Consider the following 72,089-nt stretch of genomic DNA (forward strand, 5'->3'; position numbering starts at 1 on the left):
CAGCCGCCGCTGCTCCTGCTTGTACCTCAGGCGGCCCACTTCCCGCCTGAGGTGCTCTAGCTCCCTATCCTTCACTCTGACTGTCTCAGACAGAGTGGTGGCAGTCGTATCGGCCACCTCGAGCCGCTTTTCCAGGGCCTTAGCCCTCTTCTCCCACTCGCCTTGTCGGATGACGACTTCCCGGGCCGGCCTGTTGGGGTTCTCGGCACGGTCAGCTCTGCCGTGAAGTTCTTCGGCGCTGACCATAGCCACCCGCGCTGCCAAGCGGAGCCCACGGATGTCCGTCGTCTTAAGGTGGCTTGCTGTGTCTGCCACCCTGACGACGGACTCCAATTGCTCCTTTAGCCGACCCAGGAGTTCATCCAGCTTCATGACCTCCGCTATATTGCGGAGGTCAGCCTGCTTCGGCAGGTCCTTCATGCCTGGACCCAACTTTCTTGGGTCCACAAATATACCCTTGGGTCTTCCTGCCCCGGGGCCCGTCCTTTTTCTTTTGCCGGGTTCAAAACCCGCTTCTCCTTCACTCGAGTCGACGCTCCCTTCGTCGGCGGTGCACGCATTTGACGGCGCCCACTCATCGCCGTCCTGGGAGTCGTCATCATGGAGGCCGACAGTCTCCTCACCATACCGTGCTGCGTCGTCTTCAGAGGGTCGCGGTCCCTCGGCATCATGCCTTTTGCGGGGCGGTGACACCCTCCCCGCTTTGCGCCACTCAGTGGCATTCAGCCGCTCCAGGCTGACTACTGGGCTGGGAGTGACCCTAAGCAGGTGCACTTCACCACCGAGATGGATCCCCAGCGGGGGATTCACCTCGCCACCCCTGACCGTGGTATTAACCCCACCAGGAAGTGGTCCATCCATTGCCAAGTCGTTTGCCGATACGAGTGCCTGTCCGTTGTCAACATTGCCGGTCCGGTTTGTTTTTATTTGAGAATGATCCATAGTTGATCCCACGAGTGTGGTCGGAAAGAGATCACCCCAGGCAGAGCCGCCTTGCCTGGGGAAGCCTAATACTCCGGGGGTTCGGCAGGTGCCCCCGGAGGTGGTCGCTAGGGATTGGGCCTTCTCTCCCAACCATGCATCCCATCGCCGCGCACCATAACTTAGGATTAGAGGGTAATTTATAGAGTTACCATCCTCGCGGCCCAGGCGGTTAAGCCAAGGCCCCCGGTCCTCCTGCCGTCACGTACCATTCACAAAACCAAGACTGGAGTTGTGAATGGGTCGTTGCGACGACCAACAGGAGGCTTACGGTGTGATTAGCATCAGGAACCTCGGGGTCGCTACGCCCCGTACTGCGCCGGACACCTGGCCGGACACAGCCCCTGAGGGAACCTAACCCAGACCTAACCCAGACCTAACCCAGACCTAACCCAGACCTTTTTTTTTTTTTTTTTTTTTTTTTTTTTTTAAACCCACCACTGTCCCCCATCACCGCAGGGCGGAACCGCTTTCCGCATTACTTCGCCCTGCGGAGGCCACCAGGGACGTCCTGGTGGCACCTGGGCTCAGCTACTTCGCCCACCGTCGGGAGAAGCCCGAGGATGGGTTATATCATAAAAGGTCGGGACTATGCCCCCTTGCGTCCTTTATTGCCTAACGTTTGTACAAAAGTACATCACACTATGTTAGCTACGTGTGGTAGCATTACATGTATATGTATAAAGTTATAACAGAAATGTAAGAAACAAAGTAGAGATAAAAAGGAAAAATATAAAATAATATAAATATAAATAATAAAATAATATATAAGTATAAATATAAATATAAGTATTATGTAGGTATAATTAAGAATAAAAATATAAATATATAAATATAAAATAAAAATAAAAATAAAAATAAAAATAAAAGTAAAAGTAAAAGTAAAAGTATGGTAGTACAGAGATAGAACTATATAGATTGTGTGAAATAAAATATCGATAAGATCAGAATAAAATGAAATACAATATATAAGTATAGGTGTAAGTATAGGTAGATAGATATACGTATAAGTAAAAGTAAATATAGAATAGAATATACGTTGAGATAGTATATAGATATAATAAGGATAAAAATAAAAATAAAATATAAAATAAGATAAGGATAAAAATAAACTATAGTATAAAATATAATAGTACATGGTAAGGTATATATATATATATCTATCTGTCTATAATACATAAAATATAAGAAAACATAAAACAAAAAAACAAAAAACATGGAACATGAGAGCATATTCCAATAGAAAGAAAAGAGGGCGTATATAGGGTGAATGTAACTGAATGATCTAATATATAATGGGATATGTACACTGCGATCGGAGTGTCGAGTGTGTAGATTCCGAGTATATGGGTTACGCGTATGTATATTATGTCGGTATTTCCAGGGGTATATGTGTGCGGATGTAGAGTGCAGTTAAAGTAGGCTATTCTAGCTAAATCGCTCGGATGGTAGAAAATGGACTAGCCTAGTAAATGGTATGAGAATAAGATAACATACCATAAAAGTAGAGCAATGAAAATAATATGTGCTAACATAATTAAAATGGTAAAGTAGGTGTAAGCATCATATAGATAGATTAATGAATGCATAAATAAATAAGCAGAAGTAAATAGAGCGAATAAAGTATCTAAGAGGGTACGTAAGATACTGCCAAGTCGATACATCCCATGATGGTACACATACACCTAAATACACCAACCGGGCCAGTGTACAATAATTGAACTGTGGGGTATAAACTCAGAGACAGTAGCGTAAGATAGCATAGTATATATAAAATAATAATAGGTAGATAGCTAAAATAAAATGAGATAAAATAAAAATAAAATAATAAGTGACTAGATAATTACCTATCAATAATATGGTACAATAAAATAAAATAAAATAAAATAAAATAATACAATAGAGTAATAACAGTAGTGATAATAATATAGTTTGAGATAGTATTTGTTGTAGAAGATAAAGTGTATGACGAAATATGATACAATACCATAAGGTATAAATAAATATAAATAAAATAAATAATACTGATATAATAACGTAGGGTACAGTAAAATAAAATAAGACCTAACCCAGACCTAACCCAGACCTAACCCAGACCTAACCCAGACCTAACCCAGACCTAACCCAGACCTAACCCAGACCTAACCCAGACCTAACCCAGACCTAACCCAGACCTAACCCAGACCTAACCCAGACCTAACCCAGACCTAACCCAGACCTAACCCAGACCTAACCCAGACCTAACCCAGACCTAACCCAGACCTAACCCAGACCTAACCCAGACCGACGCGCGGCGCTGTCGCCGTGGCTCTCGTCCGTCTTTTTCTAATATGTAATTATCGCACCTTCTCTATGGTCGAGCGTTTAACCGAAAACTGACTTACAGAAAAACTCAAGGAGCGAGAGTTTTTCTGCTGCCTTCTGTTTCGAGTCGCGAACGCGTCGACCTAGAATGTTCTGGTCGGTCGCGTATATTGAAAACAAAGCGGATTAACGGCTAATTACGGGTTTAAATAAATCGAATTAACTCGATCTTTAAATACCAGTGTTTAAAGGCCTTAACCGCCCTAAGGGGGGTTATTTGAGTCTGACGTGATCCGGATTACGAGGGAAAGGACACTGGAAAAAATTATTGAAATAAATTGATGCACCTGAATTTGCTCAAGAAATTAAACTTGTATTTTTAATCAAAAAAGAAAAAAAAGGAAAAAAGCCGCCTAGACGTCGGTCCGACGTCTGGGGGAAGAAACCTGGGCCGGCTGCTCCTGGCCAAGTTCGCGATGTGTTGTTCTGTAACAAGGAAAGACAAGGCTGGATTTAAATACCTATTAACGCTTGTCGCGTCGCCTGTCTCGCTCTATCTCGCACGCTCCTGTCTGTGCCGTTCGCACTCGAGAGCGGAGATTACAGACACGTCTCGACGAACTGAGATATGTATGTGGACTGTATATATGAACGTTCTCACAAATCGAGAAGCGTTCGATCGCTGTGCGGAAGAAGAGATCTAATTTCTCAATTCTCCGCTTTTTAGCGATCGTTGAATGCCGCAGGAAAGGACAACAGGTGGAGGTCGTAAAGCTCCAAATGCTGTCCAAACCGCAGTTTCTCACCGTTCCCTGCGTACAAGACGCGGTGTGGTGTAGCCCTTGACGGCGCACGTAGCGTCTTACGTTTAAAGGAGCATACACCACGGTGCTCATTATGCGTTGCTCTACGCACAGGGTACGTACTCACTGGCGGTCAAGGAGCGTTGCTCGAGCAGGTTGAGCTAAGAAGTCCGGAATTTCTTAGCCCCGACCTGAGAAACGGTGAGCCCACGTAGGGTATCGGTCAGAGACCACCCTAGGGGTGATATACAAAACCGTGCGGACAATTCAACTTGTCGCACGACCGCGTCAAATGCAGCAGTCCGTACGACAAATTCTTACACGACCGCGAAACTCAAACGTCACGTGAAGATTAATCAGCCTCACACGACCGCGTCAAATGCAGCAGTCCGTGGAGAAATCAGTATTGAGTTGGCCGTAGCCACTGGCCGAAACTGGACTTCCGACGACCGCTGGTTGCAGCGAGACGTTGGAAAGTCAGCCTTACGACCGCGTCAAATGCAGCAGTCCGTGATAATGCCAGCCTCGCACGACCGCGTCAAATGCAGCAGTCCGTGGAGTCGTCAGTACTGATCGGGCCGTAGCCCTTGCTGAGACTGGAGTTTCGACACACGGGAAACGATTCTTATCTCGATTCCCCTTTCATGACCGCGTAGCACAAACGTCACATGAAAGTTGGACGAAAACCCACAGTCTTTTAAGTTTTATTAATAATCTCGCCAAGCGGGAGCCGAAGTTTATCAATTCCCTCACACGACCACGTAACTCGAGCGTCACGTGCTATTCGGCGCGATTGTACAGTCAATAATCGGGGCTGATAAAATGCCACACCGATTTAGTTAATTTTGAGCAACAATTTAAAAGTCTCAACGAAAGGTTCGAGTGTTCTCAGAACCTATATTCGGAGATTTGGTTTCGTCGCGGAGCGGAATCGTTTGTCGATCTGCTCGCTGCGAGGACTCGCTATCGAGTCTCGAAGCTAAGAAGCGAACAGACATCCGCAATCGCGGCCACGAGAGGGGTAATCACCACCTCGCGGCGCTATCCCTGCTCTTCAATGTCTATCTCTTCTTAATTTCAATATTCCTCTACCCTCTCTGTTTATGGATCTTCGACGATCGATCCCAAGTAAATATATTGGGTCGATCACGTGACTGAGAGCAGCCAACACTCGCGTATGGTTTTTCTAACCTGTATCGTTCCGTGTACCGAACTACGCATCAGACAGTCTCTGGAATGTCGCGTACACGAAAAACAATACCGTACGAGGAATTTATGGTTCTCAGTTATAATTCACGTTAACTTGAATATTACTCTAAACGGTTCTGAAATCCGTCAATTAACGCGATATTTAAACAACCAGACTTAACCTAGACATAACCGGCGTTATCCTCTAAAATATTAAACGCAACCAGGTTTAATTGACTGTTTCGGTGTGGTACCACATTACTACGTGATCCAAATCAGAAAAAGCCCAGAATCTGGCCAACATATAAGCGAAAAATTGCGAAAGTATGAGGCAGATGATTGCAAATACCAGTCGTAACCCAGACCTAACCGGCGTTATCCTCTAAAATATTAATCGGAACCAGGTTTTATTGGCTACTTCTGTGAGGTACAACATTAGTACGTGATCCAAACCAGAAAAAACCCTGGATCTGGCCAACAAGTATGCGAAAAATGCGAAAGTATGAGGCAGATGATTGCATATACCAGACGTAACCCAGACCTAACCGGAGTTATCCTCTGAAATATTATTCGAAACCAGGTTTAGTTGACTGTTTCAGTGTGGTAACACTTTAATACGTGATCCTAACCAGAAAAAAACCCAGGATCTGGCCAACAAGTATGCGAAAGATGCGAAAGTATCAGGCAGATGATTGCAAATACCAGACGCAACCCAGACCTAACCGGCGTTATCCTCTAAAATATTAATCGGAACCAGATTTAATTGACTGTTACAGTGTGGTACCACATTACTACGTGATATAAACCAGAAAGAGCCCACGATCTGGCCATTCAGGTATGCAAAAAATGCGAACGTATGAGGGACATGATGGCAAATACCAGATCTAACCCAGGCATAACCGGTGTTCTCCTCTAAATTTTTAATGGGAACCAGGTTTTATTTACTATTTCAGTGTGTTACCAAGTTAATACGCGATCCTAATCAGAAAAAAACCCAGGATCAGGCCAAAAAGTATGCGAAAGTTGCGAAAGTATGAGGCAGACGTTTGCAAATACCAGACCTAACCCAGTCCTAACCGGAGTTATCCCATAAAATATTGATCGAAACCTGGTTCAATATACTGTTTCAGTGTGGTACCACGTTACTACGTGATCCAAACCAGAAAAAGCCCGGGATCTGGCCAACAAGTATGCGAAGGATGCGAAAATATCTGGAAGATGATTGCAAATACCAGACTTAACCCAGACCTAACTGGAGTTATCCTCTAAAATATTGATCGAAACCTGGTTCAATATACTGTTTCAGTGTGGTACCACTTTACTACGTGATCCAAACCAGAAAAAGCCCGGGATCTGGCCAACAAGTATGCGAAGGATGCGACAGTATGAGGCAGATGTTTGCAAATACCAGACCTAACCCAGACGTAACCGGTGTAATCTCCTAAAATATTGATGGAAACCAGGTTTTATTGACTATTTTAGTGTGGTACCACATTAGTACGTGATGCTATCCAGAAAAAGGCCCCGCATCTGGCCAACAAGTGTGCGAAAGATGCCAAAGTATGAGCTAGATGATGGCAAATACCAGACCTATCCCAGACATAACCGGCGTTATCCTGGAAAATATTACTCGGAACCACGTTTAATTGACCGTTTTAGTGTGGTACCACATTAGTACGTGGTCCAAATCAGAAAAAGCCCAGGATGTGGCCACCAAGTATGCGCAAAATGCGAAAGTATGAGGGAGATGATTGCAAACACCAGACGTAACCTAGACCTAACCGGTGTTATCCTCTAAAAAATTGATCGAAACCAGGCTTAATTGACTGTTTCAGTGTGGTACCACATTACTACGTGGTCCAAGTCAGTAAAAGCCCAGGATCTGGCTAACAAGTATGCGAAAAATGCGAAAGTATGAGGCGGATGATTGCAAATACCAGACGTAACCCAGACCTAACCGGTGTTATCCTCTGAAATATTGATCGAAACCAGGTTTAATTGACTGCTTCAGCGTGGTACCACTTTACTACGTGACCCAAACCAGAAAAAGCCCAGGACTTTGCCATTCAAGTATGCGAAAAATGCGAAAGTTTGAGGCAGATGATTGCAAATACCAGACGTAACACAGACCTAACCGGTGTTATCCTCTGAAATATTGATCGAAACCAGGTTTAATTGACTGCTTCAGTGTGGTACCACTTTACTACGTGACCCAAACCAGAAAAAGCCCAGGACCTGGCCACTCAAGTATGCGAAAAATGCGAAAGTATGGAGCAGATGATTGCAAACTCCAGACCTAACCAAGACATAACCGGCGTTATGCTCTAAAATATTAATCGTAACCAGGTTTAATTGACTGTTTCGATGTGGAACCACATATCTACGGGATCCAAACTAGGAAAAGCCCAGGATCTGGCTATCAAGTATGCGAAAAATGCGAAAGTATGAGCCAGATGATTGCAAATACCAGAACTAACCCAGACATAACCGGCGTTATCCACTAAAATATTAATCGGAACCAAGTTCTATTGACTATTTCAGTGTGGTACCACATTGACACGTGATCCTAACCAGAAAAAAGTGCAGGACCTGGCCAACAAGTATGCGACAAATGCGAAAGTTTGAGGCAGATGATTGCAAATACCAGACGTAACCCAGACCTAACCGGTGTTATCCTCTGAAATATTGATCGAAACCAGGTTTAATTGACTGCTTCAGCGTGGTACAAGTTTAATACGTGACCCAAACCAGAAAAAGCCCAGGACCTGGCCATTCAAGTATGCGAAAAATGCGAAAGTATGAGCCAGATGATGGCAAATACCAGACCTAACCCTGACATAACCGGCGTTATCCTCTAAAATATTGATCGAATCCAGGTTGAATTGACTATTTCAGTGTGGCACCCCATTATTACGTGAACCTAACAAGAAAAAAACCCAGAATCTGGCCAACAAGTATGCGAAAGGTGCGAAAGTATGAGGAAGATTATTACAAATACCAGACCTAACACAAACATAACCGGTGTTGTCCTCCAAAATATTGAACGAATCTAGGTTTAATTGAATATTTCAGTGTGGCACCACATTAGTACGTGATCCTGACCAGAAAAAAACCAAGGATCTGGCCATTCAAGTATGAGAAAAATGCGAAAGTATGAGCTAGATGATGGCAAATACCAGACCAAACCCTGACATAACCGGCGTTATCCTCTAAACTATTAATCGCAACCAGGCTTAATTGACTGTTTCGGTGTGGTACCACATTACTACGTGATCCAAACCAGAAAAAACCCAGGATCTGGCCAAAAAGTATGCCAGAAATGCGAAAGTATGAGCCAGATGATTGCAAATACCAGAACTAACCCAGACATAACCGGCGTTATCCACTAAAATATTAATCGGAACCAAGTTCTATTGACTATTTCAGTGTGGTACCACATTGACACGTGATCTTACCCAGAAAAAAGTGCAGGACCTGGCCAACAAGTATGCGACAAATGCGAAAGTTTGAGGCAGATGATTGCAAATACCAGACGTAACCCAGACTTAACCGGTGTTATCCTCTGAAATATTGATCGAAACCAGGTTTAATTGACTGCTTCGGCGTGGTACCACTTTACTACGTGACCCAAACCAGAAAAAGCCCAGGACCTGGCCATTCAAGTATGCGAAAAATGCGAAAGTATGAGCCAGATGATGGCAAATACCAGACCTAACCCTGACATAATCGGCGTTATCCTCTAAAATATTAATCGCAACCAGGTTTAATTGACTGTTTCAGTGTGGTACCACATTACTAGGTTATCAAATCAGAAAAAGCCCTGGATCTTGCCATTCAAGTATGAATAAATGCGAAAGTATGAGCTAGATGATGGCAATTACCAGACCTAACCCAGGCATAACCGGCGCTATCCTTTAAAATATAAATCGCAACCATGTTTAATTGACTGTTTCAGTTTGGTACCACATTACTGCGTGATCCAAACCAGAAAAGGCCCAGGATCTGGCCAACAAGAATGCGAAAAATGCGAAAGTATGAAGCAGATGATTGCAAACTCCAGACCTAACCCAGACATAACCGGCGTTATGCTCTAAAATATTAATCGGTTCCAGGTTTAATTGACTGTTACAGCGTGGTACCACATTACTACGAGATCGAAACCAGAAAAAGCCCAGGACTTTGCCATTCAAGTTTGCGAAAAATGCGAAAGTTTGAGGCAGATGATTGCAAATACCAGACGTAACCCGGACCTAACCGGCGTTATCCTCTAAAATATTAATCGGAACCAGGTTTTATTGGCTACTTCTGTGAGGTACAACATTAGTACGTGATCCAAACCAGAAAAAACCCTGGATCTGGCCAACAAGTATGCGAAAAATGCGAAAGTATGAGGCAGATGATTGCATATACCAGACGTAACCCAGACCTAACCGGAGTTATCCTCTGAAATATTATTCGAAACCAGGTTTAGTTGACTGTTTCAGTGTGGTAACACTTTAATACGTGATCCTAACCAGAAAAAAACCCAGGATCTGGCCAACAAGTATGCGAAAGATGCGAAAGTATCAGGCAGATGATTGCAAATACCAGACGCAACCCAGACCTAACCGGCGTTATCCTCTAAAATATTAATCGGAACCAGATTTAATTGACTGTTACAGTGTGGTACCACATTACTACGTGATATAAACCAGAAAGAGCCCACGATCTGGCCATTCAGGTATGCAAAAAATGCGAACGTATGAGGGACATGATGGCAAATACCAGATCTAACCCAGGCATAACCGGTGTTCTCCTCTAAATTTTTAATGGGAACCAGGTTTTATTTACTATTTCAGTGTGTTACCAAGTTAATACGCGATCCTAATCAGAAAAAAACCCAGGATCAGGCCAAAAAGTATGCGAAAGTTGCGAAAGTATGAGGCAGACGTTTGCAAATACCAGACCTAACCCAGTCCTAACCGGAGTTATCCCATAAAATATTGATCGAAACCTGGTTCAATATACTGTTTCAGTGTGGTACCACGTTACTACGTGATCCAAACCAGAAAAAGCCCGGGATCTGGCCAACAAGTATGCGAAGGATGCGAAAATATCTGGAAGATGATTGCAAATACCAGACGTAACCCAGACCTAACTGGAGTTATCCTCTAAAATATTGATCGAAACCTGGTTCAATATACTGTTTCAGTGTGGTACCACTTTACTACGTGATCCAAACCAGAAAAAGCCCGGGATCTGGCCAACAAGTATGCGAAGGATGCGACAGTATGAGGCAGATGTTTGCAAATACCAGACCTAACCCAGACGTAACCGGTGTAATCTCCTAAAATATTGATGGAAACCAGGTTTTATTGACTATTTTAGTGTGGTACCACATTAGTACGTGATGCTATCCAGAAAAAGGCCCCGCATCTGGCCAACAAGTGTGCGAAAGATGCCAAAGTATGAGCTAGATGATGGCAAATACCAGACCTATCCCAGACATAACCGGCGTTATCCTGGAAAATATTACTCGGAACCACGTTTAATTGACCGTTTTAGTGTGGTACCACATTAGTACGTGGTCCAAATCAGAAAAAGCCCAGGATGTGGCCACCAAGTATGCGCAAAATGCGAAAGTATGAGGGAGATGATTGCAAACACCAGACGTAACCTAGACCTAACCGGTGTTATCCTCTAAAAAATTGATCGAAACCAGGCTTAATTGACTGTTTCAGTGTGGTACCACATTACTACGTGGTCCAAGTCAGTAAAAGCCCAGGATCTGGCTAACAAGTATGCGAAAAATGCGAAAGTATGAGGCGGATGATTGCAAATACCAGACGTAACCCAGACCTAACCGGTGTTATCCTCTGAAATATTGATCGAAACCAGGTTTAATTGACTGCTTCAGCGTGGTACCACTTTACTACGTGACCCAAACCAGAAAAAGCCCAGGACTTTGCCATTCAAGTATGCGAAAAATGCGAAAGTTTGAGGCAGATGATTGCAAATACCAGACGTAACACAGACCTAACCGGTGTTATCCTCTGAAATATTGATCGAAACCAGGTTTAATTGACTGCTTCAGTGTGGTACCACTTTACTACGTGACCCAAACCAGAAAAAGCCCAGGACCTGGCCACTCAAGTATGCGAAAAATGCGAAAGTATGGAGCAGATGATTGCAAACTCCAGACCTAACCAAGACATAACCGGCGTTATGCTCTAAAATATTAATCGTAACCAGGTTTAATTGACTGTTTCGATGTGGAACCACATATCTACGGGATCCAAACTAGGAAAAGCCCAGGATCTGGCTATCAAGTATGCGAAAAATGCGAAAGTATGAGCCAGATGATTGCAAATACCAGAACTAACCCAGACATAACCGGCGTTATCCACTAAAATATTAATCGGAACCAAGTTCTATTGACTATTTCAGTGTGGTACCACATTGACACGTGATCCTAACCAGAAAAAAGTGCAGGACCTGGCCAACAAGTATGCGACAAATGCGAAAGTTTGAGGCAGATGATTGCAAATACCAGACGTAACCCAGACCTAACCGGTGTTATCCTCTGAAATATTGATCGAAACCAGGTTTAATTGACTGCTTCAGCGTGGTACAAGTTTAATACGTGACCCAAACCAGAAAAAGCCCAGGACCTGGCCATTCAAGTATGCGAAAAATGCGAAAGTATGAGCCAGATGATGGCAAATACCAGACCTAACCCTGACATAACCGGCGTTATCCTCTAAAATATTGATCGAATCCAGGTTGAATTGACTATTTCAGTGTGGCACCCCATTATTACGTGAACCTAACAAGAAAAAAACCCAGAATCTGGCCAACAAGTATGCGAAAGGTGCGAAAGTATGAGGAAGATTATTACAAATACCAGACCTAACACAAACATAACCGGTGTTGTCCTCCAAAATATTGAACGAATCTAGGTTTAATTGAATATTTCAGTGTGGCACCACATTAGTACGTGATCCTGACCAGAAAAAAACCAAGGATCTGGCCATTCAAGTATGAGAAAAATGCGAAAGTATGAGCTAGATGATGGCAAATACCAGACCAAACCCTGACATAACCGGCGTTATCCTCTAAACTATTAATCGCAACCAGGCTTAATTGACTGTTTCGGTGTGGTACCACATTACTACGTGATCCAAACCAGAAAAAACCCAGGATCTGGCCAAAAAGTATGCCAGAAATGCGAAAGTATGAGCCAGATGATTGCAAATACCAGAACTAACCCAGACATAACCGGCGTTATCCACTAAAATATTAATCGGAACCAAGTTCTATTGACTATTTCAGTGTGGTACCACATTGACACGTGATCTTACCCAGAAAAAAGTGCAGGACCTGGCCAACAAGTATGCGACAAATGCGAAAGTTTGAGGCAGATGATTGCAAATACCAGACGTAACCCAGACTTAACCGGTGTTATCCTCTGAAATATTGATCGAAACCAGGTTTAATTGACTGCTTCGGCGTGGTACCACTTTACTACGTGACCCAAACCAGAAAAAGCCCAGGACCTGGCCATTCAAGTATGCGAAAAATGCGAAAGTATGAGCCAGATGATGGCAAATACCAGACCTAACCCTGACATAATCGGCGTTATCCTCTAAAATATTAATCGCAACCAGGTTTAATTGACTGTTTCAGTGTGGTACCACATTACTAGGTTATCAAATCAGAAAAAGCCCTGGATCTTGCCATTCAAGTATGAATAAATGCGAAAGTATGAGCTAGATGATGGCAATTACCAGACCTAACCCAGGCATAACCGGCGCTATCCTTTAAAATATAAATCGCAACCATGTTTAATTGACTGTTTCAGTTTGGTACCACATTACTGCGTGATCCAAACCAGAAAAGGCCCAGGATCTGGCCAACAAGAATGCGAAAAATGCGAAAGTATGAAGCAGATGATTGCAAACTCCAGACCTAACCCAGACATAACCGGCGTTATGCTCTAAAATATTAATCGGTTCCAGGTTTAATTGACTGTTACAGCGTGGTACCACATTACTACGAGATCGAAACCAGAAAAAGCCCAGGACTTTGCCATTCAAGTTTGCGAAAAATGCGAAAGTTTGAGGCAGATGATTGCAAATACCAGACGTAACCCGGACCTAACCGGTGTTATCCTCTGAAATATTGATCGAAACCAGGTTTAATTGACTGCTTCAGCGTGGTACCACTTTACTACGTGACCCAAACCAGAAAAGCCCAGGACCTGGCCATTCAAGTATGCGAAAAATGCGAAAGTATGAGCTAGATGATGGCAAATACCAGACCTAACACTGACATAACCGGCGTTATCCTCTAAAATATTAATCGCAACCAGGTTTAATTGACTGTTTCAGTGTGGTACCACATTACTACGTGATCAAATCAGAAAAAGCACTGGATCTTGCCATTCAAGTATGCGAAAAATGCGAAAGTATGAGCTAGATGATGGCAATTACCGGACCTAACCCAGGCATAACCGGCGCTATCCTCTAAAATATAAATCGCAACCATGTTTAATTGACTGTTTCAGTTTGGTACCACATTACTGCGTGATCCAAACCAGAAAAGGCCCAGGATCTGGCCAACAAGAATGCGAAAAATGCGAAAGTATGAAGCAGATGATTGCAAACTCCAAACCTAACACAGACATAACTGCCGTTATGCTCTAAAATATTAATCGCAACCAGGTTTAATTGACTGTTTCAGTGTGGTACCACATTACTACGTTATCAAATCAGAAAAAGCCCTGGATCTTGCCATTCAAGTATGAATAAATGCGAAAGTATGAGCTAGATGATGGCGAATACCAGACCAAACCCAGACATAACCGGCGTTATCCTCTAAACTATTAATCGCAACCAGGCTTAATTGACTGTTTCGGTGTGGTACCACATTACTACGTGATCCAAACCAGAAAAAACACAGGATCTGGCCAAAAAGTATGCCAAAAATGCGAAAGTATGAGCCAGATGATTGCCAATACCAGAACTAACCCAGCCATAACCGGCGTTATCCACTAAAATATTAATCGGAACCAAGTTCTATTGACTATTTCAGTGTGGTACACATTGACACGTGATCCTAACCAGAAAAAAGTGCAGGACCTGGCCAACAAGTATGCGACAAATGCGAAAGTTTGAGGCAGATGATTGCAAATACCAGACGTAACCCAGACCTAACCGGTGTTATCCTCTGAAATATTGATCGAAACCAGGTTGAATTGACTACCTCAGTGTGGTACCACTTTACTACGTGACCCAAACCAGAAAAAGCCCAGGACCTGGCCATTCAAGTATGCGAAAAATGCGAAAGTATGAGGTAGATGATGGCAAATACCAGAACTAACCCATACATAACCGGCGTTATCTCCTAAAATGTTGATCGAAACCAGGTTTGGTTGACTGTTTCAGTGTGGTACCACATTACTACGTGATCAAATCAGAAAAAGCCCTGTATCTTGCCTTTCAAGTATGAATAAATGCGAAAGTATGAGCTAGATGATGGCAATTACCAGACCTAACCCAGGCATAACCGGCGCTATCCTCTAAAATATAAACCGCAACCATGTTTAATTGACTGTTTCAGTTTGGTACCACATTACTGCGTGATCCAAACCAGAAAAAGCCCAGGATCTGGCCAACAAGAATGCGAAAAATGCGAAAGTAAGAAGCAGATGATAGCAAACTCCAGACCTAACCCAGACATAACCGGCGTTATGCTCTAAAATATTAATCGGAACCAGGTTTAATTGACTGTTACAGCGTGGTACCACATTACTACGAGATCGAAACTAGGAAAAGCCCAGGAACTGGCTATCAAGTATGCGAAAAATGCGAAAGTGTGAGCTAGATGATGGCAAATACCAGACCTAACCCATACATAACCGACGCTATTCTCTAAGAAATTAATCGCAACCAGGATTAATTGACTGTTTCAGTTTGGTACCACATTACTACGTGATCCAAACCAGAAAAGGCCCAGGATCTGGCCAACAAGAATGCGAAAAATGCGAAAGTATGAAGCAGATGATTGCAAACTCCAAACCTAACACAGACATAACCGCCGTTATGCTCTAAAATATTAATCGGAACAAGGTTTTATTGACTACCTCAGTGTGGTACCACACTAAAAACGTGATCCCAACCAGAAAAAAACCCAGGATCTGGCCAACTAGTATGCGAAAGAAGCGAAAGTATGAGGCAGATAGTTGCAAATACAAGACAAAACACAAACCATACCGTTGTTATCCTCTAAAATATTAATCGGAACCTGGTTTTATTGACTGTTTCAGTGTGGTACCACATTACTACGTGACCCAAGTCAGAAAAAGCCCAGGATCTGGCGAACAAGTATGCGAAAACTGCGAAAGTATGAGGCAGGTGTTTGCAAATACCAGACGTAACCCAGACCTAACCGGTGTTATCCCCTAAAATGTTGATCGAAACCAGGTTTTATTGATTATTTCAGGGTGGTACCACATTAATACGTAATGCTATCTAGAAAAAGACCCAGGATCTGGCCAACAAGGATGCGAAAGTTCCGAAAGTATGAGGCTGACGTTTGCAAATACCAGACCTAACCCAGTCCTAACCGGAGTTGTCCCATAAAATATTGATCGAAACCTGGTTCAATATACTGTTTCAGTGTGGCACCCCATTATTACGTGAACCTAACAAGAAAAAAACCCAGAATCTGGCCAACATGTATTTGAAAAATGCGAAAGTGCGAGCCAGATAAGGGCAAATACCAGACCTAACCCAGGCATAACCGGCGTTATCCTCTAAAATAATAATCGGAACCAGGTTTTATTTACTATTTCAGTATGGTACCACATTAGTACGTAATGCTAGCCAGAAGAAGACCCAGGATCAGGCCAACAAGTATGCGAAAGTTGCGAAAGTATGAGGCAGATGTTCGCAAATACCAGACCTAACTCAAACCTAACCGGTGTTGTCCTCTAAAATATTGATCGAATCCAGGTTTAATTGACTGTTTCGGTGTGGTACCACATTACTACGTGATCCAAACCAGAAAAAACGCAGGATCTGGCCAAAAAGTATGCCAGAAATGCGAAAGTATGAGCCAGATGATTGCAAATACCAGAACTAACCCAGACATAACCGGCGTTATCCACTAAAACATTAATCGGAACCAAGTTCTATTGACTATTTCAGTGTGGTACCACAATGACACGTGATCCTAACCCGAAAAAAGTGCAGGACCTGGCCAACAAGTATGCGACAAATGCGAAAGTTTGAGGCAGATGATTGCAAATACCAGACGTAACCCAGACCTAACCGGTGTTATCCTCTGAAATATAGATCGAAACCTGGATTAGATGACCGTTTCAGTGTGGTACCACATACTACGTGATCCGAACCAGAAAAACCCCAGTATCTGGCCAACAAATATGCGAAAAATACGAAAGTATGAGGCAGATGATTGCTAATACCAGACGTAACCCAGACCTAACCGGTGTTATCCTCTGAAATATTGATCGAAACCAGGATTAGTTGACTGTTTCAGTGTGTGACCACTTTACTACGTGATCCAAACCAGAAAAAGCCCAGGATCTGGTCAATCAAGTATGCGAAAAATGCGAAAGTATGAGCTAGATGATGGCAAATACCAGATCTAACCCAGGCATAACCGGCGTTAGCCTTTAAAATATTAATTGGAACCAGGCTTTATTGATTATTTCAGTGTGGTACCACATTACTACGTGGTCCAAATCAGAAAAAGCCCAGGATCTGAGCAACAAGTATGCGAAAAATGTGAAAGAACTAGCCAGATGAGGGCAAATACCAGACCTAAGCCAGACATAACCGGTGTTATCCTCTGGAATATTAATCGTTATTAATTGACTGTTTCGATGTGGAACCACATATCTACGGGATCCAAACTAGGAAAAGCCCGGGATCTGGCTATCAAGTATGCGAAAAATGCGAAAGTATGTGCTGGATGATGACAAATACCAGTCCAAACCCAGACATAACCTGCGTTATCCTCCAAAATATTAATCAAAACAAGGTTTTATTGACTACTTCTGTGTGGTACCACAATAATACGTGATCCAAACCAGAAAAAAACCCAGGATCTGGCCAAGAGGTTTGCGAAGGATGCGAATGTATGAGGCAGATGTTTGCAAATACCAGACCTAACCCAGACCTAACCGGTGTAATCCCTTAAAATATTGATGGAAACCAGGTTTTATTGACTATTTCAGTGTGGTACCACATTATTACGTGATACTATCTAGAAAAAGGCCCCGGATCTGGCCAACAAGCATGCGAAAGACGCCAAAGTATGAGCTAGATGATGGTAAATACCAGACCTAACCCAGACATAACCGGCGTTATCCTGGAAAATATTACTCGGAACCACGTTTAATTGACTGTTTCAGTGTGGTACCACTTTACTACGTGATCCAAACTAGAAAATGCCCGGGATCTGGCCAACAAGTATGCGAAAGATGCGAAAGTATGAGGCAGATGTTTGCAAATACCAGACGTAACCTAGACATACCCGGCGCTATCCTCTGAAATATTGATCGAAACCAGGTTTAATTGACTGCCTCAGTGTGGTACCACTTTACTACGTGACCCAAACCACAAAAAGCCCAGGACCTGGCCATTCAAGTATGCGAAAAATGCGAAAGTATGAGCTAGATTATTGCAAATACCAGACCTAACACAAACCTAACCCGTGTTGTCCTCTAAACTATTGATCGAATCCAGGTTTAATTGACTATTTCAGTGTGGCACCACTGTACTACGTGATCCAAACCAGAAAAAGCCTAGGATCAGGCCAAAAAGTATGCGAAAAGTGCGAAAGTATGAGGCAGATGTTTGCAAATACCAGACCTAACACAAACCTAACCGGTGTTATCCCCTAAAGTATTGATCGAAACGAGGTTTTATTGACTATTTCAGTGTGGTACCACATTAATACGTGATGCTATCCAGAAAAAGTCCCAGGATCTGGCCAACAAGTATGCGAAAAGTGCGAAAGTATGAGGCAGATGTTTGCAAATACCAGACCTAACACAAACCTAACTGGTGTTATCCCCTAAAGTATTGATCGAAACCAGGTTTTATTGATCATTTCAGTGTGGTACCACATTACTACGTGATCCAAATCAGAGAAAGCCCAGGATCTGGCCAACAAGAATGCGAAAAATGCGAAAGTATGAGACAGATGATTGCATATACCAGTCGTAACACAAACCTAACCGTTATTGTCCTCTAAAGTATTGATCGAAACCAGTCTTAATTGACTGTTTCAGTGTGGTACCACATTACTACGTGGTCCAAGTCCGTAAAAGCCCAGAATCTGGCCAACAAGTATGCGAAAAATGCGAAAGTATGAGCCAGATGATTGCAAATACCAGACGTAACCCCGACATAACGAGCGTTGTCCTCTAAAATATTAATCGGCACAAGGTTGAATTGACTATTTCGGTGTGATACCACATGACTACGTGATCCAAACCAGAAAAAACCCAGGATCTGGCCAACAGGTATGTGAAAAATACGAAAGTATGAGCCAGATGATTGCAAATACCAGACCTAACACAAACCTAACCGGTGTTGTCCTCTAAAATATTGATCGAATCCAGGTTTAATTGACTATTTCAGTGTGGCACCACTTTAACACGTGATCCAAACCAGAAAAAGCCCAGGATCTGGCAAACAAGTATGCGAAAAATGCGAAAGTATGAGCTAGATGATTGCATATACCATTACTTACCCAGACATAACCGGCGTTATCCTCTAAAATATTAATCGAATCCAGGTTGAATTGACTGTTACAGTGTGGCACCACATTAATTAGTGATCCTAACCAGAAAAAAACTCTGGATATGGTCAACAAGTATGCGAAAAATGCGAAAGTATGAGGCAGATGATTGCATACACCAGACGTAACACAGACCTAACCGGTGTTATCCTCTGAAATATCATTCGAAACCCGGTTTAATTGACTGTTTCAGTGTGGTACCACTTTAATACGTGATCCTAACCAGAAAAAAACCCAGGATATGGTCAACATGTGTGCGAAAAATGCGAAAGTATGAGGCAGATAATTGCATATAACAGACGTAACCCAGACCTAACCGATGTTACCCTCTGAAATATTATTCGAAACCAGGTTTAATTGACTGTTTCAGTGTGGTACCACTTTAATACGTTATCCTAACCAGAAAAAAACCCAGGATCTGGCCAACGAGTATGCGGAAGATGCGAAAGTATCAGGCAGATGATTGCAAATACCAGCCGCAACCCAGACCTAACCGGTGTTATCTCCTAAAACACACATCGAATCCAGGTTCAATTGACTATTTCAGTGTGGCACCACATTAATACGTGATCCTAAGCAGAAAAAAACCCAGGATATGGCCAACAAGTTTGCGAAAAATGCGAAAGTATGAGGCAGATAATTGCAAATACCAGACGTAACCCAGACCTAACCAGTGTTATCCTCTGAAATATTGATCGATACCAGGATTAGTTGACTGTTACAGTCTGGTACCACATTACTACGTGATCCAAATCAGAGAAAGCCCAGGATCTGGCCAACAAGAATGCGAAAAATGCGAAAGTATGAGACAGATGATTGCATATACCAGTCGTAACACAGACCTAACCGGTGTTATCCTCTGAAATATTGTTCGAAACCAGGTTTACTTGACTGTTTCAGTGTGGTACCACATTAATACGTGACCCAAGTCAGAAAAAGCCCCGGGATCTGGCCAACAAGTATGCGAAAAATGCGAAAGTATGAGGAAGATGATTGCAATTACCAGACGTAACCCAGACCTAACCGGTGTTATCCTCTGAAATATTGATCGAAACCAGGATTAGTTGACTGTTTCAGTGTGGTACCACATACTACATGATCCAAACCAGAAAAACCCCAGTATCTGGCCAACAAATATGCGAAAAATACGAAAGTATGAGGCAGGTGTTTGCAAATTCCAGACCTAACCCAGACCTAACCGGTGTTATCCCTTAAAATATTGATCGATACCAGGATTAGTTGACTGTTTCAGTGTGTAACCACTTTACTACGTGATCCAAACCAGAAAAAGCCCAGTATCTGGCCATTCAAGTATGCGAAAAATGCGAAGGTATGAGCTAGATGATGGCAAATACCAGATCTAACCCAGGCATAACCGGCGTTAGCCTTTAAAATATTAATTGGAACCAGGTTTTATTGATCATTTCAGTGTGGTACCACATTAGTACGTAATCCAAATCAGAAAAACACCCAGGATCTTAGCAACATGTATGCGAAAAATGCGAAAGAACGAGCCAGATGAGGGCAAATACCAGACCTAAGCCAGACATAACCGACGTTACTCTCTAGAATATTAATCGTAACCAGGTTTAATTGACTGTTTCGATGTGGAACCGCATATCTACGGGCTCCAAACCAGGAAAAGCCCAGGATCTGGCCAACAAGTATGCGAAAAATGCGCAAGTATGAGCCAGATGATTGCAAATACCAGAAATAACCCAGACATAACCGGCGCTATCCTCTGAAATATTGATCGAAACCAGGTTTAATTGACTGTTTCAGTGTGGTACCACATTACTACGTGATCAAATCAGAAAAAGCCCTGGATCTTGCCATTCAAGTATGCGAAAAATGCGAAAGTATGAGGCAGATGATTGCAAATACCATAACATACCCAGACATAACCGGCGTTATCCTCTAAAATGTTAATCGAATCCAGGTTGAATTGGCTGTTACAGTGTGGCACCACATTAATAAGTGATCCTAACCAGAAAAAAACTCAGGATATGGTCAACAAGTATGCGAAAAATGCGGAAGTATGAGGCAGATGATTGCATATACCAGACGTAACACAGACCTAACCGGTGTTATCCTCAGAAATATTATTCGAAACCTGGTTTAATTGCCTGTTTCAGTGTGGTACCACTGTAATACGTGATCCTAACGAGAAAAAAACCCAGGATCTGGCCAACAAGAATGCGAAAGATGCGAAAGTATGAGGCAGATGACTGTAAATACCAGACGCAACCCAGACCTAACCGGCGTTATCCTCTAAAATATTGATCGAATCCAGGTTTAATTGACTATTTCAGTGTGGCACCACTTTACTACGTGATCCAAACCAGAAAAAGCCCAGGATCTGGCAAACAAGTATGCGAAAAATGCGAAAGTATGAGCTAGATGATTGCAAATACCATAACTTACCCAGACATAACCGGCGTTATCCTCTAAAATATTAATCGAATCCAGGTTGAATTGAGTGTTTCAGTGTGGCACCACATTAATACGTGATCCTAACCAGAAAAAAACCCAGGATATGGTCAACATGTATGCGAAAAATGCGAAAGTATGAGGCAGATGATTGCATATACCAGACGTAACCCAGACCTAACCGATGTTACCCTCTGAAATATTATTCGAAACCAGGTTTAATTGACTGTTTCAGTGTGGTACCACTTTAATACGTTATCCTAACCAGAAAAAAACCCAGGATCTGGCCAACGAGTATGCGAAAGATGCGAAAGTATCAGGCAGATGATTGCAAATACCAGCCGCAACCCAGACCTAACCGGCGTTATCCTCTAAAATATTAATCGGAACCAGGTTTTATTGACTGTTACAGTGTGGTACCACATTACTACGTGATCTAAACCAGAAAGAGCCCATAATCTGGCCATTCAGGTATGCGAAAAATGCGAAAGTATGAGCTAGATGATGGCAAATACCAGATCTCACCCAGGCATAAACGGCGTTCTCCTTTAAAATATTAATCGGAACTAGGTTTTATTTACTGTTTCAGTGTGGTACTACTTTAATACGTGATGCTAACCAGAAAAAAACACAGGATCTGGCCAACAAGTATCCGAAAGATGCGAAAGAATCAGGCATATGATTGCAAATACCAGCCACAACCCAGACCTATCCGGCGTTATCCTCTAAAATATTGATCGAAACCAGCCTTAATTTACTGTTTCAGTGTGGTACCACATTACTACGTGGTCCAAGCCAGTAAAAGCCCAGGATCTGGCCAACAAGTATGCGAAAAATGCGAATGTATGAGGCAGATGATTGCAAACACCATAACCAAGCCAGACATAACCGGCGTTATCCACTAAAATATTAAACGGAACCAGGTTTTATTGACTGTTCCGGTGTGGTACCACATTACTACGTGACGCAAGTCAGAAAAAGCCCCGTGATATGGCCAACAAGTATGCGAAAAATGCGAAAGTATGAGGAAGATGATTACAATTACCAGACGTAACCCAGACCTAACCGGTGTTATCCTCTGAAATGTAGATCGAAACCAGGATTAGTTGACTGTTTCAGTGTGGTACCACATACTACGTGATCCAAACCAGAAAAACCCCAGTATCTGTCCAAAAAATATGCGAAAAATACGAAAGTATGAGCCAGATGAATGCAAATACCAGACCTAACCCTGACATAACCGGCGTTATCCACTAAAATATAAATTGGAACCAGTTTTTATTGACTCTTTCAGTGTGGCACCACATTAATACGTGATCCTAACCAGAAAAAAACCCAGGATCTGGCCAAAAAGTTTGCGAAAAATGCGAAAGTATGAGGCAGATGATTACAAATACCAGACGTAACCCAGACCTAACCGGTGTTACCCTCTGAAATATTGATCGAAACCAGGATTTGTTGACTGTTTCAGTGTGTAACCACTTTACTGCGTGATCCAAACCAGAAAAAGCCCAGGATCTGGCCATTCAAGTATGCGAAAAATGCGAAAGTATGTGCTGGATGATGACAAATACCAGTCTTAACCCAGACGTAACCTGCGTTATCCTCCCAAATATTTATCGGAACAAGGTTTTATTGACTACTTCAGTGTGGTACCACAATAATTCGTGATACTATCTAGAAAAAGGCCCCGGATCTGGCCAACAAGCATGCGAAAGACGCCAAAGTATGAGCTAGATGATGGCAAATAACAGGATCTGGCCAACAAGTATGCGAAGGATGCGAAAGTATGAGGCAGATGTTTGCTAATACCAGACCTAACCCAGACCTAACCGGTGTAATCCCCTAAAATATTGATGGAAACCAGGTTTTATTGACTATTTCAGTGAGGTACCACATTAATACGTGATACTATCTAGAAAAAGGCCACGGATCTGGCCAACAAGCATGCGAAAGACGCCAAAGTATGAGCTAGATGATGGCAAATACCAGACCTAAGCCAGACATAACCGGCGTTATCCTGGAATATATTACTCGGAACCACGTTTAATTGACTGTTTCAGTGTGGTACCACTTTACTACGTGATCCAAGCTAGAAAATGCCCGGGATCTGGCCAACAAGTATGCGAAAGATGCGAAAGTATGAGGCAGATGATTGCTAATACCAGACGTAACCCAGACCTAACCGGTGTTATCCTCTGAAATATTGATCGAAACCAGGATTAGTTGACTGTTTCAGTATGTGACCACTTTACTACGTGATCCAAACCAGAAAAAGCCCAGGATCTGGTCAATCAAGTATGCGAAAAATGCGAAAGTATGAGCTAGATGATGGCAAATACCAGATCTAACCCAGGCATAACCGGCGTTAGCCTTTAAAATATTAATTGGAACCAGGCTTTATTGATTATTTCAGTGTGGTACCACATTACTACGTGGTCCAAATCAGAAAAAGCCCAGGATCTGAGCAACAAGTATGCGAAAAATGTGAAAGAACTAGCCAGATGAGGGCAAATACCAGACCTAAGCCAGACATAACCGGTGTTATCCTCTGGAATATTAATCGTTATTAATTGACTGTTTCGATGTGGAACCACATATCTACGGGATCCAAACTAGGAAAAGCCCGGGATCTGGCTATCAAGTATGCGAAAAATGCGAAAGTATGTGCTGGATGATGACAAATACCAGTCCAAACCCAGACATAACCTGCGTTATCCTCCAAAATATTAATCAAAACAAGGTTTTATTGACTACTTCTGTGTGGTACCACAATAATACGTGATCCAAACCAGAAAAAAACCCAGGATCTGGCCAAGAGGTTTGCGAAGGATGCGAATGTATGAGGCAGATGTTTGCAAATACCAGACCTAACCCAGACCTAACCGGTGTAATCCCTTAAAATATTGATGGAAACCAGGTTTTATTGACTATTTCAGTGTGGTACCACATTATTACGTGATACTATCTAGAAAAAGGCCCCGGATCTGGCCAACAAGCATGCGAAAGACGCCAAAGTATGAGCTAGATGATGGTAAATACCAGACCTAACCCAGACATAACCGGCGTTATCCTGGAAAATATTACTCGGAACCACGTTTAATTGACTGTTTCAGTGTGGTACCACTTTACTACGTGATCCAAACTAGAAAATGCCCGGGATCTGGCCAACAAGTATGCGAAAGATGCGAAAGTATGAGGCAGATGTTTGCAAATACCAGACGTAACCTAGACATACCCGGCGCTATCCTCTGAAATATTGATCGAAACCAGGTTTAATTGACTGCCTCAGTGTGGTACCACTTTACTACGTGACCCAAACCACAAAAAGCCCAGGACCTGGCCATTCAAGTATGCGAAAAATGCGAAAGTATGAGCTAGATTATTGCAAATACCAGACCTAACACAAACCTAACCCGTGTTGTCCTCTAAACTATTGATCGAATCCAGGTTTAATTGACTATTTCAGTGTGGCACCACTGTACTACGTGATCCAAACCAGAAAAAGCCTAGGATCAGGCCAAAAAGTATGCGAAAAGTGCGAAAGTATGAGGCAGATGTTTGCAAATACCAGACCTAACACAAACCTAACCGGTGTTATCCCCTAAAGTATTGATCGAAACGAGGTTTTATTGACTATTTCAGTGTGGTACCACATTAATACGTGATGCTATCCAGAAAAAGTCCCAGGATCTGGCCAACAAGTATGCGAAAAGTGCGAAAGTATGAGGCAGATGTTTGCAAATACCAGACCTAACACAAACCTAACTGGTGTTATCCCCTAAAGTATTGATCGAAACCAGGTTTTATTGATCATTTCAGTGTGGTACCACATTACTACGTGATCCAAATCAGAGAAAGCCCAGGATCTGGCCAACAAGAATGCGAAAAATGCGAAAGTATGAGACAGATGATTGCATATACCAGTCGTAACACAAACCTAACCGTTATTGTCCTCTAAAGTATTGATCGAAACCAGTCTTAATTGACTGTTTCAGTGTGGTACCACATTACTACGTGGTCCAAGTCCGTAAAAGCCCAGAATCTGGCCAACAAGTATGCGAAAAATGCGAAAGTATGAGCCAGATGATTGCAAATACCAGACGTAACCCCGACATAACGAGCGTTGTCCTCTAAAATATTAATCGGCACAAGGTTGAATTGACTATTTCGGTGTGATACCACATGACTACGTGATCCAAACCAGAAAAAACCCAGGATCTGGCCAACAGGTATGTGAAAAATACGAAAGTATGAGCCAGATGATTGCAAATACCAGACCTAACACAAACCTAACCGGTGTTGTCCTCTAAAATATTGATCGAATCCAGGTTTAATTGACTATTTCAGTGTGGCACCACTTTAACACGTGATCCAAACCAGAAAAAGCCCAGGATCTGGCAAACAAGTATGCGAAAAATGCGAAAGTATGAGCTAGATGATTGCATATACCATTACTTACCCAGACATAACCGGCGTTATCCTCTAAAATATTAATCGAATCCAGGTTGAATTGACTGTTACAGTGTGGCACCACATTAATTAGTGATCCTAACCAGAAAAAAACTCTGGATATGGTCAACAAGTATGCGAAAAATGCGAAAGTATGAGGCAGATGATTGCATACACCAGACGTAACACAGACCTAACCGGTGTTATCCTCTGAAATATCATTCGAAACCCGGTTTAATTGACTGTTTCAGTGTGGTACCACTTTAATACGTGATCCTAACCAGAAAAAAACCCAGGATATGGTCAACATGTGTGCGAAAAATGCGAAAGTATGAGGCAGATAATTGCATATAACAGACGTAACCCAGACCTAACCGATGTTACCCTCTGAAATATTATTCGAAACCAGGTTTAATTGACTGTTTCAGTGTGGTACCACTTTAATACGTTATCCTAACCAGAAAAAAACCCAGGATCTGGCCAACGAGTATGCGGAAGATGCGAAAGTATCAGGCAGATGATTGCAAATACCAGCCGCAACCCAGACCTAACCGGTGTTATCTCCTAAAACACACATCGAATCCAGGTTCAATTGACTATTTCAGTGTGGCACCACATTAATACGTGATCCTAAGCAGAAAAAAACCCAGGATATGGCCAACAAGTTTGCGAAAAATGCGAAAGTATGAGGCAGATAATTGCAAATACCAGACGTAACCCAGACCTAACCGGTGTTATCCTCTGAAATATTGATCGATACCAGGATTAGTTGACTGTTACAGTCTGGTACCACATTACTACGTGATCCAAATCAGAGAAAGCCCAGGATCTGGCCAACAAGAATGCGAAAAATGCGAAAGTATGAGACAGATGATTGCATATACCAGTCGTAACACAGACCTAACCGGTGTTATCCTCTGAAATATTGTTCGAAACCAGGTTTACTTGACTGTTTCAGTGTGGTACCACATTAATACGTGACCCAAGTCAGAAAAAGCCCCGGGATCTGGCCAACAAGTATGCGAAAAATGCGAAAGTATGAGGAAGATGATTGCAATTACCAGACGTAACCCAGACCTAACCGGTGTTATCCTCTGAAATATTGATCGAAACCAGGATTAGTTGACTGTTTCAGTGTGGTACCACATACTACATGATCCAAACCAGAAAAACCCCAGTATCTGGCCAACAAATATGCGAAAAATACGAAAGTATGAGGCAGGTGTTTGCAAATTCCAGACCTAACCCAGACCTAACCGGTGTTATCCCTTAAAATATTGATCGATACCAGGATTAGTTGACTGTTTCAGTGTGTAACCACTTTACTACGTGATCCAAACCAGAAAAAGCCCAGTATCTGGCCATTCAAGTATGCGAAAAATGCGAAGGTATGAGCTAGATGATGGCAAATACCAGATCTAACCCAGGCATAACCGGCGTTAGCCTTTAAAATATTAATTGGAACCAGGTTTTATTGATCATTTCAGTGTGGTACCACATTAGTACGTAATCCAAATCAGAAAAACACCCAGGATCTTAGCAACATGTATGCGAAAAATGCGAAAGAACGAGCCAGATGAGGGCAAATACCAGACCTAAGCCAGACATAACCGACGTTACTCTCTAGAATATTAATCGTAACCAGGTTTAATTGACTGTTTCGATGTGGAACCGCATATCTACGGGCTCCAAACCAGGAAAAGCCCAGGATCTGGCCAACAAGTATGCGAAAAATGCGCAAGTATGAGCCAGATGATTGCAAATACCAGAAATAACCCAGACATAACCGGCGCTATCCTCTGAAATATTGATCGAAACCAGGTTTAATTGACTGTTTCAGTGTGGTACCACATTACTACGTGATCAAATCAGAAAAAGCCCTGGATCTTGCCATTCAAGTATGCGAAAAATGCGAAAGTATGAGGCAGATGATTGCAAATACCATAACATACCCAGACATAACCGGCGTTATCCTCTAAAATGTTAATCGAATCCAGGTTGAATTGGCTGTTACAGTGTGGCACCACATTAATAAGTGATCCTAACCAGAAAAAAACTCAGGATATGGTCAACAAGTATGCGAAAAATGCGGAAGTATGAGGCAGATGATTGCATATACCAGACGTAACACAGACCTAACCGGTGTTATCCTCAGAAATATTATTCGAAACCTGGTTTAATTGCCTGTTTCAGTGTGGTACCACTGTAATACGTGATCCTAACGAGAAAAAAACCCAGGATCTGGCCAACAAGAATGCGAAAGATGCGAAAGTATGAGGCAGATGACTGTAAATACCAGACGCAACCCAGACCTAACCGGCGTTATCCTCTAAAATATTGATCGAATCCAGGTTTAATTGACTATTTCAGTGTGGCACCACTTTACTACGTGATCCAAACCAGAAAAAGCCCAGGATCTGGCAAACAAGTATGCGAAAAATGCGAAAGTATGAGCTAGATGATTGCAAATACCATAACTTACCCAGACATAACCGGCGTTATCCTCTAAAATATTAATCGAATCCAGGTTGAATTGAGTGTTTCAGTGTGGCACCACATTAATACGTGATCCTAACCAGAAAAAAACCCAGGATATGGTCAACATGTATGCGAAAAATGCGAAAGTATGAGGCAGATGATTGCATATACCAGACGTAACCCAGACCTAACCGATGTTACCCTCTGAAATATTATTCGAAACCAGGTTTAATTGACTGTTTCAGTGTGGTACCACTTTAATACGTTATCCTAACCAGAAAAAAACCCAGGATCTGGCCAACGAGTATGCGAAAGATGCGAAAGTATCAGGCAGATGATTGCAAATACCAGCCGCAACCCAGACCTAACCGGCGTTATCCTCTAAAATATTAATCGGAACCAGGTTTTATTGACTGTTACAGTGTGGTACCACATTACTACGTGATCTAAACCAGAAAGAGCCCATAATCTGGCCATTCAGGTATGCGAAAAATGCGAAAGTATGAGCTAGATGATGGCAAATACCAGATCTCACCCAGGCATAAACGGCGTTCTCCTTTAAAATATTAATCGGAACTAGGTTTTATTTACTGTTTCAGTGTGGTACTACTTTAATACGTGATGCTAACCAGAAAAAAACACAGGATCTGGCCAACAAGTATCCGAAAGATGCGAAAGAATCAGGCATATGATTGCAAATACCAGCCACAACCCAGACCTATCCGGCGTTATCCTCTAAAATATTGATCGAAACCAGCCTTAATTTACTGTTTCAGTGTGGTACCACATTACTACGTGGTCCAAGCCAGTAAAAGCCCAGGATCTGGCCAACAAGTATGCGAAAAATGCGAATGTATGAGGCAGATGATTGCAAACACCATAACCAAGCCAGACATAACCGGCGTTATCCACTAAAATATTAAACGGAACCAGGTTTTATTGACTGTTCCGGTGTGGTACCACATTACTACGTGACGCAAGTCAGAAAAAGCCCCGTGATATGGCCAACAAGTATGCGAAAAATGCGAAAGTATGAGGAAGATGATTACAATTACCAGACGTAACCCAGACCTAACCGGTGTTATCCTCTGAAATGTAGATCGAAACCAGGATTAGTTGACTGTTTCAGTGTGGTACCACATACTACGTGATCCAAACCAGAAAAACCCCAGTATCTGTCCAAAAAATATGCGAAAAATACGAAAGTATGAGCCAGATGAATGCAAATACCAGACCTAACCCTGACATAACCGGCGTTATCCACTAAAATATAAATTGGAACCAGTTTTTATTGACTCTTTCAGTGTGGCACCACATTAATACGTGATCCTAACCAGAAAAAAACCCAGGATCTGGCCAAAAAGTTTGCGAAAAATGCGAAAGTATGAGGCAGATGATTACAAATACCAGACGTAACCCAGACCTAACCGGTGTTACCCTCTGAAATATTGATCGAAACCAGGATTTGTTGACTGTTTCAGTGTGTAACCACTTTACTGCGTGATCCAAACCAGAAAAAGCCCAGGATCTGGCCATTCAAGTATGCGAAAAATGCGAAAGTATGTGCTGGATGATGACAAATACCAGTCTTAACCCAGACGTAACCTGCGTTATCCTCCCAAATATTTATCGGAACAAGGTTTTATTGACTACTTCAGTGTGGTACCACAATAATTCGTGATACTATCTAGAAAAAGGCCCCGGATCTGGCCAACAAGCATGCGAAAGACGCCAAAGTATGAGCTAGATGATGGCAAATAACAGGATCTGGCCAACAAGTATGCGAAGGATGCGAAAGTATGAGGCAGATGTTTGCTAATACCAGACCTAACCCAGACCTAACCGGTGTAATCCCCTAAAATATTGATGGAAACCAGGTTTTATTGACTATTTCAGTGAGGTACCACATTAATACGTGATACTATCTAGAAAAAGGCCACGGATCTGGCCAACAAGCATGCGAAAGACGCCAAAGTATGAGCTAGATGATGGCAAATACCAGACCTAAGCCAGACATAACCGGCGTTATCCTGGAATATATTACTCGGAACCACGTTTAATTGACTGTTTCAGTGTGGTACCACTTTACTACGTGATCCAAGCTAGAAAATGCCCGGGATCTGGCCAACAAGTATGCGAAAGATGCGAAAGTATGAGGCAGATGATTGCTAATACCAGACGTAACCCAGACCTAACCGGTGTTATCCTCTGAAATATTGATCGAAACCAGGATTAGTTGACTGTTTCAGTGTGTGACCACTTTACTACGTGATCCAAACCAGAAAAAGCCCAGGATCTGGTCAATCAAGTATGCGAAAAATGCGAAAGTATGAGCTAGATGATGGCAAATACCAGATCTAACCCAGGCATAACCGGCGTTAGCCTTTAAAATATTAATTGGAACCAGGCTTTATTGATTATTTCAGTGTGGTACCACATTACTACGTGGTCCAAATCAGAAAAAGCCCAGGATCTGAGCAACAAGTATGCGAAAAATGTGAAAGAACTAGCCAGATGAGGGCAAATACCAGACCTAAGCCAGACATAACCGGTGTTATCCTCTGGAATATTAATCGTTATTAATTGACTGTTTCGATGTGGAACCACATATCTACGGGATCCAAACTAGGAAAAGCCCGGGATCTGGCCAACAAGCATGCGAAAGACGCCAAAGTATGAGCTAGATGATGGTAAATACCAGTCCAAACCCAGACATAACCTGCGTTATCCTCCAAAATATTAATCAAAACAAGGTTTTATTGACTACTTCTGTGTGGTACCACAATAATACGTGATCCAAACCACAAAAAGCCCAGGACCTGGCCATTCAAGTATGCGAAAAATGCGAAAGTATGAGCTAGATTATTGCAAATACCAGACCTAACACAAACCTAACCCGTGTTGTCCTCTAAACTATTGATCGAATCCAGGTTTAATTGACTATTTCAGTGTGGCACCACTGTACTACGTGATCCAAACCAGAAAAAGCCTAGGATCAGGCCAAAAAGTATGCGAAAAGTGCGAAAGTATGAGGCAGATGTTTGCAAATACCAGACCTAACACAAACCTAACCGGTGTTATCCCCTAAAGTATTGATCGAAACGAGGTTTTATTGACTATTTCAGTGTGGTACCACATTAATACGTGATGCTATCCAGAAAAAGTCCCAGGATCTGGCCAACAAGTATGCGAAAAGTGCGAAAGTATGAGGCAGATGTTTGCAAATACCAGACCTAACACAAACCTAACTGGTGTTATCCCCTAAAGTATTGATCGAAACCAGGTTTTATTGATCATTTCAGTGTGGTACCACATTACTACGTGATCCAAATCAGAGAAAGCCCAGGATCTGGCCAACAAGAATGCGAAAAATGCGAAAGTATGAGACAGATGATTGCATATACCAGTCGTAACACAAACCTAACCGTTATTGTCCTCTAAAGTATTGATCGAAACCAGTCTTAATTGACTGTTTCAGTGTGGTACCACATTACTACGTGGTCCAAGTCCGTAAAAGCCCAGAATCTGGCCAACAAGTATGCGAAAAATGCGAAAGTATGAGCCAGATGATTGCAAATACCAGACGTAACCCCGACATAACGAGCGTTGTCCTCTAAAATATTAATCGGCACAAGGTTGAATTGACTATTTCGGTGTGATACCACATGACTACGTGATCCAAACCAGAAAAAACCCAGGATCTGGCCAACAGGTATGTGAAAAATACGAAAGTATGAGCCAGATGATTGCAAATACCAGACCTAACACAAACCTAACCGGTGTTGTCCTCTAAAATATTGATCGAATCCAGGTTTAATTGACTATTTCAGTGTGGCACCACTTTAACACGTGATCCAAACCAGAAAAAGCCCAGGATCTGGCAAACAAGTATGCGAAAAATGCGAAAGTATGAGCTAGATGATTGCATATACCATTACTTACCCAGACATAACCGGCGTTATCCTCTAAAATATTAATCGAATCCAGGTTGAATTGACTGTTACAGTGTGGCACCACATTAATTAGTGATCCTAACCAGAAAAAAACTCTGGATATGGTCAACAAGTATGCGAAAAATGCGAAAGTATGAGGCAGATGATTGCATACACCAGACGTAACACAGACCTAACCGGTGTTATCCTCTGAAATATCATTCGAAACCCGGTTTAATTGACTGTTTCAGTGTGGTACCACTTTAATACGTGATCCTAACCAGAAAAAAACCCAGGATATGGTCAACATGTGTGCGAAAAATGCGAAAGTATGAGGCAGATAATTGCATATAACAGACGTAACCCAGACCTAACCGATGTTACCCTCTGAAATATTGATCGATACCAGGATTAGTTGACTGTTACAGTCTGGTACCACATTACTACGTGATCCAAATCAGAGAAAGCCCAGGATCTGGCCAACAAGAATGCGAAAAATGCGAAAGTATGAGACAGATGATTGCATATACCAGTCGTAACACAGACCTAACCGGTGTTATCCTCTGAAATATTGTTCGAAACCAGGTTTACTTGACTGTTTCAGTGTGGTACCACATTAATACGTGACCCAAGTCAGAAAAAGCCCCGGGATCTGGCCAACAAGTATGCGAAAAATGCGAAAGTATGAGGAAGATGATTGCAATTACCAGACGTAACCCAGACCTAACCGGTGTTATCCTCTGAAATATTGATCGAAACCAGGATTAGTTGACTGTTTCAGTGTGGTACCACATACTACATGATCCAAACCAGAAAAACCCCAGTATCTGGCCAACAAATATGCGAAAAATACGAAAGTATGAGGCAGGTGTTTGCAAATTCCAGACCTAACCCAGACCTAACCGGTGTTATCCCTTAAAATATTGATCGATACCAGGATTAGTTGACTGTTTCAGTGTGTAACCACTTTACTACGTGATCCAAACCAGAAAAAGCCCAGTATCTGGCCATTCAAGTATGCGAAAAATGCGAAGGTATGAGCTAGATGATGGCAAATACCAGATCTAACCCAGGCATAACCGGCGTTAGCCTTTAAAATATTAATTGGAACCAGGTTTTATTGATCATTTCAGTGTGGTACCACATTAGTACGTAATCCAAATCAGAAAAACACCCAGGATCTTAGCAACATGTATGCGAAAAATGCGAAAGAACGAGCCAGATGAGGGCAAATACCAGACCTAAGCCAGACATAACCGACGTTACTCTCTAGAATATTAATCGTAACCAGGTTTAATTGACTGTTTCGATGTGGAACCGCATATCTACGGGCTCCAAACCAGGAAAAGCCCAGGATCTGGCCAACAAGTATGCGAAAAATGCGCAAGTATGAGCCAGATGATTGCAAATACCAGAAATAACCCAGACATAACCGGCGCTATCCTCTGAAATATTGATCGAAACCAGGTTTAATTGACTGTTTCAGTGTGGTACCACATTACTACGTGATCAAATCAGAAAAAGCCCTGGATCTTGCCATTCAAGTATGCGAAAAATGCGAAAGTATGAGGCAGATGATTGCAAATACCATAACATACCCAGACATAACCGGCGTTATCCTCTAAAATGTTAATCGAATCCAGGTTGAATTGGCTGTTACAGTGTGGCACCACATTAATAAGTGATCCTAACCAGAAAAAAACTCAGGATATGGTCAACAAGTATGCGAAAAATGCGGAAGTATGAGGCAGATGATTGCATATACCAGACGTAACACAGACCTAACCGGTGTTATCCTCAGAAATATTATTCGAAACCTGGTTTAATTGCCTGTTTCAGTGTGGTACCACTGTAATACGTGATCCTAACGAGAAAAAAACCCAGGATCTGGCCAACAAGAATGCGAAAGATGCGAAAGTATGAGGCAGATGACTGTAAATACCAGACGCAACCCAGACCTAACCGGCGTTATCCTCTAAAATATTGATCGAATCCAGGTTTAATTGACTATTTCAGTGTGGCACCACTTTACTACGTGATCCAAACCAGAAAAAGCCCAGGATCTGGCAAACAAGTATGCGAAAAATGCGAAAGTATGAGCTAGATGATTGCAAATACCATAACTTACCCAGACATAACCGGCGTTATCCTCTAAAATATTAATCGAATCCAGGTTGAATTGAGTGTTTCAGTGTGGCACCACATTAATACGTGATCCTAACCAGAAAAAAACCCAGGATATGGTCAACATGTATGCGAAAAATGCGAAAGTATGAGGCAGATGATTGCATATACCAGACGTAACCCAGACCTAACCGATGTTACCCTCTGAAATATTATTCGAAACCAGGTTTAATTGACTGTTTCAGTGTGGTACCACTTTAATACGTTATCCTAACCAGAAAAAAACCCAGGATCTGGCCAACGAGTATGCGAAAGATGCGAAAGTATCAGGCAGATGATTGCAAATACCAGCCGCAACCCAGACCTAACCGGCGTTATCCTCTAAAATATTAATCGGAACCAGGTTTTATTGACTGTTACAGTGTGGTACCACATTACTACGTGATCTAAACCAGAAAGAGCCCATAATCTGGCCATTCAGGTATGCGAAAAATGCGAAAGTATGAGCTAGATGATGGCAAATACCAGATCTCACCCAGGCATAAACGGCGTTCTCCTTTAAAATATTAATCGGAACTAGGTTTTATTTACTGTTTCAGTGTGGTACTACTTTAATACGTGATGCTAACCAGAAAAAAACACAGGATCTGGCCAACAAGTATCCGAAAGATGCGAAAGAATCAGGCATATGATTGCAAATACCAGCCACAACCCAGACCTATCCGGCGTTATCCTCTAAAATATTGATCGAAACCAGCCTTAATTTACTGTTTCAGTGTGGTACCACATTACTACGTGGTCCAAGCCAGTAAAAGCCCAGGATCTGGCCAACAAGTATGCGAAAAATGCGAATGTATGAGGCAGATGATTGCAAACACCATAACCAAGCCAGACATAACCGGCGTTATCCACTAAAATATTAAACGGAACCAGGTTTTATTGACTGTTCCGGTGTGGTACCACATTACTACGTGACGCAAGTCAGAAAAAGCCCCGTGATATGGCCAACAAGTATGCGAAAAATGCGAAAGTATGAGGAAGATGATTACAATTACCAGACGTAACCCAGACCTAACCGGTGTTATCCTCTGAAATGTAGATCGAAACCAGGATTAGTTGACTGTTTCAGTGTGGTACCACATACTACGTGATCCAAACCAGAAAAACCCCAGTATCTGTCCAAAAAATATGCGAAAAATACGAAAGTATGAGCCAGATGAATGCAAATACCAGACCTAACCCTGACATAACCGGCGTTATCCACTAAAATATAAATTGGAACCAGTTTTTATTGACTCTTTCAGTGTGGCACCACATTAATACGTGATCCTAACCAGAAAAAAACCCAGGATCTGGCCAAAAAGTTTGCGAAAAATGCGAAAGTATGAGGCAGATGATTACAAATACCAGACGTAACCCAGACCTAACCGGTGTTACCCTCTGAAATATTGATCGAAACCAGGATTTGTTGACTGTTTCAGTGTGTAACCACTTTACTGCGTGATCCAAACCAGAAAAAGCCCAGGATCTGGCCATTCAAGTATGCGAAAAATGCGAAAGTATGTGCTGGATGATGACAAATACCAGTCTTAACCCAGACGTAACCTGCGTTATCCTCCCAAATATTTATCGGAACAAGGTTTTATTGACTACTTCAGTGTGGTACCACAATAATTCGTGATACTATCTAGAAAAAGGCCCCGGATCTGGCCAACAAGCATGCGAAAGACGCCAAAGTATGAGCTAGATGATGGCAAATAACAGGATCTGGCCAACAAGTATGCGAAGGATGCGAAAGTATGAGGCAGATGTTTGCTAATACCAGACCTAACCCAGACCTAACCGGTGTAATCCCCTAAAATATTGATGGAAACCAGGTTTTATTGACTATTTCAGTGAGGTACCACATTAATACGTGATACTATCTAGAAAAAGGCCACGGATCTGGCCAACAAGCATGCGAAAGACGCCAAAGTATGAGCTAGATGATGGCAAATACCAGACCTAAGCCAGACATAACCGGCGTTATCCTGGAATATATTACTCGGAACCACGTTTAATTGACTGTTTCAGTGTGGTACCACTTTACTACGTGATCCAAGCTAGAAAATGCCCGGGATCTGGCCAACAAGTATGCGAAAGATGCGAAAGTATGAGGCAGATGTTTGCAAATACCAGAACTAACCCAGACCTAACCGGTGTTATCCTCTGATATATTGTTCGAAACCAGGTTTACTTGACTGTTTCAGTGTGGTACCACATTAATACGTGATCCTAACCAGAAAAAACCCCGGGACCTGGCCAACAAGTACGCGAAAGGTGCGAAAGTATCAGGCAGATGACTGCAAATACCAGACGCAACCCAGACCTAACCGGCGTTATCCTCTAAAATATTAATCGGAACCTGGTTTTATTGACTACTTCGGTGTGGTACAACATTAGTACGTGATCCTAACCAGAAAAAACCCATGATCTGGCCCACAAGTATGCGATAAATGCGAAAGTATGAGGCAGACGTTTGTAAATACCAGACCTAACCCAGACCTAACCGGTGTTGTCCCCTAAAATATTGATCGAAACCAGGTTTTATTGATTATTTCAGTGTGGTACCACATTAATATGTGATGCTATCCAGAAAAAGACCCAGTATCTGGCCATCAAGTATGTGAAAAATGCGAAAGTATGAGGCAGACGTTTGTAAATACCAGACCTAACCCAGACCTAACCGGCGCTATCCTCTAAAATATTAATCGCAACCAGGTTTTATTTACTACTTCTGTGTGGTACAACATTAGTACGTGATCCTAACTAGAAAAAAACCCAGGATCTGGCCTACAAGAATGCGAAAGATGCGAAAGTATGAGGCAGATTATTGCAAATACCACTCCTAACACAAACGTAACCGGTGTTGTCCTCTAAAATATTGATCGAATCCAGGTTTAATTGACTATTTCAGTGTGGCGCCACATTAATACGTGATCCTAACCAGAAAAAAACCCAGGATCTGGCCATTCAAGTATGCGAAAAATGCGAAAGTATGAGCTAGATGATGGCAAATACCAGACCTAACCCAGACATAACCGGCGTTATCCTCTAAAATATTAATCGCAACCAGGCTTAGTTGACTGTTTCGGTGTGGTACCACATTACTACATGATCCAAACCAGAAAAAACCCAGGATCTGGCCAATTAGTATGCCAAAAATGCGAAAGTATGAGCCATATGATTGCAAATACCAGAACTAACCCAGACCTAACCGGCGTTATCCTCTAAAATATTAATCGCAACCAGGCTTAATTGACTGTTTCGGTGTGGTACCACATTACTGCGTGATCCAAACCAGGAAAAACCCAGGATCTGGCCAACAAGTATGCGAAAAATGCGAAAGTATGAGCGCGATGATTGCAAATACCAGAACTAAGCGAGACAAAACGAGCGTTGTCCTCTAAATTATTATTCGGCACAATGTTGAATTGACTATTTCGGTGTTGTACCACATTACTACGTGATCCAAATCAGAAAAAACCCAGGATCTGGCCAAAAAGTATGCCAAAAATGCGAAAGTATGAGCCATATGATTGTAAATACCAGACCTAACCCAGGCCTAACCGGTGTTATCCTCTAAAATATGGATCGAAACCAGGTGTTATTGATTATTTCAGTGTGGTTCCACATTAATACGTGCTCCAACCCAGAGAAAACCCAGGATCTGGCCAACAAGTATGCGAAAAATGCGAGAGTATGAGGCAGATGTTTGCAAATACCAGTCCTAACCCAGACCTAACCGGTGCTATCCCCTAAAATATTGATCGAATCCAGGTTTAATTGACTGTTCCGTTGTGGTACCACATTACTACGTGATCCAAACCTGAAAAACCCCAGGATCTGGCCAACAAATATGCGAAAAATACGAAAGTATGAGCCAGATGATTGCAAATACCAGACCTAACCCACACATAACCGGCGTTATCCTCTGAAATATTGATTGAAACCACGATTAGTTCACTGTTTCAGTGTGTAACCACTTTACTACGTGATCCAAACCAGAAAAAGCCCAGGATCTGGCCATTCAAGTATGCGAAAAATGCGAAAGTATGAGCTAGATGATGGCAAATACCACATCTAACCCAGGCATAACCGGCGTTATCCTTTAAAATATTAATTGGAAACAGGTTTTATTGATTATTTCAGTGTGGTACCACATTAATACGTGATCCAAATCAGAAAAAGCCCAGGATCTGAGCAACAAGTATGCGAAAAATGCGAAAGTACGAGCCAGATGCGGGCAAATACCAGACCTATGCCAGACATAACCGGTGTTATCCTCTAGAATATTAATCGTAACCAGGTTTAATTGACTGCTTCGATGTGGAACCACATATCTACGGGATCCAAACCAGGAATAACCCAGGATCTGGCCATCAAGTTTGCGAAAAATGCGAAAGTATGAGGCAGATGTTTGCAAATACCAGTCCTAACCCAGACCTAACCGGTGCTATCCCCTAAAATATTGATCGAATCCAGGTTTAATTGACTGTTCCGTTGTGGTACCACATTACTACGTGATCCAAACCTGAAAAACCCCAGGATCTGGCCAACAAATATGCGAAAAATACGAAAGTATGAGCCAGATGATTGCAAATACCAGACCTAACCCACACATAACCGGCGTTATCCTCTGAAATATTGATTGAAACCACGATTAGTTCACTGTTTCAGTGTGTAACCACTTTACTACGTGATCCACACCAGAAAAAGCCCAGGATCTGGCCATTCAAGTATGCGAAAAATGCGAAAGTATGAGCTAGATGATGGCAAATACCACATCTAACCCAGGCATAACCGGCGTTATCCTTTAAAATATTAATTGGAAACAGGTTTTATTGATTATTTCAGTGTGGTACCACATTAATACGTGATCCAAATCAGAAAAAGCCCAGGATCTGAGCAACAAGTATGCGAAAAATGCGAAAGTACGAGCCAGATGCGGGCAAATACCAGACCTATGCCACACATAACCGGTGTTATCCTCTAGAATATTAATCGTAACCAGGTTTAATTGACTGCTTCGATGTGGAACCACATATCTACGGGATCCAAACCAGGAAAAACCCAGGATCTGGCCATCAAGTTTGCGAAAAATGCGAAAGTATGAGGCAGATGATTGCAAATAGGAGACGTAACCCAGACCTAACCGGTGTTATCCTCTGAAATATTGATCGAAGCCAGGTTTTATTGACTATTTCAGTGTGGTACCACATTAATACGTGATCCAAACCAGAAAAAACCCAGGATTTGGCCAACAAGTATGCGAGAAATGCGAAAGTACGAGCCAGATGAGGGCAAATGCCAGACCTAACCCAGACCTAATCGGTGTTGTACCCTATTATATTGATCGAAGCCAGGTTTTATTGACTATTTCATTGTGGTACCACATTAATATGTGATCCAAATCAGAAAAAGCCCAGGATCTGGCCAACAAGTATGCGAGTAATGAGAAAGTATGAGCTAGATGAGGACATATACCAGACCTAACCCAGACATAACCGGCGTTATCCTCTAAAATATTACTCGGAACCAGGTTTAACTGACTGTTTCAGTGTGGTACCACATTAGTACGTAATTCAAATCAGAAAAAGGCCAGGATCTGCCCAACAAGTATGCGAGCAATGCGACAGTACGAGCCAGATGAGGGCAAATCCAAGACCTAAACGCGACTAAACCGGTATCATATTTTAAAATATTGATCGAATCCATGTTGAATTGACTATTTCAGTGTGGCACCACATTAAGACGTGATCCTAACCAGAAAGACACCCAGTATCTGGCCAACAAGTATGTGAGAAATGCGGAAGTATGAGGCAGATGATTGCAAATACCAGGCCTAACAAAATCCTAACCGGTGTTATCCTGTAAAATATTGATCGAATCCAGGATGGTTTGACTATTTCAGAGTGGCACGACATTAATGCGTGATCGTAACCAGAAAAAAACCCAGGATCTGGCCAACATGTATGCGAAAAATGCGGAAGTATGAGGCAGATGATTGGAAATACCAGACGTAACCCAGACCTAACCGGTGTTATCCTCTAAAATATTTATCGAATCCAGCCTTAATTGACCGTTTCAGTTTGGTACCACATTACTACGTGATCCAAACTAGAAAAAACCCAGGATTTGGCCAACAAGTATGCGAGAAATGCGAAAGTACGAGCCAGATTCTCCTCGACGAGGTGGGCAAGCTCTTCGAGCGTGTGATTGCTGCCCGCCTCGTCGAGCACCTGTCGCGGGGTGATCCCGGTCTGGCCGACTGCCAGTTCGGTTTCCGGGGGGGCCGATCGACTATCGACGCGATAGGTCGTGTGAGGGCCCTCTCGGAGGCGGCCGTCTCCCGGGGAGGGGTGGCATTGGCAATATCCTTGGATATTGCCAATGCCTTTAACACCCTCCCCTGGGAAGAGATAAGGAGGGGGCTCGAATATCATCGAGTCCCCCCTTGTCTCAGGGCGGTCGTCGGGGATTATCTCCGCGGCAGGTGGATCAAGTATCCGGGCCGGGATGGTGATATGCGGAGGGAGGTGTACTGCGGTGTTCCGCAGGGGTCGGTCCTCGGGCCACTCCTGTGGAACATCGCGTACGACTCGGTGTTGCGGGCCGGCCTCCCCGACGACGTCAGCACGGTGTGTTATGCGGATGACACACTGGTGCTGGCCGTCGGGGCGCACTGGGGGAGGGCCATGCGTCGCGCGGAGGAGGGGTCGCAACGCGTCGTCGACCGGATCAGGGGGATGGGGATGACGGTGGCGGTCCATAAGACCGAGGTGATTGCGTTTCATTCACCTCGGCAGGATCCGCCACCCCCTCTGATTCGGGTGGGTGGGGCTGACATCGAGGTGAAGCCCCAGATCAGGTATCTGGGGCTGATCCTCGATAGCCACTGGCGTTTCGAGAAGCATTTCCGCTGCCTGGTCCCCCGGTTGGAAAGGATGGTTGCGGCTCTGGGCCGGATCCTGCCCAACCTGGGGGGCCCGGCGGGCCGAGTTCGTCGCCTCTATGTGGCAATGGTCCAGTCGGTGGCCCTATACGGGGCCCCCGTCTGGGCGGACGACCTGGCTGCCTCCCGGCGCAGCATGACTATGCTGCGTCGGGTGCAGAGGCGCATGGCGCTCAGGGTCGTCCGCGGGTATCGGACCGTGTCACATGAGGCGGCGACGGTTCTAGCGGGGATGCCGCCCATGGACCTGCTCGCGCGGTCGCACGCGGTGATGTACCGGCACCGCGTCGACCGTCGCGCGGGGGTGGGGGCGGTCCCGGGCGGGCAGGAACCTGCTTGGGGCGATTTGAAGCGCCAGGCCCGGCAGTCCGTGTTTCTCGCGTGGCAGGAGCGGCTGGCTCTGCCAACCGCGGGGCACCGGACTGTCGGGGCTGTTCGGCCACTCCTGAAGGAGTGGCTGGACAGAGGCCATGGCAGCCTCACCTACCGGATGGCACAGGTATTTTCCGGGCATGGCAGCTTCGGAAGATACCTGTGCCGGATAGGGAAGGAGCCGACGGCGCGTTGCTGCCACTGCGATGCTGAGCAGGACACGGCGGATCATACCCTGGAGGTATGCCCCGCGTGGGAGGGGGAGCGCCGTGTCCTGGTCGGCGTCGTCGGGCGGGATGTCTCGCTGCCGGGCGTGGTGCGCGCCATGCTCGGCAGCGAGGAGAAGTGGAGGGCCGTGGCCTCCTTCTGCGAGAACGTAATGTTGCAGAAGGAGGCCGCGGGGAGGGAGCGCGAGCTTCAGCGGCGCGCTGAAGCTCGCGCTCGTGCGGTGGCCCGAGGTCGTCGCCCGGTCGCGAGGCGTCGCGGGCGGCCGCCTCGGCGTGGCGGATGACCTAGGCTGGGAGGGGGGTCCTGAGGGGACCCTCCTCCCGCCAGGCGGCGCCGGGTCGGACCGGTTGGGGGTAGGAGTGCCTCCCTCTACCGGTCCGACGCAAGGGGAGGCACCCTATCCGGGTGGGTGGGGCTGACATCGAGGTGAAGCCCCAGATCAGGTATCTAGGGCTGATCCTCGATAGCCACTGGCGTTTCGAGGAGCATTTCCGCTGCCTGGTCCCCCGGTTGGAAAGGATGGTTGCGGCTCTGGGCCGGATCCTGCCCAACCTGGGGGGCCCGGCGGGCCGAGTTCGTCGCCTCTATGTGGCAATGGTCCAGTCGGTGGCCCTATACGGGGCCCCCGTCTGGGCGGACGACCTGGCTGCCTCCCGGCGCAGCATGACTATGCTGCGTCGGGTGCAGAGGCGCATGGCGCTCAGGGTCGTCCGCGGGTATCGGACCATGTCACATGAGGCGGCGACGGTTCTAGCGGGGATGCCGCCCATGGACCTGCTCGCGCGGTCGCACGCGGTGATGTACCGGCACCGCGTCGACCGTCGCGCGGGGGTGGGGGCGGTCCCGGGCGGGCAGGAACCTGCATGGGGCGATTTGAAGCGCCAGGCCCGGCAGTCTGTGTTGCTCGCGTGGCAGGAGCGGCTGGCTCTGCCAACCGCGGGGCACCGGACTGTCGGGGCGGTTCGGCCACTCCTGAAGGAGTGGCTGGACAGAGGCCATGGCAGCCTCACCTACCGGATGGCACAGGTATTTTCCGGGCATGGCAGCTTCGGAAGATACCTGTGCCGGATAGGGAAGGAGCCGACGGCGCGTTGCTGCCACTGCGATGCTGAGCAGGACACGGCGGATCATACCCTGGAGGTATGCCCCGCGTGGGAGGGGGAGCGCCGTGTCCTGGTCGGCGTCGTCGGGCGGGATGTCTCGCTGCCGGGCGTGGTGCGCGCCATGCTCGGCAGCGAGGAGAAGTGGAGGGCCGTGGCCTCCTTCTGCGAGAACGTAATGTTGCAGAAGGAGGCCGCGGGGAGGGAGCGCGAGCTTCAGCGGCGCGCTGAAGCTCGCGCTCGTGCGGTGGCCCGAGGTCGTCGCCCGGTCGCGAGGCGTCGCGGGCGGCCGCCTCGGCGTGGCGGATGACCTAGGCTGGGAGGGGGGTCCTGAGGGGACCCTCCTCCCGCCAGGCGGCGCCGGGTCGGACCGGTTGGGGGTAGGAGTGCCTCCCCCTACCGGTCCGACGCAAGGGGAGGCACCCTTGACGGTCTGGTGCGGCCATGAACGCCCGGCCGCCGAGGGGTGGAAACGGGGTCACGGGCGGTTGCGAGTTGGGGCTCGCAGCCGCCACTAAACGCGGCCCCGGGACGGATAGCGGCGGGATGGAGTGGCCCCGTCCCGCCGCTATGAGCCAGTGTGTCTACTGGGGGGACCGATTGTCCCCCCGGGGGATGGGCGCGAAAGCGCGGGCACGGGGAGGATACCGGAAGAATGCTTCGAGCGATTCCCGGTATCCTCCCAAAGCGTGCCGAAGGTTCACCGTGGGGTTTTTAGTGGGTAGGTCCCGCGCCTGTCGTTGTACGGGCGCGGGGAATCCCACACACCCCTCCCACCTCTCCCCAAGGAGGTGGGAGGGAGTCTTTCGAAGATTTTCCCCACGACAAAAAAAAAAAAAAAAAAAAAAAGGGGAGGCACCCTCGGCGGTCTGGTGCGGCCATGAACGCCCGGCCGCCGAGGGGTGGAAACGGGGTCGCGGGCGGTTGCGAGTTAGGGCTCGCAGCCGCCACTAAACGCGGCCCCGGGACGGATAGCGGCAGGATGGAGTGGCCCCGTCCCGCCGCTATGAGGCAGTGTGTCTACTGGGGGGACCGATTGTCCCCCCGGGGGATGGGCGCGAAAGCGCGGGCACGGGGAGGATACCGGAAGAATGCTTCGAGCGATTCCCGGTATCCTCCCAAAGCGTGCCGAAGGGTCACCGTGGGGTTTTTAGTGGGTAGGTCCCGCGCCTGTCGTTGTACGGGCGCGGGGAATCCCACACACCCCTCCCACCTCTCCCCAAGGAGGTGGGAGGGAGTCTTTCGAAGATTTTCCCCACGGCAAAAAAAAAAAAAAAAAAAAAAAAAAGTACGAGCCAGATGATTGCAAATACCAGAACTAATCCAGACAAATCCGGCGTTATCGTCTAAAATATTGATCGATTCCAGGTTTAATTGACTGCTTCAGTGAGGAGCCACACTACTACGCGATCCAAAAAAGAGAAAACCCAGGATCTGGCCAACAAGTATGTGAAAATTGCGAAAGTACGAGCCAGATGAGGGTAAATACTAGATCTAACCCAGACATAACCGGCGTTATCCTCTAAAATATTAATCGCAAAACAGGTTTACTTGACTGTTTCGGTGGGGTTACACATTACTACGTGATCCAAACCAGAAAAAACCCAGGATCTGGCCAACAAGTATGCGAGCAATGCGACAGTACGAGCCAGATGAGGGCAAATCCAAGACCTAAACGCGACTAAACCGGTATCACACTTTAAAATATTGATCGAATCCATGTTGAATTGACTATTTCATTGTGGCACCACAATACGTGATCCTAACCACAAAGAGACCCAGTATCTGACCAACAAGTATGCGAAAAATGCGGAAGTATGAGGCAGATGATTGCAAATACCAGACCTACAAAAACCTAACCGGTGTTATCCTGTAAAATATTGATCGAATCCAGGATGATTTGACTATTTCAGAATGGCACGACATTAATACGTGGTCGTAACCAGAAAAAAACCCTGGATCTGGCCATCAAGTATGCGAAAAATGCGAAAGTATGAGGCAGATATTTGAAAATACCAGACCTACCACAGACCTAATCGGTGTTGTACCCTAAAATATTGATCGAAGCCAGGTTGTATTGACTATTTCAGTGTGGTGCCGCATTAATACGTGATCCAAATCAGAAAAAACCCAGGATCTGGCCAACAAGTATGCGAGTATTGAGAAAGTATGAGCTAGATGAGGACAAATACCAGACCTAACCCACACATAACCGGCGTTATCCTCTAAAATATTAATCGCAACCAGGTTTAGTTTTCTGTCACAGTGTGGTACCACATTACTGCGTGATCCAAACATCAAAAAGCCCAGGATCTGGCCAACAAGTATGCGAGAAATGCGACAGTACGAGCCAGATGAGGGCAAATCCAAGACCTAAACGCGACTAAACCGGTATCATACTTTAAAATGTTGATCGAATCCATGTTGAATTGACTATTTCTGTGTGGTACCACATTAATACGTGATCCTAACCAGAAAAAAAACAGGATCTGGCCAACAAGTATGAGAAAAATGCGAAAGTATGAGCCAGATGATTGCAAATACCAGACCTAACCGAGACCTACATAGTGTTATCCCCTAAAATATTTCTCGAAACCTGGTTTCATTGAATATTTCAGTGTGGTACCACATTAATACGTGATCCTATCCAATCAATGTCCCAGGATCTGGCCAACAAGTATGCGAAAGATGCGAAAGTATGAGGCAGATGTTTGAAAATACCAGACCTAACCCAGACCTAATCGGTGTTGTACCCTAAAATATTGATCGAAGCCAGGTTCTATTGACTATTTCAGTGTGGTACCACATTAATATGTGATCCTAATCAGAAAGGAACCCAGGAAGTGGTAAACAAGTATGCCAAGAATGCGGAAGACCGAGCCAGATGACGGCAATTACCAGACCTAACCCAGACATAAGCGGCGTTATCCTCTAAAATATCAATCACAACCAGGTTTACTTCACTGTTTCAGTGTGGTACCACATTACTACGGGATCCAAACCAGAAAAAAAACAGGATCTGGCCAACAAGTATGAGAAAAATGCGGAAGTACGAGTAAGATGAGGGCTAATACCATACCTAACCCAGACATAACCAGCGTTATCCTCTAAAATATTAATCGCAAGCAGGTTTAGTTGACTGTTACAGTGTTGCACCCCTTTACTGCGTGATCCAAACCGGAAACAAACCCAGGATCTGCCCAACAAGTATGGGAAAGATGCGAAAGTATGAGGCAGGTGTTTGCAAATACCAGACCTAACCCAGACCTAATCGGTGTTGTACCCTAAAATATAGATCGAAGCCAGGTTTTATTGACTATTTCAGTGTGGTACCACATTAATACGTGATCCAAATCAGAAAAAACCCAGGATCTGGCCAACAAGTATACGCAAAATGCGAAAGTACGAACCAGATTAGGGCAAATACCAGACCTAACCCAGACATAACTGGTGTTATCCCCTAAAATATTGATCGAAACCAGGTTTTATTGACTATTTCAGTGTGGTACCACATTAATATGTGATCCAAATCAGAAAAAGCCCAGGATCTGGCCAACAAGTATGCGAGTAATGAGAAAGTACGAGCCAGATGAGGGCAAATACCAGACCTAACCCATGGGTAACCGGCGTCATCCTCTAAAATATTGATCGATTCCAGGTTGAATTGACTATTTCAGTGTGCCACCACATTAATACGTGATCCTAACCAGAAAGGAACCCAGGATGTGGCAAACAAGTATGCCAAGAATGCGGAAGTACGAGCCGGATGACGGCAGATACCAGACCTAACCCAAACATAACCGGTGTTACCCTCCAGAATATTACTCGGAACCAGGTTGAATTGACTATTTCAGTGCGGCACCACATTAATACGTGATCCTAACCAGAAAAAAACCCAGGATCTGTCCATCAAGTACGCGAAAAATGCAATAATATGTGGCAGATGATTGCAAATACCAGACGTAACCCAGGTCTAACCGGCGTTATCCTCAAAAATATATATCGAAACCAGCCTTCATTGACTGTTTCAGTATGGTACCACATTACTACGTGATCCAAACCAGAAAAAGCCCAGGATCTGGACAAAAAGTATGCGAAAAATGCGGAAGTACGAGCCAGATCAGGGCAAATACCAGACCTAACTCTGACATAACCGGCGTTATCCTCTAAAATTTAAATCGCAACCGGCTCTAATTGACTTTTCCAGTGTGGTACCACATTACTACGTGATCGAAACGAGAAAATGTCCAGGATCTGGCCAACAAGTGTGCGAAAAATGCGAAAGTATGAGGATGATGATTGCATAAACCAGACGTAACCCAGACCTAACAGGTGTTATCCACTAAAATATTGATAGAATCCAGGTTGAATTGACTATTTCAGTGCGGCACCACATTAATACGTAATCCTAACCAGAAACAAACCCAGGATCTGCCCAACAAGTATGAGAAAAATGCGTATGTATGTGCCAGATGATGGCAAGTACCAGACCTAACCCATACATAGCCGGCGTTATCCTCTAAAATATTACTCGGAACAAGGTTTAATTGACTCTTTCAGTGTGGTACCACATTACTTTGGGATCCAACCCAGAAGAAACCCAGGATCTGGCCAACAACTATTCGCAAAATGCGAAAGTATGAGCCAGATGTTTGCAAATGCCAGAACTAACCCAGACATAACCGGCGTTATCCTCTCAAATATTAATCGGAACCAGGTTTAATTGACTGATTCAGTGTGCCACTACATTACTACGTGATCGATACCAGAAGAAGGCCAGGATATGGCCAACAAGTATGCGAAAAATGCGGAAGTACGAGCCAGATCAGGGCAAATCCCAGACCTAACTCAGGCATAACCGGCATTATCCTCTAAAATGTTAATCGCAACCGGGTTTAATTGTCTGCTTCGGTGTGGAACCACATTACTACGGGATCCAAACCAGAAAAAACCCAGGATCTGGCCAACAAGTATGAGAAAAATGCGAATGTACGAGCCAGATGAGGGCAAATCCCAGACCTAACCCTGACATAACCGGCATTATCCTCCAAAATATTAATCGCAACCAGGTTTAATTGACTGTTTCAGTGTGGTACCATATTACCACGTGATCCAAACCAGAAAAAGGCCAGGATCTGGACAACAAGTATGAGAAAAATGCGGAAGTACGAGTAAGATGGGGGCAAATACCATACCTAACGAAGACATAACCAGCGTTATCCTCTAAAATATTAATCGCAAGCAGGTTTAGTTGACTGTTACAGTGTTGCACCCCATTACTGCGTGATCCAAACCGGAAACAAACCCAGGATCAGCCCAACAAGTATGAGAAAAATGCGAAAGTACGAGACAGATGAGGGCAAATACCAGACCTAACCCAGACATAACCGGCGTTATCCTCTAAAATATTAATCGGAACCCGGTTTAATTGACTGTTTCAGTGTGGTACCATATTACCACGTGATCCAACCCAGAAAAAGGCCTGTATCTGGCCAAGAAGTATGCGAAAAAAGCGGAAGTACGTGCAAGATGAGGGCATATACCATACCTAACCCAGGCATAACCAGCGTTATCCTCTAAAATAATAATCGCAAGCAGGTTTAGTTGACTATTACTGTGTTGCACCACATTACAACGGGATCCAATCCAGTAAAATCCCAGGATCTGGACAACAAGTATGAGAAAAATGCGATCGTACGAGCCAGATGAGGGCAAATCCCCGACCTAACCCAGACATAACCGGCATTATCCTCTAAATTATTAATCGCAACCAGGTTTAATTGACTGTTTCCTTGTGGAACCACATTACTACGGGATCCAAACCAGAAAAGACCCAGGATCTGCCCAACAAGTATGCGAAAAATGCGAAAGTACGAGCCAGATGAGGGCAAGTACCAGACCTAACCCATACATAACCATCGTTATCCCCTAAAATATTAATCGGAACCAGGTCTAATTGACTGTTCCAGTGGGGTACCACATTACTACGTGATCCAAACCAGAAAAAGGCCAGAATCTGGCCAACAAGTATGCGAAAAATGCGAAAGTATGAGGAAGATGATTGCAAAAAGCAGACGTGTCCCAGACCTAACCGGTGTTATCCTCTAAATTATTGATCGAATCCAGGATGAATTGACTATTTCAGTGTGGCACCACATTAATACCTGATCCTAACAAGAAAAAAACCCCGGATCTGGCCCACGAGTATGTGAAAAATGCGGAAGTACGAACCAGATGAGGGCAAACACCAGACCTAACTCAGACATAACCGGCGTTATCCTCTAAAATATTAATCGGAATCGGGTTCATTTGACTGTTACTGTGTGGTACCACACTACTACCTGATCCAAATCAGAAAAAGGCCAGGATCTGCCCAACAAGTATGCGAAAAATGCGAAAGTATGTGGCAGATGGTTGCAAATACCGTACCTAACCCAGACATAACCAGCGTTATCCTCTAAAATATTAATCGCAACCAGGTTTACTTGACTGTTTCAGTGTGGTACCACATTACTACGTGATCCAAACCAGAGAAAACCCAGGAACTAGCCAACAAATATGCGAAAAATGCGAAAGAATGAGATAGATGGTGGCAAATACCAGACCTAACCCCGACATAACCGGTGTTACCCTCCAAAATATTACTCGGAATCAGGTTTAATTGACTGTTTCAGTGTGGTACCTCATTAGTACGTAATTCAAATCAGAAAAAGGCCAGGATCTGCCCAACAAGAATGCGAAAAATGCGAAAGTATGAGGAAGATGATTGCAAATACCAGACGTAACCCAGACCTAACCGGTGTTATCCTATAACATATTGATAGAATCCAGGTTGAAATGACTATTGCCGTGCGGCACCACATTAATACGTGATCCTAACCAGAAAAAAACCCAGGATCTGCCCAACAAGTATGCGAAAAATGCGTAAGTATGTGGCAGATGGTTGCAAATACCATACCTAACCCAGACATAACCAGCCTTATCCTCTAAAATATTAATCGGAACCGGGTTTAATTGGCTGTTACTGTGTGGTACCGCACTACTACGTGATCCAAATCAGAAAAAGGCCAGGATCTGCCCAACAAGTATGCGAAAAATGCGAAAGTATGAGGAAGATGATTGCATATACCAGACGTAACCCAGACCTAACCGGTGTTATCCTCTAACATATTGATAGAATCCAGGTTGAATTGACTATTGCAGTGCGGCACCACATTAATACGTGATCCTAAACAGAAAAAAACCCAGGATCTGCCCAACAAGTATGCGAAAAATGCGTAAGTATGTGGCAGATGGTTGCAAATACCATACCTAACCCAGACATAACCAGCGTTATCCTCTAAAATATTAATCGGTACCAGGTTTAATTACTGTTTCAGGGTGGTAACAAATTACTACGTGATCCAAACCAGAGGAAACCCAGGATCTCGTCAACAAGTATGCGGAAAATGCGAAAGTAAGCGCCAGATCAGGGCAAGTACCAGACCTAACCCAGACCTAACCGGCGCTATCCTCTAAAATATTAATCGGAACCGGGTTTAATTGGCTGTTACTGTGTGGTACCGCACTACTACGTGATCCAAATCAGAAAAAGGCCAGGATCTGCCCAACAAGTATGCGATAAATGCGAAAGTACGAGCCAGGTGAGGGCAAATACCAGACCTAACCCATACATAACCATCGTTATCCCCTAAAATATTAATCGGAACCAGGTCTAATTGACTGTTTCAGTGGGGAACCACATTACTACGTGATCCAAACCAGAAAAAACCAAGGATCTGGCCAACAAGTATGCGAGAAATGCGAAAGTACGGGCCAGATGAGGGCAAATACCAGACCTAACCCATGGGTAACCGGCGTCATCCTCTAAAATATTGATCGATTCCAGGTTGAATTGACTATTTCAGTGTGCCACCATATTAATACGTGATCCTAACCAGAATGGAACCCAGGATGTGGCAAACAAGTTTGCCAAGAATGCGGAAGTACGAGCCAGATCAGGGCAAATTCCAGACCTAACCCAGACATAACCGGCATTATCCTCTAAAATATTAATCGCAACCAGGTTTACTTGACTGTTTCAGTGTGGTACCACATTACTACGGGATCCAAACCAGAAAAGACCCAGGATCTGGCCAACAAGTATGAGAAAAATGCGATAGTACGAGCCAGATGAGGGCAAATCCCAGACCTAACCCAGACATAACCGGCATTATCCTCTAAAATATTAATCGCAACCAGGTTTACTTGACTGTTTTAGTGTGGTACCACATTACTACACGATCCAAACCAGAAACAAACCCAGGATCTGCCCAACAAGTATGACAAAAATGCGGAAGTACGAGACTGAAGAGGGCAAATACCAGACCTAGTCCAGGCATAACCGGCATTATCCTCTAAAATATTAATCGCAACCAGGTTTAATAGACTGTTTCGGTGTGGAACCACATTACTACGGGATCCAAACCAGAAAAAACCCAGGATCTGGCCAACAAGTATGAGAAAAATGCGATAGTACGAGCCAGATGAGGGCAAATCCCAGACCTAACCCAGACATAACCGGCATTATCCTCTAAAATATTAATCGCAACCAGGTTTACTTGACTGTTTTAGTGTGGTACCACATTACTACACGATCCAAACCAGAAACAAACCCAGGATCTGCCCAACAAGTATGAGAAAAATGCGGAAGTACGAGTAAGATGAGGGCAAATACCAGACCTAAGCCAGACATAACCGGTGTTATCCTCTAAAATATTAATCGCAACCAGGTTTAATTGACTGTTTCAGTGTGGTACCACATTACCACGTGATCCAAACCAGAAAAGGGCCAGTATCTGGCCAACAAGTATGCGAAAAATGCGAAAGTATGAGGAAGATGATTGCATATACCAGACGTAACCCAAACCTAACCGGTGTTATCCTCTAACATATTGATAGAATCCAGGTTGAATTGACTATTTCAGTGCGGCACCACATTAATACGTGATCCTAACCAGAAAAAAACCCAGGATCTGCCCATCAAGTACGCGAAAAATGCGAAAGTACGAGCCAGATGGGGGCAAATACCAGATCTAACCCAGGCATAACCGGCATTATCCCCTAAAATATTAATCGCAACCAGGTTTAATTGACTGCTTCGGTGTGGAACCACATTACTACGGGATTCAAAGCTGGAAAAACCCAGGCTCTGGCCAACAAGTATGAGAAAAATGCGAAAGTACGAGCCAGATGAGGGCAAATCCCAGACCTAACCCAGACATAACCGGCATTATCCTCCAAAATATTAATCGCAACCAGGTTTAATTCACTGTTTCGGTGCGAACCACATTACTACGGGATCCAAACCAGAAAAAACCCAGGATCTGCCCAACAAGTATGCGAAAAATGCGAAAGTACGAGCCAGATGAGGGCAAATACCAGACCTAACCCTGGCATAACCGGCGTTATCCTCTAAAATATTGATCGATTCCAGGTTAAATTGACTATTTCAGTGTGCCACCACATTAATACGTGATCCTAACCACAAAAGAACCCAGGATGTGGCAAACAAGTATGCCAAAAATGCGAAAGTATGAGGAAGATGATTGCAAATACCAGACGTAACCCAGACATAACCAGCGTCATCCACTAAAATATTAATCGCAACCAGGTTTACTTGACTGTTTCAGTGTGGTACCACATTTCTACGTGATCCAAACCAGAAAAAACTCAGGAACTAGCCAACAAATATGCGAAAAATGCGAAAGAATGAGCTAGATGATGGCAAATACCAGACCTAACCCAGACATAACCGGTGTTATCCTCTAAAATATTACTCGGAACCAGGTTTAATTGACTCTTTCAGTGTGGAACCACATTATTTTGGGATTCAACCCAGACAAAATCCAGGATCTGGCCAACAAGTGTACGCAAAATGCGAAAGTATGAGCCAGATGATTGCAAATGCCAGAAGTAACCCAGACATAACCGGCGTTATCCTCTAAAATATTAATCGGAACCAGGTATAATTGACTGTTTCAGTGTGCCACTACATTACTACGTGATCGAAACCAGAAAAAGGCCAGGATATGGCCAACAAGTATGCGAAAAATGCGGAAGTACGAGCAAGATGAGGGCAAATACCGGACCTAACCCAGACATAACCGGCATTATCCTCTAAAATATTAATCGCAACCAGGTTTAATTGACTGTTTCAGTGTGGTACCACATTACTACGTGATCCAAAGCAGAGAAAACCCAGGAACTAGCCAACAAATATGCGAAAAATGCGAAAGAATGAGCGAGATGATGGCAAATACCAGACGTATCCCAGACCTAACCGGTGTTATCCTCTAAAATATATATCGATACCAGCCATCATTGACTGTTTCTGTGTGGTACCACATTACTACGTGATCGGAACCAGAAAAAGCCCAGGTTCTGGCAAACAAGTATGCGAAAAATGCGAAAGTACGAGCCGGATGAGGGTAAATACCAGACCTAACCCAGACTTAACCGGCGTTATCCCCTAAAATATTGATCGAAACCAGGTTTTATTGACTATTTCAGTGTGGTACCATATTACCACGTGATCCAAACCAGAAAAAGGCCTGTATCTGGCCAAGAAGTATGCGAAAAATGCGAAGGTATGTGGCAGATGATTGCAAATACCAGACGTAACCCAGGTCTAACCGGCGTTATCCTCAAAAATATATATCGAAACCAGCCTTCATTGACTGTTTCAGTATGGTACCACATTACTACGTGATCCAAACCAGAAGAAGCCCAGGATCTGGACAAAAAGTATGCGAAAAATGCGGAAGTACGAGCCAGATCAGGGCAAATACCAGACCTAACTCTGACATAACCGGCGTTATCCTCTAAAATTTAAATCGCAACCGGCTCTAATTGACTTTTCCAGTGTGGTACCACATTACTACGTGATCGAAACCAGAAAAAGTCCAGGATCTGGCCAACAAGTATGCGAAAAATGCGAAAGTATGAGGAAGATGAGGGCAAATACCGGACCTAACCCAGACATAACCGGCATTATCCTCCAAAATATTAATCACAACCAGGTTTAATTGACTGTTTCGGTGTGGAACCACATTACTACGGGATCCAAACCAGAAAAAACCCCGGATCTGGCCCACGAGTATGTGAAAAATGCGGAAGTACGAACCAGATGAGGGCAAACACCAGACCTAACTCAGACATAACCGGCGTTATCCTCTAAAATATTAATCGGAATCGGGTTCATTTGACTGTTACTGTGTGGTGCCTCACTACTACCTGATCCAAATCAGAAAAAGGCCAGGATCTGCCCAACAAGTATGCGAAAAATGCGAAAGTATGTGGCAGATGGTTGCAAATACCGTACCTAACCCAGACATAACCAGCGTTATCCTCTAAAATATTAATCGCATCCAGGTTTACCTGACTGTTTCAGTGTGGTACCACATTACTACGTGATCCAAACCAGAGAAAACCCAGGAACTAGCCAACAAATATGCGAAAAATGCGAAAGAATGAGCTAGATGATGGCAAATACCAGACCTAACCCCGACATAACCGGTGTTACCCTCCAAAATATTACTCGGAACCAGGTTTAGTTGACTGTTTCAGTGTGGTACCACATTAGTACGTAATTCAAATCAGAAAAAGGCCAGGATCTGCCCAACAAGTATGCGAAAAATGCGAAAGTATGAGGAAGATGATTGCATATACCAGACGTAACCCAGACCTAACCGGTGTTATCCTCTAACATATTGATAGAATCCTGGTTGAATTGACTATTTCAGTGCGGCACCACATTAATACGTGATCCTAACCAGAAAGAAACCCAGGATCTGCCCATCAAGTACGCGAAAAATGTGAAAATATGTGGCAGATGATTGCAAATACCAGACGTATCCCAGACCTAACCGGTGTTATCCTCTGAAATATATATCGAAACCAGGTCTAATTGACTGTTTCAGTGGGGTACCACATTACTACGTCATCCAAAGCAAAAAAAACCAAGGATCTGGCCAACAAGTATGCGAGAAATGCGATAGTACGGGCCAGGTGAGGGCAAATACCAGACCTAACCCAGACTTAACCGGCGTTATCCCCTAAAATATTGATCGAAACCAGGTTTTATTGACTATTTCAGTGTGGTACCACATTAATACGTGATCCTATCTAGAAGAAACCCAGGATCTGGCCAACAAGCATGCGAGAAATGAGGAAGCATGAGCTAGATGATGGCAAATAACGGACCTAACCGAGTCGTAACCGGCGTTATCCTCTAAAATATTACATGGAACCAGGCTTGATTGACTGTTTCAGTGTGGTACCACATTATTACGTGATCCAAATCAAAAAAACCCAGGATCTGGGCAACAAGTAAGCCAAAAATGACAAAGTACGAGCCAGATGAGGGCAAACACCACAACTAATCCAGACGAATCCGGCGTTATCCTCTAAAATATTAATCGCAACCAGGTTTTAGTGTCTGTGTCAGTGTGGCACCACATTAATATGTGATCCAAATCAGAAAAAGCCTGGATCTGGCCAACAAGTATGCGAGTAATGAGAAAGTACGAGCCAGATGAGGGCAAATACCATACCTAACCCAGACATAACCGGCGTTATCCTCTAAAATATTAATCGCAACCAGGTTTAATTGACTGTTTCGGTGTGGAACCACATTACTACGGGATGCAAACCAGAAAAAACCCAGGATCTGGCCAACAAGTATGAGAAAAATGCGAACACATGAGCCAGATGATTGCAAATACCAGACCTAACCCAGACCTAATCGGTGTTGTACACTAAAATATTGATCGAAGCCAGGTTTTATTGACTATTTCAGTGTGGTACCACATTAATACGTGATCCTATCTAGAAGAAACCCAGGATCTGGCCATCAAGCATGCGAGAAATGAGGAAGTATGAGCTAGATGATGGCAAATAACGGACCTAACCGAGACGTAACCGGCGTTATCCTCTAAAATATTACACGGAACCAGGCTTGATTGACTGTTTCAGTGTGGTACCACATTATGACGTGATCCAAATCAAAAAAACCCAGGATCTGGGCAACAAGTAAGGCAAAAATGACAAAGTACGAGCCAGATGAGGGCAAATACCACAACTAATCCAGACGAATCCGGCGTTATCCTCTAAAATATTAATCGCAACCAGGTTTTAGTGACTGTTCCAGTGTGGTACCACATTACTACGGGATCCAAATCAGAAAAAACCCAGGATCTGGCCAACAAGTATGCGAAAAATGCTAAAGTACGAGCCAGATGAGGGCAAATACCATACCTAACCCAGACATAACCGGCGTTATCCTCTAAAATATTAATCGCAACCAGGTTTAATTGACTGCTCAAGTGTGGAACCATATTACTACGAGATCCAAAACAGAAAAAACCTAGGATCTGGCCAACAAGTATGCGAAAAATGCGAAAGTACGAGCCAGATGAGGGCAAATACCGGACCTAACCCAGACATAACCGGCATTATCCTCTAAAATATTAATCGCAACCAAGGTTAATTGACTGTTTCGGTGTGGAACCACATTACTACGGGATGCAAACCAGAAAAAAACCAGGATCTGGCCAACAAGTATGAGAAAAATGCGAAAGTACGAGACAGATGAGGGCAAATACCAGACCTAACCCAGACTTAACCGGCGTTATCCCCTAAAATATTGATCGAAACCAGGTTTTATTGACTATTTCAGTGTGGTACCACATTAATACGTGATCCTATCTAGAAGAAACCCAGGATCTGGCCAACAAGCATGCGAGAAATGGGGAAGTATGAGCTAGATGATGGCAAATAACGGACCTAACCGAGACGTAACCGGCGTTATCCTCTAAAATATTACACGGAACCAGGCTTGATTGACTGTTTCAGTGTGGTACCACATTATTACGTGATCCAAATCAAAAAAACCCAGGATCTGGGCAACAAGTAAGCCAAAAATGACAAAGTACGAGCCAGATGAGGGCAAATACCACAACTAATCCAGACGAATCCGGCGTTATCCTCTAAAATATTAATCGCAACCAGGTTTTAGTGACTGTTCCAGTGTGGTACCACATTACTACGGGATCCAAATCAGAAAAAACCCAGGATCTGGCCAACAAGTATGCGAAAAATGCGAAAGTACGAGCCAGATGAGGGCAAATACCGGACGTAACCCAGACATAACCGGCATTATCCTCTAAAATATTAATCGCAACCAGGTTTAATTGACTGTTTCGGTGTGGAACCACATTACTACGGGATGCAAACCAGAAAAAACCCAGGATCTGGCCAACAAGTGTGAGAAAAATGCGAAAGTACGAGACAGATGAGGGCAAATACCAGACATAACCCTGGCATAACCGGCGTTACCCTCTAAAATATTACTCGGAACCAGGTTTAACTGACTGTTTCAGTGTAGTACCACATTACTACGTGATCCAGACCAGAAAAAACCCAGGATCTGGCCAACAAGTATGAGAAAAATGCGAATGTACGAGCCAGATGAGGGCAAATCCCAGACCTAACCCTGACATAACCGGCATTATCCTCCAAAATATTAATCGCAACCAGGTTAAATTGACTATTTCAGTGTCCCACCACATTAATACGTGATCCTAACCACAAAAGAACCCAGGGTGTGGCAAACAAGTATACCAGAAATGCGAAAGTATGAGGAAGATGATTGCAAATATCAGACGTAACCCAAACATAACCAGCGTTATCCTCTAAAATATTAATCGCAACCAGGTTTACTTGACTGTTTCAGTGTGGTACCACTTTACTACGTGATCCAGACCAGAAAAAACTCAGGAACTAGCCAACAAATATGCGAAAAATGCGAAAGAATGAGCTAGATGATGGCAAATCCCAGACCTAACCCAGACATAACCGGTGTTACCCTCCTAAATATTACTCGGAACCAGGTTTAACTGACTGTTTCAGTGTAGTACCACATTAGTACGTAATTCAAATCAGAACAAGGCCAGGATCTGCCCAACAAGTATGCGAAAAATGCGAAGGTATGTGGCAGATGATTGCAAATACCAGACGTATCCCAGACCTGTCCGGTGTTATCCTCCAAAATATTGATCGATTCCAGGTTAAATTGACTATTTCAGTGTGCCACCACATTAATACGTGATCCTAACAACAAAAGAACCCAGGATGTGGCAAACAAGTATGTCAAAAATGCGAAAGTATGAGGAAGATGATTGCAAATACCAGACGTAACCCAGACATAACCAGCGTTATCCACTAAAATATTAATCGCAACCAGGTTTACTTGACTGTTTCAGTGTGGTATCACATTTCTACGTGATCCAAACCAGAAAAAACTCAGGAACTAGCCAACAAATATGCGAAAAATGCGAAAGAATGAGCTAGATGATGGCAAATCCCAGACCTAACCCAGACATAACCGGTGTTATCCTCTAAAATATTACTCGGAACCAGGTTTAATTGACTCTTTCAGTGTGGAACCACATTATTTTGGGATCCAACCCAGACAAAATCCAGGATCTGGCCAACAAGTGTACGCAAAATGCGAAAGTATGAGCCAGATGATTGCAAATGCCAGAAGTAACCCAGACATAACCGGCGTTGTCCTCTAAAATATTAATCGGAACCAGGTATAATTGACTGTTTCAGTGTGCCACTACATTACTACGTGATCGAAACCAGAAAAAGGCCAGGATATGGCCAACAAGTATGCGAAAAATGCGGAAGTACGAGTAAGATGAGGGCAAATTCCATACCTCACCCAGACATAACCAGCGTTATCCTCTAAAATATTAACCGCGAGCAGGTTTAGTTGACTGTTACAGTGTTGCACCCCATTACTGCGTGATCCAAACTGGAAACAAACCCAGGATCTGCCCAACAAGTATGAGAAAAATGCGAAGGTACGAGCCAGATGAGGGCAAATACCAGACCTAACCCAGGCATAACCGGCGTTATCCTCTAAAATATTGTTCGAATCCAGGTTGAATTGACTATTCCGGTGTGGCACCACATTACTACGGGATCCAATCCAGTAAAATCCCAGAATCTGGACAACAAGTATGAGAAAAATGCGATAGTACGTGCAAGATGAGGGCATATACCATACCTAACCCAGACATAACCGGTGTTACCCTCCAAAATATTACTCGGAACCAGGTTTAATTGACTGTTTCAGTGTGGTACCACATTAGTACGTAATTCAAATCAGAAAAAGGCCAGGATCTGCCCAACAAGTAAGCGAAAAATGCGAAAGTATGAGGAAGATGATTGCATATACCAGACGTAACCCAGACCTAACCGGTGTTCTCCTCTAACATATTCATAGAATCCAGGTTGAATTGACTATTTCAGTGCGGCACCACATTAATACGTGATCCTAACCAGAAAAAAACCCAGGATCTGCCCATCAAGTACGCGAAAAATGTGAAAATATGTGGCAGATGATTGCAAATACCAGACGTATCCCAGACCTAACCGATGTTATACTCGAAAATATATATCGAAACCAGCCTTCATTGACTGTTTCAGTGTGGTACCACATTACTACGTGATCGGAACCAGAAAAAGCCCAGGTTCTGGCCAACAAGTATGCGAAAAATGCGAAAGTACGAGCCGGATGAGGGTAAATACCAGACCTAACCCAGACATAACCTGCGTTATCCTCTAAAATATTGCTCGGAATCGGGTTCAATTGACTGTTACTGTGTGGTACCGCACTACTACGTGATCCAAATCAGAAAAAGGCCAGGATCTGCCCAACAAGTATGCGAAAAATGCGATAGTACGGGCCAGGTGAGGCCAAATACCAGACCTAACCCAGACTTAACCGGCGTTATCCCCTAAAATATTGATCGAAACCAGGTTTTATTGACTATTTCAGTGTGGTACCACATTAATACGTGATCCTATCTAGAAGAAACCCAGGATCTGGCCAACAAGCATGCGAGAAATGGGGAAGTATGAGCTAGATGATGGCAAATAACGGACCTAACCGAGACGTAACCGGCGTTATCCTCTAAAATATTACACGGAACCAGGCTTGATTGACTGTTTCAGTGTGGTACCACATTATTACGTGATCCAAATCAAAAAAACCCAGGATCTGGGCAACAAGTAAGCCAAAAATGACAAAGTACGAGCCAGATGAGGGCAAATACCACAACTAATCCAGACGAATCCGGCGTTATCCTCTAAAATATTAATCGCAACCAGGTTTTAGTGACTGTTCCAGTGTGGTACCACATTACTACGGGATCCAAATCAGAAAAAACCCAGGATCTGGCCAACAAGTATGCGAAAAATGCTAAAGTACGAGCCAGATGAGGGCAAATACCATACCTAACCCAGACATAACCGGCGTTATCCTCTAAAATATTAATCGCAACCAGGTTTAATTGACTGCTCAAGTGTGGAACCATATTACTACGAGATCCAAAACAGAAAAAACCTAGGATCTGGCCAACAAGTATGCGAAAAATGCGAAAGTACGAGCCAGATGAGGGCAAATACCGGACGTAACCCAGACATAACCGGCATTATCCTCTAAAATATTAATCGCAACCAGGTTTAATTGACTGTTTCGGTGTGGAACCACATTACTACGGGATGCAAACCAGAAAAAACCCAGGATCTGGCCAACAAGTGTGAGAAAAATGCGAAAGTACGAGACAGATGAGGGCAAAAACCAGACCTAACCCAGACATAACCGGCATTATCCTCTAAAATATTAATCGCAACCAGGTTTAATTGACTGTTTCAGTGTGGTACCACATTACTACGTGATCCAAAGCAGAGAAAACCCAGGAACTAGCCAACAAATATGCGAAAAATGCGAAAGAATGAGCGAGATGATGGCAAATACCAGACGTATCCCAGACCTAACCGGTGTTATCCTCTAAAATATATATCGAAACCAGCCATCATTGACTGTTTCTGTGTGGTACCACATTACTACGTGATCGGAACCAGAAAAAGCCCAGGTTCTGGCAAACAAGTATGCGAAAAATGCGAAAGTACGAGCCGGATGAGGGTAAATACCAGACCTAACCCAGACTTAACCGGCGTTATCCCCTAAAATATTGATCGAAACCAGGTTTTATTGACTATTTCAGTGTGGTACCATATTACCACGTGATCCAAACCAGAAAAAGGCCTGTATCTGGCCAAGAAGTATGCGAAAAATGCGAAGGTAAGTGGCAGATGATTGCAAATACCAGACGTAACCCAGGTCTAACCGGCGTTATCCTCAAAAATATATATCGAAACCAGCCTTCATTGACTGTTTCAGTATGGTACCACATTACTACGTGTCCAAACCAGAAGAAGCCCAGGATCTGGACAAAAAGTATGCGAAAAATGAGGAAGTACGAGCCAGATCAGGGCAAATACCAGACCTAACTCTGACATAACCGGCGTTATCCTCTAAAATTTAAATCGCAACCGGCTCTAATTGACTTTTCCAGTGTGGTACCACATTACTACGTGATCGAAACCAGAAAAAGTCCAGGATCTGGCCAACAAGTATGTGAAAAATGCGAAAGTATGAGGAAGATGATTGCATAAACCAGACGTAACCCAGACCTAACCGGTGTTATCCTCTAACATATTGATAGAATCCAGGTTGAATTGACTATTTCAGTGCGGCACCACATTAATACGTGATCCTAACCAGAAAAAAACCCAGGATCTGCCCATCAAGTACGCGAAAAATGTGAAAATATGTGGCAGATGAGGGAAAATACCAGACCTAACCCATGGGTAACCGGCGTCATCCTCTAAAATATTGATCGATTCCAGGTTGAATTGACTATTTCAGTGTGCCACCACATTAATACGTGATCCTAACCAGAAAGGAACCCAGGATGTGGCAAACAAGTATGCCAAGAATGCGGAAGTACGAGCCAGATGACGGCAAATACCAGACCTAACCCAGACATAACCGGCGTTATCCTCTAAAATATTAATCGCAACCAGCTTTCATTGACTGTTCCAGTGTGGTACCACATTACTACGGGATCCAAACCAGAAAAAACCCAGTATCTGGCCAACAAGTATGCGAAAAATGCTAAAGTACGAGCCAGATGAGGGCAAATACCATACCTAACCCAGACATAACCGGCGTTATCCTCTAAAATATTAATCGCAACCAGGTTTAATTGACTGCTCAAGTGTGGAACCATATTACTACGAGATCTGTTAGAAAACTAAGGGTTCTAACCGGGGTCCGGACGAGGGAAATACTAGGGAAAGTGATTGATAAGTTTTTATTTTGTAATTTTCGCTTGTCGCGAAGCGACAAGCCTTTTATTTAAATTTAACAAAAAAATGAAAAAATAAAAAAAATATAAAATTACAAAAAAAGAATTAGTTTTTTTTTTTTATAATCCGGCCGGGGGGTTGCTTCACCGGCGTGGCCCCGGTTGGGATGGACCTTGGTTGCTGTAACAAAGGTTCGTTCAGATTAAATACGTGCGTACACGTATCGTAAACACACGCTCGTCAGCTGTTCGCCTCGCTCTCCTAGCGACTAGCGGTGCGCTGGGAGGGGGGAATCAGCTGTCGTTTAACGTGGATCAGTGGACTGTAAATTTGTACTTGTTCGCTGATAATTATTTATTGAAATTATCAGCGAGACTTTTACCCTGAACAGAAGAGAATTCACTCGTATCTGTCGGGGGCGACTTAGCCACGGACGGGTCACCAAATGGAGGTCGTAAAGCTCCAAATGGGTGGATCCCGTGAGCACGCTCTCCGTGCGGGTGACGTAGAAACGTCGTGCGAGGTGATTTTCTGCGACACTGTAAAATTACTGCACGGCGACCGTTTCTACCGGGGACCGTGACAGTAAAGTGTCCTTTGCAAAAGATCCCTCGCGGGTCCAACCGCACTATAAAGCCTACCCGGCGACCGTGTTGCACGGGGACCGTATTTGGTAGGCGGCGTGACGGAAGGTGAGGCGACCTTGAACCCGAACTCCTCCGTAGGGTGTACGGTCGACTCGTACACCGACGGGTTTTTGGAGAGGGTTTTTTGGCGACCTTTGCACGAAGAGCACTCCACGAGGCGGTACCGATTCAACGGTATGACCTTTGGGAGGCTCCAAAGCCGTATAGCTTTAAAGGGATTCTGGGTGGGTGCACCCTGAGTCCCTTACGTCGCGGTCGCGGCAACGACTGCAACGTACAATCCTTTCTAGCGAAGGCGGTCGTGCCACGCGCAGCGTGTATGACGACCTCCCTTTTCTCGCAGGTAGATTGTTCTAGGAAACTCTAACCGCAGCAACGGAGAGAATTCTTTGTTAAACAAGTCCAAATGTTATATGAGTCCGTACTTGAGGAGCGAGATCTTCTGGGATCCGCTCCCGTTGGCAGTCGGCTCGTGAATAATTACGAATATCGTCGCGGATCGACAGACGAAGACTCGGTCGCGCCTTGTCGTCACGACGCGGCGCTGCCGAATTCAGCTGTCGATCTCTTTTCAATATATTATACGGTTCTCTCTCTCGACGCTGACGTCACGATACCGTTTAAACCGGTGTGAAGCGAATCTTCGCGTGAGGTCGGCGTACAAAAACACGTAAACGGCCGCGGTTTTAAATCGTCCGAACGTTCAACGAACCTGACGAACGCTTAACCTTCCGCAGTGTCACGTACACAAACGGATACGGGAATCGCAGCCGAGAATTTAATGTTTTCAGACTAACGCGATTTTAAATAATTTTTTAACATATTTAAACATACCGCCCCCCTTGCACGAATTGTGCAATACCCGGAGAACGCGGTAGTCCCGTACGGTCACTTTTTTACGCGGAGAGAGAGAACTCGCGCACTTTTAATTGTAAAAAATCAAAAGTACTTACAATTGACCAGCTGCAGCTTGATGTATGTAGCGCATGGAGGTCATGAGCATTTGGTCCGCCATGGCCTTTGCCATGGCGATCTGACCGTACGGCTGCCAGGCCCTTTTTTTCCGCTTGGCCTGCGGGCCTGTAGGAGCTGGCGGCTGCAGGCCGCTACTGGACGGTCCAGGATTGGCCGGGGTCTTGTTCGCCGGCTTCTTCCGCTTTCTTTTCGGCCGCGGAGCCTGTCCAGCGGGGGCGGCCACCGTCGATGTTGGCGCGGGCGTTGCGGCTGGCGGTGTTTCCGCGGCCTTGTCGGCCCTCCAATTACAGGACCGGAGGTTGCCCTCTGGTCCCCATCGAAGGATATATTGCCCTCCGGGCACCCGGCAGTGGTATTTCCGCGCCGTTGTTAAAATCCTGGCCGGGATTCGAAAGGATTCCCGGCCGAAGCAAAGGGTGACGTCCGGTTCACTCGGGGTTTCCGCGGTGGAGACCCCAGGGTCCGACGTCCCGAGGCTGGACGTTTCCCCGAGTTTTAATATCCGCCCGAACCTCTCATCGATCTCGGGGTCGCCCGAGATCGAAATCTCTTCCACTCGACTCGTTTCGGAACTTGTGTCGCTCATCGTCGTTTTGGAACTGAGCGGTTTTCGATTCCGCGAATTCCGTTACGATTCGGGGGCGCTCGGATTACTCGTTACGCCCTACCAATAATCCAACTCAGATTGGTGGATTCGTAACCCCCACTAATCCGTTTGAACTTTTAGTGACAACGGTCAGGTGAGAATCAACACCGTTTATTTCTAGAAACGGTCGTTTCTCACCTTTCGATCACTATCGGCCGTTGGATGTTATGGTTTTTATGTGACCTCGTCGGCGTCGCTAACCGTTGCCGACTCGGTTTCTTCCACAGGCAGCTTACACAACCGCGTAATAGGTCGCGTAAAAATGGATTTTTCCGTGCGTATTTTAACAACACGTGCATTTCCATCCCTGCCGGTGAATACCTCCTCTACTCGTCCCATTTCCCATTGATTCGGGGGGAGGAGAGGATTTTGCACTAAAACTAAGTCGTTTAGTTTTAATGTTTTTTGGGCTGTACGCCACTTATAACGATTCTGGAGGTGCGTGAGATAATCACGTGTCCAATGCCTCCAGATTTGTTCGTGGAATTTTTGAATCGCCCTCCATCGTGTCAAACGGGAGAGTTTTTCAGTTTCCACTGATTGTGTCGGAAGCGCGTTCAGCGGACTTCCGACTAAGAAATGCCCCGGTGTGAGCGGCGCGTAATCGTCCGGGCTATCACTCAAAGCGGCAATCGGTCGCGAGTTTAAACTCGCTTCGATTTTACAAAGCAATGTTTGTAACTCTTCGCTTGTGGGAGTGAATTCACCCAGAGTCCGCTTCAGGTGAAATTTCACTGATTTCACACCGGCCCCTTGCATGCCACCGAAGTGCGGTGCACTCGGTGGGTTAAATTTCCATCTAATTCCTTTTTGACTGCATTTATTACGCATTATCCTCTGAAATATTGTTCGAAGCCAGGTTTACTTGACTGTTTCAGTGTGGTACCACATTAGTTCGTGATCCTAACCAGAAAAAAGCCCAGGATCTGGCCAACAACTATGCGAAAGGTGCGAAAGTATCAGGCAGATGACTGCAAATGCCAGACGCAACCCAGACCTAACCGGCGTTATCCTCTAAAATATTAATCGGAACCAGGTTTTATTGACTACTTCTGTGAGGCACAACATTAGTACGTGATCCTAACCAGAAAAAAACCCAGGATCTGGCCAACAACTATGCGAAAGGTGCGAAAGTATCAGGCAGATGACTGCAAATGCCAGACGTAACCCAGACATAACCGGCGTTATCCTCTAAAATATTAATCGCAACCAGGTCTAATTGACTGTTTCGGTGTGGTAGCACATTACTACGTGATCGAAATCAGAAAAGCCTAGGATCTGGCCATCCATGTATGGGAAAAATGCGAAAGTATCAAGCAGACGATTGCAAATACCAGACGCAACCCAGACCTAACCGGCGTTATCCTCTAAAATATTAATCGGAACGAGATTTAATTGACTGTTACAGTGTGATACCACATTACTACGTGATCTAAACCAGAAAGAGCCCACGATCTGGCCATTCAGGTATGCGAAAATTGCGAAAGTATGATCCAGATGATTGCATATACCAGACGTAACCCAGACCTAACCGGTGTTATCCTCTAGAATATTAATCGTTAGCAGGTTTAATTGACTGTTTCGATGTGGAACCACATATCTACGGGATCCAAACCAGGAAAAACCCAGGATCTGGCCAACAAGTATGCGAAAAATGCGAAAGTATGAGCCAGATGATTGCAAATACCAGAACTAACCCAGACTTAACGAGCGTTCTCCTCTAAAATATTAATCGGCACAAGGTTGAGTTGACTATTTTGGTGTGGTACCACATTACTACGTGATCCAAACCAGAAAAAACCCAGGATCTGGCCAACAAGTATGCGAAAGATGCGAAAGTATGAGGCAGATGATTGCAAATACCATAACATACCCCGACATAACCGGTATTGTCCTTTAAAGTATTGATCGAATCCAGGTTCAATTGACTATTTCGGTGTGGTACCACATTACTACGTGATCCAAATCAGAAAAAACCCAGGATCAGGCCTAAAAGTATGCGAAAAATTCGAAAGTATGAGCCAGATTCCCCCGGTTGGAAAGGATGGTTGCGGCTCTGGGCCGGATCCTGCCCAACCTGGGGGGCCCGGCGGGCCGAGTTCGTCGCCTCTATGTGGCAATGGTCCAGTCGGTGGCCCTATACGGGGCCCCCGTCTGGGCGGACGACCTGGCTGCCTCCCGGCGCAGCATGACTATGCTGCGTCGGGTGCAGAGGCGCATGGCGCTCAGGGTCGTCCGCGGGTATCGGACCATGTCACATGAGGCGGCGACGGTTCTAGCGGGGATGCCGCCCATGGACCTGCTCGCGCGGTCGCATGCGGTGATGTACCGGCACCGCGTCGACCGTCGCGCGGGGGTGGGGGCGGTCCCGGGCGGGCAGGAACCTGCTTGGGGCGATTTGAAGCGCCAGGCCCGGCAGTCCGTGTTGCTCGCGTGGCAGGAGAGGCTGGCTCTGCCAACCGCGGGGCACCGGACTGTCGGGGCTGTTCGGCCACTCCTGAAGGAGTGGCTGGACAGAGGCCATGGCAGCCTCACCTACCGGCTGGCACAGGTATTTTCCGGGCATGGCAGCTTCGGAAGATACCTGTGCCGGATAGGGAAGGAGCCGACGGCGCGTTGCTGCCACTGCGACGCTGAGCAGGACACGGCGGATCATACCCTGGAGGTATGCCCCGCGTGGGAGGGGGAGCGCCGTGTCCTGGTCGGCGTCGTCGGGCGGGATGTCTCGCTGCCGGGCGTGGTGCGCGCCATGCTCGGCAGCGAGGAGAAGTGGAGGGCCGTGGCCTCCTTCTGCGAGAACGTAATGTTGCAGAAGGAGGCCGCGGGGAGGGAGCGCGAGCTTCAGCGGCGCGCTGAAGCTCGCGCTCGTGCGGTGACCCGAGGTCGTCGCCCGGTCGCGAGGCGTCGCGGGCGGCCGCCTCGGTGTGGCGGATGACCTAGGCTGGGAGCGGGGTCCTGAGGGGACCCTCCTCCCGCCAGGCGGCGCCGGGTCGGACCGGTTGGGGGTAGGAGTGCCTCCCCCTACCGGTCCGACGCAAGGGGAGGCACCCTCGGCGGTCTGGTGCGGCCATGAACGCCCGGCCGCCGAGGGGTGGAAACGGGGTCGCGGGCGGTTGCGAGTTGGGGCTCGCAGCCGCCACTAAACGCGGCCCCGGGACGGATAGCGGCGGGATGGAGTGGCCCCGTCCCGCCGCTATGAGGCAGTGTGTCTACTGGGGGGACCGATTGTCCCCCCGGGGGATGGGCGCGAAAGCGCGGGCACGGGGAGGATACCGGAAGAATGCTTCGAGCGATTCCCGGTATCCTCCCAAAGCGTGCCGAAGGGTCACCGTGGGGTTTTTAGTGGGTAGGACCCGCGCCTGTCGTTGTACGGGCGCGGGGAATCCCACACACCCCTCCCACCTCTCCCCAAGGAGGTGGGAGGGAGTCTTTCGAAGATTTTCTCCACGACAAAAAAAAAAAAAAAAAAAAAAAAAAAAAAAAAAAAAAAAAAGTATGAGCCAGATGATTGCGAATACCAGACGTAACCCAGATCTAACCGGTGTTATCCCCTAAAGTATTGATCGAAACCAGGTTTTATTGATTATTTCAGTGTGGTACCACATTCATACGTGATGCTATCCAGAAAAAGTCCCAGGATCTGGCCAACAAGTATGCGAAAGATGCCAAAGTATGAGCTAGATGTTTGCAAATACCAGACCTAACACAAACCTAACCGGTATTGTCCTCTAATGTGTTAATCGAAACCAGGTTTTATTGATTATTTCAGTGTGGTGCCACATTAATACATGATGCTATCTAGAAGAAGACCCAGGATCTGGCCAACAAGTATGTGAAAGCTGCGAAGGTATCAGGCAGACGTTTGCAAATACCAGACCTAACCCAGACCTAACCAGTGTTATCCCCTAAAATATTGATAGAAACCAGGTTTTATTGACTGTTTCGGTGTGGTACCACATTACAACGTGATCCAAACCAGGAAAAACCCTGGATCTGGCCAACAAGAATGCGAGAAATGCGAAAGTATGAGACAGATGATTGCAAATACCATAACATACCCAGACATAACCGGTATTGTCCTCTAAAGTATTGATCGAATCCAGGTTTAATCGACTATTTCGGTGTGGTACCACATTAGTACGTGATCCAAATCAGAAAAAAACCGAAGATCAGGCCTAAAAGTATGCGAAACATTCGAAAGTATGAGCCAGATGATTGCGAATACCAGACGTAACCCAGATCTAACCGGTGTTATCCCCTAAAGTATTGATCGATACCAGGTTTTATTGATTATTTCAGTGAGGTACCACATTAATACGTGATGCTATCCGGAAAAAGACCCAGGATCTGGCCAAGAAGTATGCGAAAGTTGCGAAAGTATGAGGCAGATGTTTGCAAATACCAGACCTAACACAAACCTAACCGGTATTCTCCTCTAAATTATTGATCGAAACCAGGTTTTATTGATAATTTCAGTGTGGTACCACATTAATACGAGATGATATCCAGAAAAAGACCCAGGATCTGGCCAACAAGTATGCGTAAGTTGCGAAAGTATGAGGCAGACGGTTGCAAATACCAGACCTAACCCAGTCCTAACCGGAGTTATCCCATAAGATATTGATCGAATCCAGGTTTAATTGACTGTTTCGTTGTGGTACCACATTACTTCGTGACCCAAGTCAGAAAAAGCCCAGAATCTGGCCAACAAGTATGCGAAAAATGCGAAAATATCTGGAAGATGATTGCAAATACCAGACGTAACCCAGACCTAACCGGAGTTATCCTCTAAAATATTGATCGAAACCGGGTTCAATATACTGTTTCAGTGTGGTACCACTTTACTACGTGATCCAAACCAGAAAAAGCCCGGGATCTGGCCAACAAGTATGCGAAGGTTGCGAAAGTATGAGGCAGATGTTTGCAAATACCAGACCTAACCCAGACCTAACCGGTGTAATCCCCAAAAATATTCATGGAAACCAGGTTTTATTGACTATTTCAGTGTGGTACCACATTAATACGTGATGCTATCCAGAAAAAGGCCCCGTATCTGGCCAACAAGTGTGCGAAAGATGCCAAAGTATGAGCTAGATGATGGCAAATACCAGATCTAACCCAGGCATAACCGGCGTTATCCTCTAAAATATTAATCGCAACCAGGTTTACTTGACTGTTTCAGTGTGGTACCACATTACTACGTGATCGAATCCAGAAAAAACCCAGGAACTAGCCAACAAATATGCGAAAAATGCGAAAGTACGAGCCAGATGAGGGCAAATTCCAGACCTTACCCAGACATAACCGGCATTATCCTCTAAAATATTAATCGCAACCAGGTTTAATTGACTGCTTCGGTGTGGAACCACATTACTAGGGGATCCAAACCAGAAAAATCCCAGGATCTCGCCAAAAAGTATGCGAAAAATGCGGAAGTACGAGCCAGATGAGGGCAAATACCAGACCTAACCCAGACATAACTGGCGATATCCTCTAAAATATTAATTGGAACCGGGTTTAATTGACTGTTACTGTGTGGTACCGCACTACTACGTGATCCAAATCAGAAAAAGGTCAGGATCTGTCCAACAAGTCTGCGAAAAATGCGAAAGTATGTGGCAGATGATTGCAAATACCAGCCGTAACGCAGACCTAACCCGTGTTATCATCTAGAATATTGATCAAAACCAGGTTTAATTAACTCTTTTAGTGTGTTACTACTTTACTACGTGATCCAAACCAGATGAAGCCCGGGATCTGGTCAACAAGTATGCGAAAAATGCGAAAGTATGAGCCAGATGATTGCAAATACGAGACCTAACCCAGACCTAACCGGTGTTATCGCCTAAGATATTGTTCAAAACCAGGTTTTATTGCCTATTTCAGTGTAGTACCACATTAATACGTGATCCTATCCAGAAAAAGACCCAGTATCTGACCAACAAGTATGCGGAAGATGCGAAAGTATGAGGCAGATGATTGCAAATACCAGACCTATCCCAGACCTAACCGGTGTTGTCGCCTAAAATATTGTCCAAAACCAGGTTTTATTGACTATTTCAGTGTGGTACCACATTAATACGTGATCCTATCCAGAAAAAGACCCAGTATCTGGCCAACAAGTATGCGAAAGATGCGAAAATATGAGGCAGATGTCTGCAAATACCAGACCTAACCCAGAACTAACCGGTGTTATCCTCCAAAATATTACTCGGAACCACGTTTAATTGACTGTTTAAGTGTGGTACCACATTAGTACCTGATTCAAATCAGAAAAAGCCCAGGATCTGGCCAACAATTATGCGACAAAAGGCGAAAGTATGAGCCATATGATTGCAAATACCAGAACAAACCCAGACTTAACGCGCGTTGTCCTCCAAAATATTAATCGGCACAAGGTTGAATGGAATATTTCGGTGTGGTACCACATTACTACGTGATCCAAACCAGAAAGAACCCAGGATCTGGCCAACAAGTATGCGAAAAATGCAAAAGTACGATACAGATGAGGGCAAATACCAGACTTAAGCCAGACATAACCGGCGTTATCCTCTAGAATATTAATCGTTAGCAGGTTTAATTGACTGTTTCGATGTGGAACCACATATCTACGGGATCCAAACCGGGAAAAACCCAGGATCTGGCCAACAAGTATGCGAAAAATGCGAAAGTATGAGTTAGATGATGGCAAATACCAGATCTAGCCCAGGCATAACCGGCGTTCTCCTCTAAAATATTAATCAGAACCAGGTTTTATTCACTATTTCAGTGTGTTACCAAGTTAATACGTGATCCTAATCAGAAAAAAACCCAGGATCAGGCCAAAAAGTATGCGAAAAATACGGAAGTATGAGCCAGATGATTGCGAATACCAGACGTAACCCAGATCTAACCGGTGTTATCCCCTAAAGTATTGATCGAAACCAGGTTTTATTGATTATTTCAGTGTGGTACCACATTAATACGTGATCCTAACCAGAAATAACCCAGGATCTGGCCATTCAAGTATGCCAAAAATGCGAGAGTATGAGCCAGATGATGGGAAATACCAGACCTAACCCAGACATAACCGGCGTTATCCTCTAAAGTATTTATCGCAACCAGGTTTTATTGACTGTTTCGGTGTGGTACCACATTACAACGTGATCCAAACCAGGAAAAACCCTGGATCTGGCCAACAAGAATGCGAGAAATGCGAAAGTATGAGACAGATGATTGCAAATACCATAACATACCCCGACATAACCGGTATTGTCCTTTAAAGTATTGATCGAATCCAGGTTCAATTGACTATTTCGGTGTGGTACCACATTACTACGTGATCCAAATCAGAAAAAACCCAGGATCAGGCCTAAAA

The sequence above is a fragment of the Colletes latitarsis genome, unplaced genomic scaffold (genome assembly GCF_051014445.1).
Source record: "Colletes latitarsis isolate SP2378_abdomen unplaced genomic scaffold, iyColLati1 scaffold0013, whole genome shotgun sequence".
Classification (NCBI taxonomy): Eukaryota; Metazoa; Arthropoda; class Insecta; order Hymenoptera; family Colletidae; genus Colletes; species Colletes latitarsis.